We start from the raw sequence: 60,948 nt of genomic DNA on the forward strand, positions 1-60,948 counted from the left end.
CTGTTGGCTGGGGAGCCCTGCAGAGGCTGGTGAGGGGCCTCTGAGTCCAGGGGAGTCTGGAGAGAGAAAGGGAAGAGTCTTCCCTGCCTGTTTGCTTGTCCGCCATTACGGGACTTGAATAAATGGAATGGCCCACCATTTTCTCATTCCACTGTTCCTTTACCATCTGCCCCAATCCAGAGAGAACCTGCATGGCTACAGCGATGGCCACTGGCTTTACAGACACATACTTCTTTACATTTGTGGGTGTAGGACACTTAAGAGTCAGCCATTAACAGGATAACAATAACAATGTGGGGATTTATGGTCTGTACTCTGGTGTGGTGGTTGTGCCCTGAAGGGTCTGAAGGAAAAAAATTACCCTGACATTCCAATGCTTTGTTATCCTAGACGCAAAAAGACAATAGACTGGCTCAGTTAAGGTAAAGATTGATTTTTGTCAGGAAAAACACCATACTGGCCTAAGACATCACTACCTACTGTGACCTGCTTTTAATTAGAAAGTTTTAATTTCAGAACATCCTATTGTTACTAGTCATCTAGGTATTAATAAAGGGATAAGAGAGAGTCAGATGAAGGTGTTAAATATTAAGGTATAAGAAAGCTGAAAGGACTGCTTTAGTAGGAAGTAGCAGCATTACATTGAGTTGAATTTGCCAGGAGGCTGTGGCATTCAGAGGCTTGTTCACACATTCCATGAGAGTACTGTGTAGAGCCAGAAGCCATGGCCACTATCAAAGCAGCCTTCTGGCCCATGCAGGTTCACATTGGATTCGGACAGTCGGTAAAGAAACAGCGGAGCCAAAAACTAATGGGCCATAGTCTTTCATTCTAGCTTGCACCCGGCGGGCAAGTAAAAATACACACTGGGCTCCAAAACCCACTCACATTCAGTGCTCACAAAGCTACTGACTTATCCGAGTTTCCTAGAATCAAAGGTTTCTAGCTCACCAGCCTTATTCTCCTCAGTTCCCCATCTCCTTTCTTATCCCAGATACAAACACTACACAAACTGGCTTCTCACTCAATACTCCGCCATCTTGGCTGCTTCTCCTGGCCACATGGCCTCCATTTTATAGTGTAGAAATCCAAACCTTTAATCCAATATACAAAACAGGGAAGTCTCTAATACAAACACTTCTCTGAGGCATGATTGGATTGTACCACCCCACATCAAAACGGTTGGGAAAGGCCTAATCCCAAAACCAAGCCCCAGGCTACAAGGATTCTACCTGCCCACAGAGACACACATTAATATCACCTGGGCGATGGCCTCTTCGTGGGCAGCGCTGTCTTTAACAAAGTGAGCATAATATATTTTATCTGCCCAACATACTGCTTCCTCAGGGATTTCATCCCCAAGCCAGAGAAAGGAGTCCCCTCAAGGCACCGCTGGCCCCAGTGCCAGTGCCAGACTGTGGGATTGTAAGGACGGGGGAAGCAAGGGGGAAATTCTACTAGATATATGTGCAGTAGAAACTAGATGATGTAGCAGAACTTTTGGACATGCACTATAGAAGTCAACATGACACGGGGAGGAGTTTATACTTTGAAACAGGCGCAGTAAAAGCCAAAATGGTGACATGAAGGGGTAGAATCGAGCCTGGGAAAAGAATCAGATTCAACAGGGTATGAGAAACCCGGGGAAGTCCAGAAACAAGATTGGTTAAGGGTCCAACTCAGGCCCAGGATGAACCAAAAAGTAGGTTGGAGGATTTTGAATGGCAGCTTGGTTGTTACTGAGAACCAAGAAAATATATGGCATCTCAAGGCACTTGGTGCTAGAGCCAGCCCCGCCCTCTTTGTCTCCAAAGGTGTATTAATTTCCCCTAATAAAATCTTGCCACTACATATGAACTTAACCACACATTGTGATAAGATGATGAAGAATTGCAAAAATTGTTAACATTAGTATTTTAAAAGGAAAAGTCAGGCCCCCTTACCCCTCCTTTCTGAAAAGAAAAAAACCCAGAGAAAGAGATTAAAGGGGCAAAAGTTAGCAACTAATCATAGTTTAACTATAATTCTCTGGAAGGACTAAGGCCACTTGATAGACAGCAAAGAAGATAAAAGTTATCTGAAAACTTCCTCTTCCCCTTCCTTAAGATCTTTTAAAAGACAGTGTTTACATATCTTAATTAAGAATTCCTACACTGATTCTAACTCTTCCTCCACTCCTGGAGTCCTGAGAGTGACGAGGAATACCTCTAGACAAAGGGATCACGAGCCCACTCCCCTTGCTTGAAAAACCTGCATTCTGTAACATTCTATATGCTTTCTAATAATCATCCCTTTTGAAATTCTTATATATAAAACTTATAAACTAAAGCTATCCAGCCTGACCTGTGGTGGCGCAGTGGATAAAGCGTCAACCTGGAACACTGAGGTTGCTGGTTCAAAACCCTGGGCTTGCCTGGTCAAGGCACATATGGGAGTTGATGCTTCCTGCTTCTCCCCCTGTTCTCTCTGTCTCTTTCCTCTCTCACTCTCTCTCTTCAATAAAAATGGATAAATAAAATCTTTAAAAAAACAAAATAAACTAAAGCTATCCCTAACACTTTTAGCAAAGGTAATTTCAGTTAGCTTCTCTCCTTATCCTAAGCTAAAACTTTTCATTTCCCACTGTTGTGGCAACAAGGATAAGTGTAAACCTTGGAAGATTTGGGAATGAATGTCTTTAATATGTAAAATGACATTTACCACTACTGTGTTGGGTATGTAAAACATTTATCACTACTGTGTTATCTTGTAGTCTTAATGTATAGGAATGTTTTACCTTTTAATAGATCCTATAGATAAATATTGTAAGCTTATCAGTAAATGACTTTTGTATCATGCTCTCCCTCTTTTTCCCCCCAACCAAGATGTGATCATGTCTATATAACCAACCTCAGGACTATAATCAAGGCTGCACGATTTGGGTTAGCTATACCCCATGTAAGTCATATTTAGCTGGTTTATTAATAAATCTCCTCCTAGGAAAGTATGGTGGTTCCTCAAAAAACTGCAAATAGAACTACCTTATGACCCAGCAATCCCTCTACTGGGTATATACCCCAAAACCTCAGAAACATTGATACGTGAAGACACATGTAGCCCCATGTTCATTGCAGCACTGTTCACAGTGGCCAAGACATGGAAACAACCAAAAAGCCCTTCAATAGAAGACTGGATAAAGAAGATGTGGCACATATACACTATGGAATACTACTCAGCCATAAGAAATGATGACATCAGATCATTTACAGCAAAATGGTGGGATCTTGATAACATTATAAGGAGTGAAATAAGCAAAGCAGAAAAAAACAAGAACTACATGATTCCATACATTGGTGGAACATAAAATTGAGACTAAGAGACATGGACAAGAGTGTGGTGGTTACCAAGGGTGGGGGGGGGAGGGAGGACATGGGAGGGAGGGAGGGAGAGTTAGGGGGAGGGGGAGGGGCACAGAGAACTAGATAGAGGGTGACGGAGGACAATCTGACTTTGGGCGAGGGGTTTGCAACATAATTTGATGACAAAATAACCTAGACATGTTTTCTTTGAATATATGTACCCTGATTTATTAATGTCATCCCATTACCATTAATAAAAATTTATTAAAAAAAAATAAATAAATAAATAAATAAATAAATAAATAAATCTCCTCCTAAAATTTCTTCGGTATCCTGTCTTGGTGTCTCTATGTAACTCACGGATTAAAATAACATACTATATAACAATGTGTGCCTTTGAAGTTACTTTCTCTCAACATTGAAAAAGGATTTGTTTTACCAGCAATGCTATGCAGTTACATTCAGTCTCTGAGTTTGTATGGCCCTCTGTGCAGGCCTGAGTGAGCTTGTCAGGTTTAGTATGGGGTCCTTTTTTGTCCATATGGAAATGGCCAGGAATTTTGCTCTCCTCTAATATAATACCCACCTCCAAGCTCCCCTAGATAAGCATCCATGAGAGTGCTTAGAGCTATTGGCTCAGCTTTCATAAGAGGGCCTCTGACTCCCCTGATTTCTCTTTGGAAGTAAGCACTACAGAGTCTGATCCTGGTGCTGCAGTCACTTGTCAACATCAATAAGGACCCTGCCACCTACATGGTACCTGTCTTATGCTACTTTCTGTCTGCTGAGTCCTTTAAGACATGTGTTTCAAATTGTCAAAGCACATGCTGCAGGCTGATTGTGGAGTGCACTTAGAATGAGCATACACGGTGCTTCCAAAATTGCCACCGAGAACCTCTTTAAAAAGGCTTAGTCTGGCTCAGTGGATAGAGCATCAGCCCGGCATGCAGACAATCCAGCTTTGAGTCCCAGTCAGGGCACACAAGAGAAGTGACCATCTGCTTCTCTTTCTCTCCCTCTCCTCCTTCTCTCTCTCTTCTACTCTCACAGCCAGTGGCTCAATGGGTTCAAGAGTTGGCCCCAGGTACTGAGGATAGCTCAGTAGATTCGATCATTGGCCTCAGACAGGGGTTGTCAGGTGAATTTCAGCATACAGGAGTCTGTCTCACTAGCTCCCCTCCTCTCACTTAACATAAATAAATAAACAAACAAACAAATGCACACATACATACATAAATAACTCACCAAGAAATAGCCCCAGCACTAGCTCCCAACATTTCTCAGGGCAGCAGCCCATAATCACTTTATTTCCCTTTTCCAAGTGTTGTCAGAGGGACCCTCTGGCCTTCAGCATGCTGGGAGGCGGCACAGATGGAAGGCTGGAAGAACACAGAGTGAATGCTTCTACCAAAATGATCGGCTGCCAATTCTGTTCTTTGGGGTCTCACACCCTCCAAACAGAAAGAAGAGACTCCAGGAAGAAACAAGAGCCCAGTACTCCTCAGCGGAAACAAGAGTTCAGTGAAATCTGGCAAGCCTCCCTGTTCTCAAATGATTCTCAGACAATGGTAAATTGGGAAAGTGGTCCGTGTTAATTGGGAAAGTGGTCAGTGTTGAGTGGAGACAGGTGGTCTTGGCTGCAAAGCCCAATTCCTCTCTTTACAACGTGTGAAAGTGAAATACACGGAGTTGGGGAGGATTAAGATTCACCCACTTCCATAAAGTCCAACTAATGTCCCTTATCCCAGACAGGATACTGCAGTGCTTTGGTCTACGTATGCCAGAAATCCCACATTCAAATCCAGCCATGCCACTCACTGGTCAAGTGAACTGTTCGGTTACTCAGTTTCCTCATGTGTAAAATGAAGAAAATAATAATAGTATCTACTTCCTAAATTGTTATGAGCATTTACATATTCCCTGACACATTATTAGTGCTCAATAAATGTTAGCTATTATCTAGTGCTAGTGGTGATGAGTCTAAAAATCTTAAAAAACCAAAGCTTTCTACCCTTGTTTCATGAGCCAATCCAACATCTTCGTTCAGACCTTTATTTTGAGGAAATTCTTAATTTAAAGCCCCTCAAAAAGTCATGCCAGGATTAATCCATTGTGAAAACCCCTATATCACACAGCTGAAAGTTATTTCTAAAATCTGCTCCAGGCTGTATAAGATAAAGTATATTTCTTTTCCACATAAGCTTCTGGTTGCAGAAGTTCTTCCCCAGAGGCAAATTCACCAGGATTTGATGTGAAGGTTTACAAACAATGTCTACACTTTTGTAAGTTGTTCCATCAATAGTTGAAATGCTAAGTAATTCCCTTTAATTAATATATGCTAAGACAAACATTTATAATAAGATTAATTAGTGTAGCTCATTGTATTTTCCAAAGATGGTCACAACAGCATTTTCTATTACACAGGGAACAAAAGAAGAGTCAGAGTGCTTTTGCTGTTTCTTAAGTAACTTTAATTCAAAATAAGCAATATGCCAAAGTGACATATCTTGGGGCAGCCTGTCCTGAATCACATCATTAGCCTTACAGAATAAGCTAAATTTAGTTTTGTATGAGTAAACTGGCTTTGTCTGCTCTGGAAAAGTTTAATGCCAGTCTCCAGTCCTTGATTTTAAGATGAGCAAAATGGCACAAAAGTTGTATTCTGGGTGCTGTATCTGTGCCGTGGCCCTCTAGCTTCGGGGGTGATGGTGACAGTCTTCTTCTTGGTCCTCTGTGGCCTGTGCAGAACTCAGTGATTGGAATGATGCTGGATGGCCCCTCGGCCCCGTGGACTATCCAACGTTGGTGTTCTGCTTGAGGTAGTTGGTGTAACGAGTCAGGAGTAGCTTCTTGAATGCACCGCTGTAGAAGACGCACGATGGGATCAGGCTCAGAAAGCTCGCCTTAAATAGACAACAACGTGAGTGTTGGGGTGAACAAAAGACCAAGGAAGTTACTACTAAAACAAGGAAGTTACTACTAAAATGATAGTCATCATTTTAAAAAATATTTTTTCTGGCCCTGGCCGGTTGGCTCAGCGGTAGAGCGTCGCCTGGCGTACGGGGTACCCAGGTTCGATTCCCAGCCAGGGCACATAGGAGAAGCGCCCATTTGCTTCTCCACCCCCACCCCCTCCTTCCTCTCTGTCTCTCTCTTCCCCTCCCGCAGCCAGGGCTCCATTGGAGCGGGGATGGCCCGGGCGCTGGGGATGGCTCCTTGGCCTCTGCCCCAGGCACTGGAGCAGCGCCCCGGAGGGGCGGAGCATCGCCCCCTGGTGGGCGGAGCGTCGCCCCTGGTGGGCGCATGCGGGAGTCTGTCTGACTGTCTCTCCCCGATTCCAGCTTCAGAGGAATACAGAAAAAAAAAAAACTAAAAAATATTTTTTCTGACTACTGAAGTCCCAAAATTTTTTAGCACAGTCATGTGTCACTTAACGAGGAGGATACTTTCTAAGAAATGCATCATTAGATGACTTTGTCATTGTGTGCACATCCTAGAGTGCACTTTCACACACCTAGATGGTGTCTCCTGCTACACCCCTAGGCTGTGTGGGACAGCCTGTTGCGCCTAGACAACAAGCCTGCACAGCATGTTACTGCACTGAACACTGAAGGCTTTTAAACACAGTGGTATTTGTGTATCTAAATATATCTGAATATAGTAAAAGTACATTTAAATATTTTAAAGCCCTGACCCAGTAGCTCAATGGATAAAACACTGTCCTGGTGTGCCAAGGTCACAAGTTCAAGCCCTGGTCAGGGCACATACAAGATGCAATTGGTGAGTGCACCACTAGAGGGAACAACTAAGTTGAACAGCAAGTTAATGCTTCTCTCTCTTTCTCTCTTTCTACCTCCCTCTCTATTACTGTCTCCTCCCCCTTTTCTCTTTCTCAAATCAATGGGGAAATTTTTTAATTTAAAGATGGTTACAGATAAAAAAAAAAATGGTACATGTGTGTAGTGCACTTATCATGAACGGAGCTTGCAAGACTAGAAGTTGCTCTGGGTGAGTCAGTGAGTGAGAGGGTGGGGAATAGTCAGGCTAGGACAATGCTGGATGCTACTGTAATCTTTATAAACACGGTATTCTTTTTTTTAAGGAATTTATTTATTTATTTTAGAGAGGAGAGAGAGAGAACAGAAGAGAAAGAAGGGAGAGAGGAGGAGCAGGAAGCATCAACTCTCATATGTGCCTTGACCAGGGAAACCCAGGGTTTTGAACTGGCGACATCAGCATTCCAGTTCAACACTTTATCCATTGCGACACCACAGGCCAGGCATAAACACAGTATTCTAAAGCAACACTAAATTTATTTTAAAATATTTTATTTTTCAATAATAAATTGAACAGGTTACTATAACTTTACTTTGTAAACTTTTTAGTTTTTTAACTTTTAATTTTTTTGTAACAACAATTTAAAACAAACACATTATAGTTATACAAAAACATTTTCTTTTTATTCTTATCCTATAAGCTTTTTCCTATTTTTTTTATTTTTTACTTTTTAAACTTGTTTGTTAAAATCTAAGACACGAACACACATATTAGCCTAAGCATTCATGGGGTCAGGATCACTAATATCACTGTCTCCACTCCAACTCGTGTCCCTGTGGAAGGTCTTCCAGGGCAATGACAGGCACCATGTGGGCAGCTCCTGCGACAGCAGTGCGTCTCCTAGAGCACCTGCTGGAGGACCTGGCAGAGGCTCTTTTTGGGGAAGTGTCACCCCTTTGGGAAGATGTCCATGGTGGTTTGTTTAACTTGTTTCTTTTCTTTTTTATTTATTTTTTTTTATCGTAGATCTGCTTGTAAGCTGATAATGCAACATGAACATTCCTCTTTTTAAATGAAAACCTTTTGGTGTTTTTTAATCAATGAAAACCTTTATAAGGAGCTGTAAAACTTCTGCTAGACCCTTCTCTGAATCTTCTTAAAGGTTATTTTCCTTCTACTGCAGTTTCCTTTCCTCCACCTCTTCCTCAGCCATGCATTCCAATTCCAGTTCAAACAACTCCCCTTTAGTCAGTTCCTCGGGAACCACCTCTAGGAGCTCACTGTCACCTCACCCACACCCGGGGACCACAGTCTTGTTGACTTTTGCAGCCTCGTCATTCTTGGCAAACACTTTGAAGTCATTGATGAACTTCTTCCAGATGCCATTCATGGACTCCGTGGTGATCTCACCGCAAGCCCGAGCAAGGTTCCTGACGCAGTCACAGCTGTCACTTCTCCAGGATGGCGGTAGTGTTGTCCCGGGTGCAGCGGCAGCCTGGGCACAGGTGCCCCACAGGCAGTGGGCCTTAAGCGCTGTTACAACTCCTTGATCCAGTGGTTGGATCCAAGAGGTAGTATTTGGAGGGAGAAACAGCACTTTAATATTAGGATGCAGATCGGCAATAAAATCAGATGGTCTGGGGACACTGTCAACAATAAACAAAATCTTGACGTGTCCCGTGCTCTCCAAACAGTCCTTCTCCATGTTGTTGGCACAGCCACTGAGGAGGACAACCTGGAAGACGAGCTGAGTCACCCAGGACTTTCTGTGGCCCCTGGGCCCTGGCAGAGTGTGCTCACTGACATGCCTGAAGGCCCCGCGGTCCTCACTGTGCCAGGTCGCAGTGTTCCATCCACAGCCTGAGACACTGCCCCCAAGCCAGACAGCTATTCTGTCCTTAAACACCTTAGCCTCCTCGTGGATGGAAGTCCTTTCAGGCATCCATTCCAGAATAAAGACGTTTCAACCACACTGAACAGTTGCTCGGGTGAGTAACTTTCCTCCACAATCAGCTTCTCTAGAGTTTCCACAAGTTCCTCAGCTGCCTTCACATCAGCACTGGCCAAATCACCACTCACTTTCTCATTATGAAATGAATAACTCTTCTTGAACTGCTTAACATACCCAGACCTAGCAAGAAATTCAACATCACATACAAGTGCAGGCTTTTCTTTCAATAACACAAACCTTCTGCTTTGGCCAGGGTCATCGTGGCTCTGAGAGGGATACACTTCTGTGTCTGGTCTTCAACCCAGGTCATTGGAAATGTCCCATGTCTGATACAGGCCCTTCTCAGATTGTTGTCTTGTCACCTTCAATAAACAGACCCTTTAACAGCTCCTTTGTTCTCATTCTTTATGACTGTAGCTGAGGAGGAAGGGGACCTGCTTGACTGGCAAGCAATACCCGTTACTGATCTTCCACCTCCGTGGTCCTTAATCACTGTTCACTCATGGTTGGGTCAATCACTCAACGTGGCTTCCTACTGGCAACATTAACAGTGGGCTTTGTACCCTTAGGGGCCACGGTAAACAAGACAACACATGGTTCAATCAAGCACAAGAAAAAACGACTCACTCAAGAGACAAGATGTATGAGGCTGCCGCCACTGTCACGCGGCACACTGTCTACTGCAGACTTTCCATAAGTAGAAAGAGTACAGAACAGTAAATACATAAACCAGTAACACAGTACTTATTATCATCTCAAGAGATACGCTGTACAGATAACTGCACGTGCTGTGCTTGTATACAACCGGCAGCGCAGTAGCTCTGTGCACACCTGCGTCTCCACAGACACGTGAGTGATACGGTGCACTGCAACGCCATATGGCGATGAGTCACCAGGCCATAGGAACTTTGCTCCATGGTCATCTATGGGGCCACCATCCTATGTGCGGTCTGTTGTTGACAGAAGTGTAGTTATATGTGCGTGAATGTCATTGCTAGAATATAAGGGTTTTGTGACCCTTTCCCAGTAAACAAGTCACTTGTAGGATCAGCCCTGAGGAACTTCAAACTGGAGAGAAGTGTCCGTGGAAAAGCGCCACCCTCGCCCTCCCTCCCGGTGAGTACGTCCTCTTCCTGGTGCCCCTCTCCCTCCCTCCCGGTGAGCACGTCCTCTTCCTGGTGCCCCTCTCCCAGTGTTTCCGTGTTCTTTCTACCAAGGGCCTGTGAAAATGAGACGGCAGCAAAACTCAGATCTGCCTAAAATTCCAGGTGATGCCAGAAACAGAACCACACTGAAACTGTGTTTGTTTTCACTAGTAGCAAGCAGTATTCCCATCTACCGTTTCATTGTTTCATGTTTCTATTTGTGTCTAAAAGCAGCCTGGGTATGGTAAGAACTCCGGGTGCCATTGAACCTTATTTCCATATTTGATGGAGTCTGTGGTGAGCAGGAACCAGCTTGCACTGCTCACAAGAGCCACCTGTGCACACTCCTAGGTTCACGCTCTGTCGCTCTATAACAACATGTGGGAAGCTTAAAACCAACCATGGGGGAGGACTTAAATAATGGGAGTCAGCACATGTTGCCAATCAAGGTGAAATATTCCACTTGGGGGTTGCCTATGGGCCGAGCACCCAGGCCACCAACAGCCTGCACCCCTGTCCTCACTTGCTCCCAGAAAGGCGAAGTTATCAATTACCCAGATTTCATGGAGAAGGCAGCCACAGGTTTCCTCCCCGATCCTGACATAACGTAGTGACTCTTTCACAAACTCATCGGCAGTCTTGGTTATCAGGCCAGAACTGAAATGCTTTGTCATTGGGGTTGAGACTGCATATGGGGTCAGCACCTACAATGGGAGATAAAGCTGTAACACAGGAAGTCCGCCCGGCCTAAGAAGTGAGCCCCCACATCAGCACCTTTTCATTCCCCAGCTCTGTTCTTCCTGTGGAAAGCTTCAGGGTCCACAATGATAAGGGGGCGCTGACAAGGCGGAGAACTGGCCCAGAGCCGGGACCAGGCTCCGCATTTCACTTTGCCACTGACTCAGGATGAGGCCTTAGCCACATGCCACCAGGTGGCCAAGCGCACACAAAGTAATGAGGACAAGAGCCATCTCTCCGAACATGGCTGCTAGCCTTTGAAAATAAAAATGCAGGGCAAGCCCTGGCCAGTTGGCTCAGTGGTAGAACGTAGACCTGGCATGCAGGAGTCCCGGGTTTGATTCCTGGCCAGGGCACACAGGAGAGGCGCCCATCTGCTTCTCCACCCTTCCCCCTCTACTTCCTCTCTGTCTCTCTCTTCCCCTCCCGCAGCCAAGGCTCCATTGCAGCAAAGTTGACCCAGGCACTGAGGATGGCTCCGTGGCCTCTGCCTCAGGCACTAGAATGGCTCTGATTGTGGCAGAGCGACACCCCAGATGGGCAGAGCATCACCCCCTGGTGGGCATGCCGGGTGGATCCCGGTCGGGTGCATGTGGGAGTCTATCTGACTGCCTTCCCCGTTTCCAACTTAAGAAAAATAAAAATAAAAAAAAATGCAGGGTACTCAGTTAAAATGAATCCAGAAAAGCAGCCCTACAAATTTATTATAATTATGTCCCAAGTAGTCCACAGGATATACGCACGTTGAAAAATGTATTTGTTATTTATTTGAAATGCAAATTTAATTGGATGTCCTGTATTTTATCTGGCAACCCTATCTCAGAATTTTATTTCTAACATATATAGCCAAAGTTAGGGCAATTTAACACACCTGGGTCCCCACTTTCACATTTCAGTTAGGAGCCAGGAATAGCACAAAGCTCATGATCTTTCCTGTTGTGGTAAGAAAATAAACAACCACACATTGCACCCTCCCAGTATGACACCATGTTCCCACCCATGGCATCACCAGCTGGGGGCCTGGCATGAGGCTCCACGACGGGGCTCCTTACTCGATTCCCGGACACAGAGACCTGGCATCCTCAGAGAGGAAAAAGGTCCATGCTTGTTTTCTTGGTTTTATTTTTCTTTACATCACATTTGCAATTTTCATCATATCATATTTCCTTCACATAACATTTGAAATGATGTTTTTCATGATTGAGTCTAATTATACAATTGAATGCAATTATTAATTTGTGTAACACTTTTCTACAAAGATCTCAAAGTGTTACTCTTAGAGAGATATAGAAACATCTATTTCCAACCACAGTTTCCAAGTTGGGAAATAATAAGTATTTTCATTTCTACAGTGAAATTTGATTGACAAAACACCTTATTGTAGAACATAGAAACTCAATAAATAGCGGTGAAACTTGCATACTTGTTTATTCATAGATCTTTATAATAACCTAGAGAAGTGAGCAGGTATTGTAAACCCTTTCTACAGATGGGGAAACTGAGGCTCACAGAGTTTAAGCAGGTTTTCCAGGATCACACAGGTGGTAAGTGGCAGAACTGGGATTTGAAAATGAAACTCAGGTCTACAGTACATATGTTCTTGTCCATTTAACAGATACTTATTGAGCTCTAATTACATAGTGTTGGGAGAGGGCAGTGGTGTTGAAAGGTCAGGGAGTCTTCTCACCTTCCCAAACTTGCTGGGAGAGCAGCTCCACGGCTTTGACATCAGGAAGGATTCGCCTCCCTAACTGCCTCCTCCCAACCCTGCTGCTCCTTGGAGCCACTAACTTGGCAGTCACAGCATCTCTGGAGCACAAGTACCAAGATCAAGATGATGCTGAGACTGTCACATGGCAAGTAACCAAGTAGCTCTGGTAATCATTAGTGTTGCCCACCAAATATTTCTAGTTCCTGTTTCCTCTAGACACGTGACAGAATCGCACTTCCTGGACCCTTGCGTTTGGGTGGGACCATGTGACCAGATCTGGCCAGTGAGCATGAGCAAAAGTGACATGTGTCCTTTCTGAGCCAGAGCCCTTAATTAGCAAAGCAAGATCCTCTATATCTCCTACCACGTTTTCTCTGGTACGTCACCTGACGTATCCGAGATGGCAGCTGCTCCGTCAGCCTGGGTCCCTGTGTCACTACAGTGAGCGAGTTCCCTCTGGCAGCTCATAGTGAACACGCATCATGAGTGAGAAATAAATCTCCATGGTGTTACGTCACTGAGATTTTAAGGGTTATTTTTTACTGCAGCGAACAGCTTATATGGGGTAGCACCTCTGCAAAAGGAATCTGTCTTCAGCTGGGAGTTGGAAGGTGGATAGGAAGGAAAAATATCTGGTAGGTGAGACTTTAGTTCGAGGGGCAAAGAACAGCACTGTGGTCTAGTGGCATGGCTATTACAGTTACTCACTGTGGGGGGAAGTCAATGTTATTTGCAAAGGTCTCACCAATAACTCACATCTGCCTTTGACTAAGCTTTGCCCTATAGCTGCTTAATTGATAAGAACAGTCACCTGCGATGGTCTTGCCTGAGTGTTTTAATTGAAAATCAGAATGCACACCAACAATTTTAAAGATATCACTGTGAGTGTGCCTTTTCCATTTCTAATGGTGTGTCATACAACCTCTTCCCAAACAACATCAACAAGAAAAATCCCTGTAAACTTTTAATTCCTGGTTCTAGAAACCACTTAACTCTGCTGCTGAGCCAACCATGTGCATATCACTGACATCTCAGGTGTCACATTGCTCAGCCTACAGAAGCAGTGACAACCCGATCTGATTACAGTTAGGACGAGGAGGCCTCCACAGCGGGTCTGCCGCGGTTGGTGAAAGGGGAAGCAGAGCCCCTCTTCCCAACTGCTCAGGACCCAGGGTGTGAGGGTCTCTGTGGCCCCTCACAGACGAGCAGCTGCAAGGGCAGCACCCCCACTGCCCCAGCAGGGACGAGAGCCCAGTGCTGTCTTGCTCCCTCTCCACCATCCGTCCCTCCTGAGCCTCCTCCTGTACCTGCATTGGAAAGTCAAGGACGGTCAACAAGACCCCAATTTCTGATGCAGGATCAGGTAGCAAGAGGGTCGACAGCGTTCCTGGGCACTCACCCCCGTGCCCCATTTCCTGCCCCTGCACCCAGGGCCTGGGCCAGGGTGGCAGCAGACAGAACCGTGATAGCACAGCCGCCACCACACTGGCCGCAGGAACTCTCCCAGTGTCATCCAGACTACCTGCCCGGTCTGCACACAGCCTCCAGTCCTGCAGGGGGCAGTGGCCCCGGCTCCGTGTGGATCTGGGGTTCCTATTGGGGGGAGGGGCTCAGAACTATTCTCCTCACCTGGATGGTGATCCCTCTCGCTTGGTATTCTGCGCGCAGAGCCTTGGAGAACGTGCACACGAAAGCCTGGACAGGAAGGAGAACAAACACCTCAGGACCCAGCGCTGGCTTCTCCAGAGGAACCAACCACTCTGATTGCAACGGGCACCACGAGGGCGCTACCACTTTATCTTAAAGTGCAGAGGCTTATCTTGATAAAGGAAAGCTAGGACTTCATTTCTTGGACTGGAAGATCCCCTTCAATCAGTGGGAACATACAGTTTGGGATAAATACACCTCGGGCCACTGCACATAAATGACCCGACCCAGGGGGACCCGTCCCCTGTGTAGAGCACCCCTCCCCCGAGAGTTTGCTGTGAAGACCAGGGCCTGGGGACACCTGTGGGGCCTCCAGGGCAGGAAGGAAACTGTGTGTTACTTGCTGGCCGGAAGGCAGCAGGGCGCCCAGGCGGGGAGGTGAGTGAGGGCTGGAGGCGGGGCTGCGCCTGCCCTGCGGTGCCGCTGCAGGACCCCGTCAGCGGGGAGCAGCGCCTTTGTCTCACTGGCACCCAGACACCTGCCGACTGGCTCTGACCCATCCATAGAAGAGTGCCTCCTGGCAGCCTGTCCACCGACTGGCCAGATGACCAAAGGAAAATGCCAACTGGGAGAAAGAAGAGGGAGAAGGAGACTCGAGCCACGTGCTGTCACTCACCTTGGAAGCCGAGTACAGGGAGTACAGAGGCCAGGGGAAGAGGGCCACCCCAGAGGAAATGTTCAAGATGAGCCCTTTCCGCCTAAAAGGCAGAAGCACAAAGTCGTCAGTTGCTTTGCCACCTGACCGCACCTTGGGAAGGAAGATGACAAAGAGGCTCCGGTGAACGCGGAACCCCATCCTCCCTCGCCGCGCGTGCTCGGAGTCCTGTGACTGGGAACCAGTTCTGCGGCAGCGAAGGTTCCCCCACAGAATGCAGGAACCAGCTGAGCTCAGACAAGATGGGGAAGACATCCTGCTCTCTCAGCTGTGGCCACAGGAGCGCCAGGTCCCCTCTGACTCTTAAAGATGACCCACAAGACAGATGTGTGTCCTGAGTGGAATCCCACAACCCGTCATCTGCTCACACGGACACCCCACACCAGCCTTTAGGGCCCTTATTATCCTTTTGAAATTTAATCTCTTTAATCCATTCCTGTGAGTCAGTTTAATTCAGGAAAACCAAGAAACTACATGTTAGAATACAAGACCAAGCCCCTCTTCCTCTAGAGAAGATAAAACTATCGGGCATTTGCTTTTAATGAACAGCATCTGAAAGAAAACAGCCCCCAAATGGGTGTTGTAATAGGGTGATACAGACATGGAATAAATGGAGGCGCTCTCGGTAGTAATTTTCACCAGATATTGGAGTATTTGTTCTGACAAGAGCTGAAACTCATTATAACAAAGAGATGGTATTGGTCTCAGGCCAACTTCTGAAGTTTCTTTTATGCTCAACAGAAGTTAGCATTTGTAATACAATGTGTGCTGAGTCTGCTGTTCTCTCCTCCCTCAAGTGTACACTACATTTGACCTTCGAATATGCTTCTCAGCTTGCAAAGCCAGCGGGGCCCAGAATGTTGTTTTTCTCCTGGAACCTCCATGTCCTTTCATCACAGTTTTATCATTTGTTCAAGCAGCAGCCAGCTGAGCCCTGGGCCTCCCAGTCTCCAAGTACACTGACTGCCCGGCCAGGGAAACCATGTGGCTCCACGCCTTTTTTTTTTTTTTGTATTTTTCTGAAGCTGGAAACGGGGAGGCAGTCAGACAGACTCCCACATGCGCCCGACCAGGATCCACCCGGCACACCCACCAGGGGGCGATGCTCTGCCCATCTGGGGCATTGCTCCGTCACAACTAGAGCCATTCTAGCACCTGAGGCAGAGGCCACAGAGCCATCCTCAGCACCCGGGCCAACTTTGCTCCAATGGAGCCTTGGCTGCGGGAGGGGAAGAGAGAGACAGAGAGGAAGAAGAGGGGGAGGGGTGGAGAAGCAAATGGGTGCTTCTCCTGTGTGCCCTGGCCGGGAATCGAACCCAGGCCCCCTGCATGCCAGGCCGATGCCTACCACTAAGCCAACCGACCAGGGCTCCACACTTTTTCAAAAAAAGGCTTTACCTTGATTCCATGTGTTGCAGAATTAGCTGTGTCATCTGTAAGAGAAGGGCAGAGTTAAGCCTCGACAAAGGAACCGGACAGCGATGGGCAGTGCGACGGAGAAGCGGGTGCAAGAGGAAGCGGAGAACGACTGCAGCCGCTCAGGTGGCCCTGGGACCCGCTGACACCTGCTGGAGGTGATCCTGGCAACACTGGGTCTGGCTGGAACCCACAGGAGGCAGCCTGGACAAAGTGCTCAGAAGCCTGAAAAATGAGTGAAAACCTGTGGAAATGGGCTTCTGGCCGTGGATCAGCACTGAGGCTCCCAGCATGCTTCACTCTGGGAGATAGGCAACAGTGGGCTGCTCGTCATAAACCCTGGCCCTGAGCTAGGATCCGGGGCCATCAGGAAACCACATAAGTGTCCATAGGCATCTCAAGTACAAGGGTTGAGATGGAGGACATCTGTCCACTCAACAGCAGCCACATAAGCAACTTGTAGGTGGTCTGTGAAACAGTCCTCTAGACAGAATTGTCTGTTGGAATTACTGCAGTATTGAGAAGTCCCTTCCTCCTCCCAACCTTCTTCCCCCAAAGAGGTCTTGTTTGCAGCTACTGGAGCTTAAACATCCCATTAAAAGAGCGTTTCACATCATAACTATAAGGCACACATTTTAAGAACTATGGAGGAGGCAACTGTGTGGACTAAAATGTTCTCAAAGTACATTTGAGTGGAATCAGGCCGTGTCTGGGAGCAGCCTGGGGACAGAGAAGAACCAGATGGATGGGGAGAGGCAGAAAAATAATCAGACCAGGGCCCAGAAGACAAGTCTTGCTTATTTCCTCATGTTGTCCAGGAGCTCTGTGGAAACTTTAGTAGGCTGTGTCCCTGCCCCCACTCCCAGTTCATCAGCCAGGCCCTTAAGCCCATTCAGGGGTCTCCAGAGCAAAACTGTCACTGCTCAGGGTCAGTGGCAGGAACGGGGGTGTTGGGGGTGCTCCCTAGAACCCACGGCACTGCCTCCTGAAACCCTGGATTTTAAGGGAGACGAGAGAAGGATAAGGGCTAGATTGTGCCATCACCCTTCCTTGCTTTCTCCAACACCACTGAAATGGTCACTGGGGCCCACCAGCATGTGCTCAAAATTTCCCAGATAAATTCATTAGCTTCACTGGACTAGCAATCCCAATTACAGAGGTGACATCAGACTTTGTGAGTCTCTGTCACTAAGCTCCCAGTATTTAGTCTCCGATCTCACCTCCCCTTTGCTCTGAACTCATCTCCCCTCTCTGCCCTTGACAGAGATCGCTATTTCCAGATGACTCCTTTGGAATAGTTGATACTTGTCATGACTCCAACCAGCATGGACAACTGTGGATGGCATATTTACAAGCTAACCTCTGGTGTGTTTTCTCTGTTATTTAGGGAATTTGGTGTCTAGCAATATATAAAATAACTTTTTAGTAAATCAAAGCATTTCTTTGCTAAAGGAATCAGAGGATTATCGAATACATTTGGGAAGACCTGTGATCAAATGGACCAAGCCTGAAAGATCAATGTGTAAAATACTGTGAAAAATCTTAGTGTTAAGGCTGCCAAGAACAGTTGGACATGCAGAACTTACAATTGCATCAGCTGGGAGTTTCAAAAAGCCATTGATTGCTCCACATAAAAGAATGTGTATACCAATAAAAACTTAGTGGGAAACTACAAAATACCAAGATTCTTACAGAAAAACAACCAACAGTTAAAATAATTTTTTTCAACCCAACTTATCCATCTGAAAAAAAATGGGGGGGGGGGGTCTTCTCAACATTCATCCCCTCTCCCTAGGTTGAGAGCAATGGATTTTCCTTTGGGAAAGCAGTCCTCCACTGCCAGTCCATGACTTCAAGGTGGGACCGAGACTTCTGCTGCTCCCCAACCAGGGTCCCGGATCCATGAAATCAGGAATCATGCCTGATCCTCTGCTGCAGTTCCCTGGGCTTAACTGAAGGGTCACAAGGGCCTCCGTGGGCATTGCGAATTTTGTGTACTGAGCCAGCTGTTGGGTAAGTGGGGTTGAAAGCCCAGCAGTAGCTCACAAGCCATTTAGAGGGCTCTTGACATACAGAAGAAAGGAAAACACAGTGTTTACACATCAGTACCATCTACTCACCACGCAGCAGGTTGTGGCCACTCTTAAGCAACACTTTTCCCCAAATTTTCTGCCCACCAGGGGGCGCCTTTTTTATTATTCACTTCAGGACACAGAGTAGGACAGCTTTGTGGTAGTGGAGTCTAAGTGCTTGTGCGGAATGGCACCTAACACAACACTTAGTCCAACACTTTTATTAGCAGATGAAGAATCTGAAATTCGAGGGAGTTAAATAGCATGCCCAATGCTGCCCAGCTAACTGTAACTGAATAGGGATCAGAAATACCTATGAGCATGAACTTCAACAAATATTTATTGAACAAGAGTCCACAAGACCCACACTGTGCCCTCTGTCTTTTTTTTTCACACAGAGTGAGTTTTTCTCTATTCACAAGAATAGGATCAAAAGAAAGTATTAAATATTTTTTAAAAGTCACCTTGGAATCCAGAATGGGTTCAGCGTTGTCAGGTCTAATGTGTTCTGACATATGACAACACTGAATGCAGAAATAGGATTCAGACACTAGGGAGAATGAGTCTATCACCGTACTTGATGAAAACAGAACAAGACAATTAAAAGGTTTCTATTGTACACGACTTCCCAATTAAATCCAGTTCATTTTCAGAGAATTCTACTTCCACAGGGAAAGGGCCAGTTCTCCTGTGTTGCCACATTTCAATAGCTGCTACATTTTAATGCATTTAGTACATATGTTGATCACATACCTTCACTACTGAGGTGATGTTACAATGGATGAGGCTCTGTAATAAATAACCATAATCACAGATCAGCCAGATCACTTGAAAAATTCTCTTGAAATGCAGTCAGTGCTAAAGAATCACACAGTGGGCAAAGTGCACGTCTGAGCTGTTCCTTCACTCGCTTAGCCAGCAGATTAGTCTCCTAATTGATGTTCAGCAAGTGTGCACTGGAACTGGGAGACATCCGACATCATGCTACAGTTCTCTAAAGTGTGGTCTCGAATAGAAGTCAATTGAGAGTTTCCTCAACAACTTAGAGCCATATGGACACTGTTTTTCAAAGGGAGAGAATTAATTTCCAGCTGGAGGAAGAGAGGTCAGCATGTGTGGGTCTAGAAGAAGACAACATAAGCCCTGGCCAGTTGGTTCAGCAATAGAACATTGGCCTAGCATGTGGATGTCGTGGGTTCGATTCCTGGCCAGGGAACACAGGAAAGGTGACCATCTGCTCCTCTACCACGCCCCCTCTCCATTCTCTCTATCTCTCTCTTCCCTTCCTGCAGCCATGGCTCGGTTGGAACAAGTTGGCACAGGGTGCTGAGGATGGCCCCATGGCCTCTGCCTTAGGTGCTGAAGTGGCTTGGTTGCTGAGCAACAGAGCAGCAGCCCCAGATGGGCAGAGCATCACCCCATAAGGGGCTTGCCAGATAGATCCTGGCTGGGGTGCATGTGGGAGTCCATCTCTCTGCCTCCCCACTTCTCACTTAAGAAAAAATAAATAAAAAAGAAGACAACAACATAGAGAATAGAAAGATTAATGGTTGTACAATGTAACAGAGAGGTTCTGGGCTACAGAGGTCAGATAAAGAAATTACTAGAATCATCCAAGACAGACAGAGAGGAACAGAAGGACAGAAACAGGCACAAATACAGACATAATTAGAGAAAGAGAAGCAGGAATGGAATCTGCTTAATGGAGGCACACATATTCCTGCCAGAAGCAAGGACCACAGGTCTAGACATATGGCCAAGAAGGGGTTTGGCAAGGATGTGCAGTGATGTCCAAGCAATCTGGAATTCTATTCCCATGCAGTAGACTCAGAGCTGACATGGGACCATTGCAATCCCTGCAGAATCAGAGAAAGGAAATGTGACAGCCTGCTCAGAAGTAGTAGAACCCCATGACTTCAAAGATCAGGGCCTTCAAAGACATAACAAATAGTACCTTCAAGGTCTGCTCAATGCATAACAAATGTTCTCATGACCAATGGTAGCCATGGGTCTGAGCCAAGCTTGCTGAACTTCCAATACCCCAACCGCAGACCTGTCCCGCTTGCACACACAACTGTACATTTTTCAGGCAGTATTACCCCTTATAAAGCAGAGCACAGGGTCCCAAAAGACTGGGCCAGTAGGAAGGTAAGTTTTGATGTGTAGAGAAGGGGAAAGATGACTATATCCTAGATGACCATGAACTCTGGTACCCTTCTCTGCGTGTCAAGTGCTAAGATGAAAAAAAGGGAAGCCTCCAGGCATTGACCAGGAATACAGAATTTTGCCCAGACACCCTTCCCAGGCCCCAGTGAGGATCCAGCCAGGGAACCCAGTACCTGGTGAGAGGACTTCATCCACAGAAAGCACAGACATACCTGGATGACATCTGGTGTGTTAAGGAAATCGCTTGGGAGAAGACTTGGAAGCATTCCAACATTATTGACTGACAGGGAGAGACAAGACAGAAAGATGTCAGAAGAGCTGGTGGCAGATGTGTAGTGAGAGCATTAAAAACAGTCATATTCAACCTGGGATGGCTGGCTCAGTGGTAGAGCATTGGCCCAATGTGTGGATGTCCTGGGTTCAATTCTAGGTCAGGACACACAAGAGAAGCAACCATCACCTCTCCACCCATACCCCTCTCTCTTCTCTTTCTTTTTCTCTCTTTCTCTCTCTTTCCTTCCTGCAGCCACGGCTCAATTAGTTCAAGCGCATCAGCCCCAGGCACTGAGGATGGCTCCATGGAGCTTCTACCTCAGGCACTAAAAATAGCTTGGTTGTTAGCATGGCCCTAGATGGGCAGAGCATCAGCCCCAGATCGGGGTTGCCGGGTGGATCCAGATTGGGGTGCATACGGGAGTCTGTCTATCTCCCTTGGAAAAGAAGAAAAATAATAGTCATATTCAACCCAAAAATTCTTGGAAAGTTTTTTTTTTTTTTTTTTTTGTATTTTTCTGAAGCTGGAAACGGGGAGAGACAGTCAGACAGACTCCCGCATGCGCCTGACTGGGATCCACCCGGCACGCCCACCAGGGGCGACGCTCTGCCCACCAGGGGGCGTCACTCTGCTGCGACCTGGGGCAGAGGCCAAGGAGCCATCCCCAGCGCCCGGGCCATCTCTGCTCCAATGGAGCCTTGGCTGCGGGAGGGGAAGAGAGAGACAGAGAGGAAGGAGGGGGGGGGGTGAAGAAGCAAATGGGCGCTTCTCCCATGTGTCCTGGCCGGGAATCGAACCCGGGGCCCCGCACGCCAGGCCGACGCTCTACCGCTGAGCCAACCGGCCAGGGCCAGGAAAGTTTTTTTAAGGAAATTTGTAACGAGAGATTTATATACAAGGTTGATCACTGCAACATGATTTGATAACAGTGAGGCAATTTGAGAGGAAAAAATGGTGATCTAATAATAAGAAGCACATTAAGTGGACGATGATGCAGCCACATGGTAAAATGCAATGCAGCCACTCAAAACTATAGTTGCTTAGAGTTTTAAAGACATGGAAAAACATTTGTGATATGGCTTTTCAAAATGTTATAAAATAGTATGTAAATTTAAGCTCGGTTTTGAAAATATGTGTAAATATGTAAAATACATGTAAATATATGAAAATATATATCTAAATGGATATGCACCAAAATGTTTTCTCACAGTCGGGATTTTAAGAAATCCATAATTCTTTTATGTGCTTCTATACTTTTTCCAGGTGTTTGTTTGTTTTGTTTTTGCAGTGATATGTTTTACATTTTTTTTAGTAAAAATGCATAATTAGTTATTTTTTAAATCAGCAGGAAGTTTAGAAATCAAATCTTCCATGCACAATACAAACACTGTACTGTGTATGTAGTTAAAAAATAGCTTGTTTATAAATCATCACAGAAAAAATACTATCTTGTTTCCTGAATAACAGAGTCAATTCTCCAATAACTACACTGACTTGCTGTTTTCATGGACCAATCACAGCAATGTTTGCTAAATGAGTTCCTTTAGGCCACAGTTTCTGAGACTCCCTCTTCCTGACAAATGTCAATATTAGTTCAGCAAAAGAAAATTCATTTTAATATTAAGAAACATGGTTGGGAAGGTTGTGATATGCATATTGGATATATCCTAAAGCAATACATAGATCTGTTAATCAGTAACGTCTCTTGAAGAATTGAGCTTTGAAAGATTTTTTTTTTTTTTGTATTTTTCTGAAGCTGGAAACGGGGAGGCAGTCAGACAGACTCCCGCATGCGCCCGACCAGGATCCACCCGGCATGCCCACCAGGGGGCAATGCTCTGCCCATCCAGGGTGTCGCTCCGTCGCGACCAGAGCCACTCTAGCGCCTGGGGCAGAGGCCAAGGAGCCATCCCCAGCGCCTGGGCCATCTTTTGCTCCAATGGAGCCTCAGCTACGGGAGGGGAAGAGAGAGACAGAGAGAAAGGGGGGGTGAAGGAGCAGATGGGCGCCTCTCCTGTGTGCCCTGGCTGGGAATCGGACCCGGGACTTCCTCATGCCAAGCCGATGCTCTACCACTGTGCCAACCGGCCAGGGCCTAGAACTGAGCTTTAATATTCATTTAATTCTATAGATTAAAATACAGTTATGGGTTAAGTTTAAGTTACCATGCAATACTCATGAGTCACTAAGATTATTATTTCACTAACGTATTACAACAAGCTTTGAATTTTGCAATTTACATACCTAAAATTCCAATGTCTAAGCCTTTAAGTTCTTCTTTAATATACTCATAGATGTTGTCCTTGGTAAAATCTGCTTGTATAATTTTTACCTTACTTCCTGTAGTGCTCTCTGCATTAGAGACAATAGTTATTCTTTAATCAGCAGGAGTCACATCCCCCACTTGCCCGTGAAGTTCCTCCCTGCCTCCCCGCACTCCCATACAACCTGAGCAGACATTTCAGCAAATCCATCACCCCACTGGAAACACAAAACGGCCCCGGGTAAATGCTAGGCTGTGCTGGAAGATCAGTGAATGTGGTTTCTGTGTGAGTCTAAGAGTTACTACAGTAACAAGTATATGCTTAAAACAGATTTTTTTTTAATATATTTTTCTGAAGCTGGAAATGGGGAGAGACAGTTAAACAGACTCCCGCATGCGCCCGACCGGGATCCACCTGGCACGCCCACCAGGGGGTGATGCTCTGCCCTTCCGGGGCGTCGCTCCGCCGCGACCAGAGCCACTCTAGCGCCTGGGGCAGAGGCCAAGGAGCCATCCCCAGTGCCCGGGCCATCCTTGTTCCAATGGAGCCCCGGCTGCGGGAGGGGAAGAGAGAGATAGAGAGGAAGGGGAGGTGGAGAAGCAAATGGGCGCTTATCCTATGTGCCCTGGCCGGGAATCAAACCCGGGTCCCCCGCACGCCAGTCCGACGCTCTACCGCTGAGCCAACCGGCCAGGGCCTCAAAACAGATTTAATGCACTGATTCTCAGAGTGAGGTCCATAGACCACAGCATCAGAGTTACCGGCAACTTGTTAGAAACACAAAATCTCAAGCTCCACCCCAGACCTTGAGAACCAGGAAACACCGGGAGTAGGCCCAGTGATGTGTTTGCACACAGGCTGCTGATGATGCTATTGCACGCTCACATTTGAGACCCCTGGATTAAGACCTGTAAGAACAAAGTATGAGGCTGACTGTGCTATGTCAGGTCTACCCCTCCACTCCCTGCATAGACAGAACTCTCTGTATTTGTCCAACACTTCAGCATTCATAAAGCATTTACTTATACAACACCTGATTTTAAGCCTATCTGCAACCTTGTAAAATAGGTATGACTCCCATTTTCCAGAGGAAAAAATAGGCTAACAGATGCTAACTACACTCCCTAAGGGCACCCACACTCTGCTCCCCTCACAGCCAAGGCTCATCCTGCTTTTGCATATAAACTTTCCTTGTGCAGGAGCATTCAGACAGATATGGAAGCAACGGACAGACTTCACCAGCTGCTGCCTGCTCAGCACTGGAGTCAAACCCAGTATTTCTAGGGCAAGTGATGTTGAGGCATAGTTTGGAGGTGAGGGAGTGCTTTCAGACTAAAGACACTATAGGAGGATGATAAAGAGCACATTTTAACATTGTGAAAGGAACACTGAAAATGTCCTAATCCTGGTCAAAGTTACTTCTGCTCTCCAGACGCAAAACAAAGCAGAATTCTTTGGTCCAAGAGCACTGATCCTCCATGTCTCCTCACCTTAGTCTCTCCCAGAGACACAAACCTGCATGGTCTTCATGAGTCTTTAATTTTTAATTTTTTTTCCTGTATTTTTCTGCAGCTAGAAATGGGGAGAGACAGTCAGACAGACTCCCGCATGCGCCCGACCAGGATCCACCCAGCACACCCACCAGGGGCGACGCTCTGCCCACCAGGGGGCGATGCTCTGCCCCTCCGGGGCATCACTCTGCCACGACCAGAGCCACTCTAGCGCCTAGGGCAGAGGACAAGGAGCCATCCCCAGCGCCTGGGCCATCTTTGCTCCAATGGAGCCTCGGCTGCGGGAGGGGAAGAGAGAGACAGAGAGGAAGGAGGGGGGGGTGGAGAAGCAAATGGGCACTTCTCCCATGTGCCCTGGCCGGGAATCAAACCCGGGTCCCCCGCACACCAGGCCGACGCTCTACCGCTGAGCCAACCAGCCAGGGCCCTTCATGAGTCTTTATAATCATGATTTATTCCTTTGAGTTAAGGAGTTTATTAATTATTAAATTAATAATTAACCATTAAAATGCAAATACCCAAAAAGGGATATTATGATCATTATTAAGTAAGAAGACTTCAGTAAAACATTGTCATATCAATGCTACTCCTAGAATTATACTGTGCACAATCTTCATAACCATACACAGCAGCCCAGAAACAAATCTTTTTTTATTTTTTTTTATTTTTTTAAATTTTTTTTGTATTTTTCTGAAGTTGGAAACAGGGAGGCAGACAGACTCCCACATGTGCCCAACTAAGATCCACCTGGCATGCCCACCAAGGGGTGATGCTCTGCCCATCTGGGGCATTGCTCTGCTGCAACTAGAGCCATTCTAGCACCTGAGGCAGAGGCCATAGAGCCATCGTCAGTGCCCGGGCCAACTTTGCTCCAATGGAGCCTTGGCTGCAGGAGGGGAAGGGAGAGACAGAGAGGAAGGAGAGGGGGAGGGGTGGAGAAGCTGATGGGTGCTTCTCCTGTGTGCCCTGGCCAGGATTTGAACCCCGGGACTCCTGCACACCAGGTTGATGCTCTACCACTGAGCCAACTGGCCAGGGCCTTCAAATCTTTTTTTAAAAAAATCTGACAGCCAGGAGAAACCAAGATGGCAGTAGAGTAGGCAGATACACAGACTCCCAGCTCACACCACCAAACTGGATTACAAATTAATTTAGGAACAATCAGCATGAAAAACCAACTTTGGACTAAAAGAACAGGTTCCAAAAACCAAGGAACAAAGAAGAAGCCACACTGAGTCTGGTAGGGAGTGTGGAAGCATGTTGAGGGCTCCCCTGCTTTCAGGAGCAAAGGGGGGGGATGAGGCTGAAAGCCCAGAAGGGCTCTCATTATAAGGAGAAGAGCAGAAAATATCACTCACAGCCACTTGCTTGAAGACCTGAGAACAAGGTGGCCTGAGAGGACTGCCTTGTCTTCCAAAAGGAAAGGGGGGAGAGGGAGACAGATGGTGATGGGCAGAGGAATGCATGAGATGATGTGAGAAGCTGACTTATCCAATGCAGAAGCGGCCATAGCTGGGGGAGGGGTTGATCCCTCCACACAGCAAAAGCTTAAAGTGGTTCTGGGTGACCCACCTCCAGAAAGCTCTCCAGCTCCAATCAGCACAAAAAGACACAGCTGAAAACAGAAAGTGGGGAGGGGGAGCAGTAACTCAGGTCTCCATGGAGATCTGAGATACACCTCCCCCTACTGAAGCTGAGAAAGCACCCCACCACCAGACAGTAGCTGGCAGAGTCTCAGAGGTTACACCACTACATTCCTGGATACACTTTCAAAATAAGTCCCCTGCTGAGATCAGTAAACAAGATTACCACCGAGTTAAGAAAACTGAGAACAAAACAAACAAATCAAGACTTCAAAGCGGCTCTACTAGGCAAAAAGACCACAACTGAAAACAGAGAAAAATGGGAAGGCAGAGAAGCATAAGTCATATGCTTCAACAAGATAAATCCTCAGAAAAAGTCCTGGATGAATCAGAAGTAATCAAATTACCGGATGCAGAGTATAAAATAATGATTATTAGGATGTTTATGGATCTCAAAGATACAATGGATGGACTTAATGAACACCTCAATAAAGAAATTGTATGCATGAAAAAGGACATGGAAGTCATAAAGAACCAGACAGAAATGACAAACACAATATCAGAAATGAAGACTACACTTGAAGGAATTAAAAGCAGGCTGGATGAAGCAGAGGATCGAATCAGCAACTTAGAGGACAAGATAAGTGAAAGCATGAAAGCAGAAAAGCATAAAGAAAAGAGGATTTAAAAGTCTGAGGAAACTCTAAGAGAGCTCTGTGACAACATGAGGAGAAATTACATCCCCATCATTGGGGTTCCTGAAGGAGAAAAGAAAGAACAAGGATTAGAGAAGCTCTTTGAAGAAATTATAGCTGAAAATTTTCCTAAATTAATGCAGCAAAGAGTCACACAAGTTCAAGAAGCAGAGAGAACCCCATTAAAAAATAACCCAAAGAGGCCCACATCAAGACATATCATAATCAAAATACCAAAGCTAAGAGATAAAGAAAGAATATTAAAAACTGTAAGAGAAAAACAGTCAATCACCTACAAAGGAACACCCATAAGGATGACATCCAACTTCTCAACAGAAACAATTGAGGCCAGAAGGGATTGGCAAGAAATATTCAAAGTAATGCAGAACAAGAACCTACAACCAAGACTTCTTTATCCAGCAAGACCATTGTTTGAAATTGAAAAAGAAATAAAAAGCTTCCCAGACCAAAAAAAAAAAAAAATTCAATGAACTCATCACAACCAAACCAATGCTGCAAGAAATGTTAAGAGGCCTTCTGTAGACAGAACAAAGAAGGAAATATATATATAAAGAGGAATATAGATTTTTTAAAAATGGCAATAAACAACTACATATCAATAATAACCTTAAATGTAAATGGATTAAATGCTCCAATTAAAAGACAAAGGGGAGGATGATGTCAGAGTAATGGCCGGGTAGGAAGCGATACCGATAAATCTCCCCCAAAACTCAACAAGATCTTCAACCAGAAACAGAAAAACCTATACTTGGAGCCTCCAGATGCTTCACTGGAGGTATGGTAAAGTGAAAAATTGGGTCACACCCAAAGGTATGGTCGAGTGAAAAATTGGCTAAACATATAACCAAACCCCGAAGGAAATAGGGAGTAAGAAATGCTCCGCCTTCCTCACTAACCTAAACAGGGCGGCTTTCTCTGGTAACTGTGAATATAGAAACTGAGGTGGGCAAAGGGGGTGAATAGATCCAGGCCGTGGCACAAACGGCCAAACCAGGCTGTGGCACGGAGATCCAAGCCGAGAGAAAACTGATCCTGTGGCAACCCGGGCAATATAAGCTAACACTCGCGCCAAACCCAAACAAAGAAAGACAAGCGGGGCAGCCATTTTACCCGGTCTCCTGGTCGGTGCGTAGTTAGTGGGCGAGAGATTTCTTCCTAAGCCCCGAGAGTGGGTGCCCGTGTTACCCCACAGAGAGGCAGAGTCAGAGACCTTTCTGTGGGCCAAAAGCAGAATCTCTGGGCAGCCCCAGTGCCCTGGGAAAACCACGCATGGGAGGGAGTGAGAACTAATTCCAACGGTGGAAATTTTCCATGCTGGTGGGGGTTTCACTCAGAGGGAAATGTGGCCGGCCTCATATCCTGATCTGCACGCGCAGATAGTGAATGAGAGATTCCTCCAAGTGCCTCGGCAGTGCGCGCCCGTGTTATCACACAGAGGGGCAGAGTCAGGGGCCCTTGTGTGGGCAAAAGCGGTATCTCGGGCTGCCCCAGCGCCTTGCAAAAGCCGCGCACAGGGACGGAGCGAGACTCAATTCCAACGCTGCAACTTTTCTATGCGGTTGGGGGTTTCACTCAGAGCGTGAGACTGCTGGCCGGATATCCTGGTCTGCGCACGCAGATATGAATGAGAGTTTCCTCCAAGCGCCCCAGAAGTGGGCGCCTGCCTGTGTTACCGGACAGAGTGGCAGAGCCAGAGGTCTTTGAGTGGGCGGAAAGCCTGCCTGATTATGCTAGCAGCTCTGACTGAGCCTCACCCAGAGCCCTGTGCTGAGTGGGAATAGAGTGGGGAGTTGCCAGCTCTTTGAGCCTCTTACTATCCAGGCAGAGGCAGCAGCAACCCCATACCTGGATTATCAGGCTGCTAATTGAGGAAGGAAAGACTAGGAGAAAAGCTCCAGGAACACGGACTCTCTCACTGTCGGAGCCTATAAATGCTAATGAGCCTCAACTGCCAACGAGACTAAAGCACAATACATGACATTGCCATAGAGACTTATCAACTGCAAACCTCTACCTGAGCGTGCCAAAGGGGCAGAACCCGGGGTACAGAGTCACCAACCAGGAAGAGGGAGAGAAAAGAAAAAGCAAGAAGATAACCTCTCAAAATCAAGAATAATCTGCAGACTTTATAACCTATCCCATTTTATTATATTTGTTCGTTTGTTTCTCTTATCTTCATTCTTGATACTTTTTTTCCTCCTCCAATTTGGCCGATTAACTCTCTGCCGGTCTTACTCTCTCCTCTCCTTGAACTACACTACCCATAAGTGTTACATCTCTCATTATCTTTTCTCTCCTCTTCCTTTCTCTCTATGAGGGTTGCACTCCAAAACCCTTAACTCTCTCTCTCTCTCTCTCTCTCTCTCTCTCCTTCCTTTTTTCTTCTTTTAGTGGTTCCCTCTTTTTTTCTCTCTCTCTCTTTCTTTTCTCCCTCTATATTAGTTTCTTCCTTTCTCCTTTACATCTCTTCTCATTCAAACCTCAATAACAAACAAATTATCTTATCTGGGACTCAAACTTATGTTTGTGGCATTTTGGGGGGTTTTTACTTCACCTTTTTAACTCACTAGCAGTGCTCCCATCCCTGGCTCTCCATTTTATCTAGTTCTTGTTCCACTAAATACAATAATAATTTTTTAATTTGTCCCCCCATTTTTCTGTTTTCCTCTTATTCCTCTCATCATAACTCTTAGTCAACCAACACCTAAAAGCAAATCATTTTATTCTTGACCCAAATTTTTTCCTTATTTGCTTTTTGTGGGTCCATACGCTCTTTTTTTTTCTTTTTTCTTTTTTTTTCTCTTTTTTTGCCCTTTTATTACTTTTCCCCAATTCAGGCCCTCCATCACAGGCATTGTTTGTTATAATTCACAGTTCACCACAAGATTTTCTCAAGAAAGAGGGGAGAGAAGAGGAAAGGAAAAAAGGAGGGGGGAAATAATTTCCTTTTTTAAAAATTTTTATTTTATTTTATTTTTCTTTATTTCATTATTAATTTTTTTAAAAAAAAAACTCTTTTCGATTTTTTATTTTTTTATTTATTTTTTATTTTTTTTAACTTTTTATTCTTTATTAAATCTCATTAATACTATCAACAAAACCACCCTCAGATGCCATTAAGGAAGAGAAAATCGAATATCATGGATACAAAAGAAAGAGAGGTAACACAGCTAGATGAGGAAAAATCTATGGAGAAAAAATTTAATATATTGGAAACCTTGGGGCTAAATGACAGAGAATTCAAGATAGAAATCCTAAAAATCCTCCGAGATATACAAGAAAACACAGAAAGGCAATTTAGGGAGCTCAGAAAACAACTCAATGAACACAAAGAATATATGTCCAAGGAAATTGAAACTATAAAAACAAATCAAACAGAGATGAAAAACTCAATTCACGAGCTGAAAAACGAAGTAACAAGCTTAGCTAATAGAACAGGTCAGATAGAAGAGAGGATTAGTGAAATAGAAGACAAGCAACTTGAGGCACAACAGAGAGAAGAAGAAAGAGACTCAAAAATTAAAAAAAATGAGATAGCCCTACAAGTATTATCTGACTCCATCAAAAAGAATAACATAAAAATAATAGGTATATCAGAGGGAGAAGAGAGAGAAAATGGAATGGAGAACATACTCAAACAAATAATAGATGAGAACTTCCCAAGCCTGTGGAAAGAACTAAAGCCTCAAGTTCAAGAAGCAAACAGAACTCCGAGTTTTCTTAACCCCAACAAACCTACTCCAAGGCATATCATAATGAAATTGACACAAACCAACAGCAAAGAAAAAATTCTCAAGGCAGCCAGGGAAAAGAAGAATACAACATATAAAGGAAGGCCCGTTAGATTATCATCAGATTTCTCAGCAGAAACTCTACAAGCTAGAAGAGAGTGGACCCCAATATTTAAAGTCCTGAAAGAGAGGAACTTTCAGCCACAAATACTATACCCATCAAAGTTATCCTTCAAATATGAAGGAGAAATAAAAACATTCACAGATACAGAAAAGATGAGGGAATTTATCATCAGAAAACGCCCACTCCAGGAATTACTAAAGGGGGTTCTCCAATCAGATACAAAGAACAAAAAAAAAATAGAGCCACAAGTAAAAGCTCCAAGAAGAACACAATAAAACCAAATTTAAACTGTGACAACAACAAAAAGAAAGAGGGGGAGAAGATGGAGATTAACAGTAGCAAAGGACAATGGAGTGCAAAAGTACTCACAAAATAGTTCACTACAATGAACAGGGTAGGGACCCTTTTCATTACTCAAAGGTAACCACCATTGAAAAAACCACCACAGAAGCACATGAGATAAAAAAGATAGCAACAGAGGAAAGATGTATGGAATACAACCAAATAAAAACAAAAGATAGAAAAACGAAAGAGAAGGATCAAACAAGACACAAAACTAACAGAAAGCAAGATATAAAATGGCAATAGGGAACTCACAAGTATCAATAATTACACTAAATGTAAACGGATTAAACTCACCAATAAAAAGGCACAGAGTAGCAGAATGGATTAAAAAAGAAAATCCAACTGTATGCTGCCTACAGGAAACTCATCTAAGTAACAAGGATAAAAACAAATTCAAAGTGAAAGGCTGGAAAACAATACTCCAAGCAAATAACATCCAAAAAAAAAAGCAGGTGTAGCAATACTCATATTGGATAATGCTGACTACAAGATAGGAAAAGTACTCAGAGACAAAAATGGCCATTTCATAATGGCTAAGGGGACACTGAATCAAGAAGACATAACAATTCTTAATATATATACACCAAACCCAAGGAGCACCAAAATATTTAAGACAGCTACTTATTGATCTTAAAACAAAAACTGACAAAAATACAATCATATTTGGAGACCTCAATACACCGCTGACGGCTCTAGATCGGTCATCCAAACAGAGAATCAACAAAGACATAGTGGCCTTAAACAAAACACTAGAGCACCTGGATATGATAGACATCTACAGGACATTTCATCCCAAAGTGACTGAGTATACATTTTCTCCAGTGTACATGGATCATTCTCAAGAATTGACCATATGTTGGGCCACAAAAACAACATCAGCAAATTCAGAAAAATTGAAGTTGTACCAAGCATATTTTCTGATCATAAAGCCTTGAAACTAGAATTCAACTGCAAAAAAGAGGAAAAAAATCCCACAAAAATGTGGAAACTAAACAACATACTTTTACAAAATGAATGGGTCAAAGAAGAAATAAGTGCAGAGATCAAAAGATATATACAGACAAATGAAAATGACAATACGACATATCAGAATCTATGGGATGCAGCAAAAGCAGTGATAAGAGGGAAGTTCATATCACTTCAGGCATATATGAACAAACAAGAGAGAGCCCAAGTGAACCACTTAACTTCACACCTTAAGGAACTAGAAAAAGAAGAACAAAAACAACCCAAAACCAGCCGAAGAAAGGAGATAATAAAAATCAGAGCAGAAATAAATGAATTAGAGAACAGAAAAACTATTGAAAAAATTAATAGAACAAGGAGCTGGTTCTTTGAAAAGATCAACAAAATTGACAAACCCTTGGCAAGACTTACCAAGGAAAAAGAGAAAGAACTCATATAAACAAAATCCAAAATGAAAGAGGAGAAATCACCACGGACACTGTAGATATACAAAGAATTATTATAGAATACTATGAAAAACTTTATGCCACTAAATTCAACAACCTAGAAGAAATGGATAAATTCCTAGAACAATACAACCTTCCTAGACTGAGTCAAGAAGAAGCAGAAAACCTAAACAGACCTATCAGTAGAGAAGAAATAGAAAAAACCATTAAAAACCTCCCCCAAAATAAAAGTCCAGGCCCTGACGGCTATACCAGCGAATTTTATCAAACATTCAAAGAGGACTTGGTTCCTATTCTACTCAAAGTCTTCCAAAAAATTGAAGAAGAAGCAATACTTCCAAACACATTTTATGAGGCCAACATAACCCTCATACCAAAACCAGGCAAGGATGGCACAAAAAAAGAAAACTACAGACCAATATCTCTAATGAATACAGATGCTAAAATACTAAACAAAATACTAGCAAATCGAATACAACAACATATTAAAAAAATAATACATCATGATCAAGTGGGATTCATCCCAGAATCTCAAGGATGGTTCAACATATGCAAAACGGTTAACGTAATACACCATATCAACAAAACAAAGAACAAAAACCACATGATCTTATCAATAGACGCAGAAAAGGCTTTCGATAAAATACAACACAATTTTATGTTTAAGACTCTCAACAAAATGGGTATAGAAGGAAAATATCTCAACATGATAAAGGCCATATATGATAAACCATCAGCTAACATCATATTAAATGGCACTAAACTGAAGGCTTTCCCCCTTAAATCAGGAACAAGACAGGGTTGTCCACTCTCTCCACTCTTATTTAATGTGGTACTAGAGGTTCTAGCCAGAGCAATCAGACAAGACAAAGAAATAAAAGGCATCCATATCGGAAAAGAAGAAGTAAAGGTATCACTTTTTGCAGATGATATGATCCTATACATCGAAAACCCCAAAGAATCCACAAAAAGACTACTAGAAACAATAAGCCAATACAGTAAGGTCGCAGAATACAAAATTAACATACAGAAGTCAATAGCCTTTCTATATGCCAACAATGACACAACTGAGAAGGAACTCAAAAGAATAATCCCCTTCACGATTGCAACAAAAAAAATAAAATACTTAGGAATAAACATAACAAAGAATGTAAAGGACTTATATAATGAAAACTATAAACCATTGTTAAGGGAAATCGAAAAAGATATAATGAGATGGAAGAATATACCTTGTTCTTGGCTAGGAAGAATAAATATAATCAAGATGGCTATATTACCCAAAGCAATATACAAATTTAATGCAATTCCCATCAAAATTCCAATGACGTTTTTAAAGAAATAGAGCAAAAAATCATCAGATTTATATGGAACTATAAAAAACCCCAAATAGCCAAAGCAATCCTAAAGAAAAAGAATGAAGCTGGGGGCATTACAATACCTGACTTCAAACTATATTATAGGGCCACGACAATCAAAACAGCATGATATTGGCAGAAAAATAGACACTCAGACCAATGGAACAGAATAGAAAGTCCAGAAATAAAACCACAAATATATAGTCAAATAATTTTTGATAAAGGGGCCAACAACACACAATGGAGAAAAGAAAGCCTCTTCAATAAATGGTGCTGGGAAAACTGGAAAGCCACGTGCAAAAGAATGAAACTGGACTACAGTCTCTCTCCCTGTACAAAAATTAACTCAAAATGGATCAAAGATCTAAACATAAGACCTGAAACAATAAAGTACATAGAAGAAGACATAGGTACTCAACTCATGGACCTGGGTTTTAAAGAGCATTTTATGAATTTGACTCCACAGGCAAGGGAAGTGAAGGCAAAAATTAATGAATGGGACTACATCAGACTAAGAAGTTTTTGCTCAGCAAGAGAAACTGATAACAAAATAAACAGAAAGCCAACTAAATTGGAAATGATATTTTCAAACAACAGCTCAGATAAGGGCCTAATATCCAAAATATACAAAGAACTCATAAAACTCAACAACAAACAAACAATCCAATAAAAAAAATGGGAAGAGGATATGAATAGACACTTCTCCCAAGAAGAAATACAAATGGCCAACAGATATATGAAAAGATGCTCATCTTCTTTAGCTATTAGAGAAATGCAAATCAAAATGGCAATGAGATACCACCTCACACCTGTTCGATTAGCTATTATTAGCAAGACAGGTAATAGCAAATGTTGGAGAGGCTGTGGAGAAAAAGGAACCCTCATACACTGTTGGTGGGAATGTAAAGTAGTACAACCATTATGGAAGAAAGTATGGTGGTTCCTCAAAAAACTGAAAATAGAACTACCTTATGACCCAGCAATCCCTCTACTGGGTATATATCCCAAAACCTCAGAAACATTGATACGTAAAGACACATGCAGCCCCATGTTCATTGCAGCATTGTTCACAGTGGCCAGGACATGGAAACAACCAAAAAGCCCATCAATAGATGACTGGATAAAGAAGATGTGGCACATATACACTATGGAATACTACTCAGCCATAAGAAATGATGACATCGGAACATTTATAGCAAAATGGTGGGATCTTGATAACATGATACGAAGCGAAATAAGTAAATCAGAAAAAACCAGGAACTGCATTATTCCATACGTAGGTGGGACATAAAAGTGAAACTAAGAGACATTGATAAGAGTGTGGTGGTTACGGGGGGGAGGGGGGAATGGGAAAGGGAAAGGGGGTGGGGAAGGGCACAAAGAAAACAAGATAGAAGGTGACAGAGGACAATCTGACTTTGGGTGGTGGGTATGCAACATAATTGAACGACAAGATAATCTGGACTTGTTATCTTTGAATATATGTATCCTGATTTATTGATGTCACCCCATTAAAAAAATAAAATTATTAAAAAAAAAAAGACAAAGGGTAGCTGCATGGATAAGAAAACAGGACCAGTACATATGCTGTCTATAAGAGACCCACCTCAAAACAAAAGATACACATAGACTGAAAGTAAAAGGATGGAAAAAAATATTTCATGAAAATGAAAACAAAAAGCTGGGGTAGCAATACTTATATCTGACAAAATAGACTTTAAAACAAAGACTATAGTAAAGGATAAAAAGGTCACTACATAATGATAAAGGGAGCAATCCAACAGGAAGAGACAACCATTATAAATATCTAAGTACTTAATATAGGAGCACCTAAATATATAAAGCAGATTATGATGGACATAAAGGGAAAGATCAACAGCAATACTATAATAGTAGAGGATTTCAATACCCCACTAACATCAATGGATAGATTCTCAAGAAAGAAAATTAACAAAGAAACAGCAGAATTAAGGGACACACTAGATCAACTAAATTTAATAGATATATTCAGAATCTTTCTCCCTAAAGCAGCAGAATATACATTCTTTTCAAGTGCACATGGTACATTCTTTAGGATAGACCACATATTAGAACATAAAACAAGTCTCAACAAATTTAAGAAGATTGTAACCATATCAAGCATCTTCTCTGACCACAGTGGCATGAAACTAGAAATCAACTACAATAGAAAAACTAAAAAATAATCAAACACTTGGAAACTAAACAGCATGTTATTAAATAACAAATGGATCAACAGTGAAATCAAGGAAGAAATCAAAAATTTTCTTGAAACAAATGAAAATGAGCATACAACTCAAAATCTGTGGGACACAGCAAAAGCAGGTCTGAGAGGGAAGTTCATAGCATTACAGGCAAACCTTAAGAAGCTAGAAAAAGCTCAAATAAACAATTTAATCCTGCAACTAAAAGAACTAGTAAAAGAACAGCAAGTAAAACCTAGAGGAAGTAGAAGGAAGGAAATAATAAAGATTAGAGTGGAAATAAATGACATAGAGACTAAAAAAAAATACAGAGGATCAATAAAACCAAGAGCTGGTTCTTTGAAAAAATAAACAAGATCAATGAACCCTTAGCCAGGCTCACCAAGAAAAAAGAGAAAGGACTCAAATAAATAAAATTAGAAATGAGGGTGGAGAAGTAACAATGGACACAACAGAATACAAAGGATTGTAAGAAAATACTATGAAGAACTGTATGCCAAAAAATTAGACAACCTAGAGGCCCTGGCCAGTTGGCTCAGTGGTAGAGCATTGGCCTGGCATGCAGAAGTCCCAGGTTCGATTCCCAGCCAGGGCACACAGGAGAAGCACTCATCTGCCTCTCCACCCCTCCCCCTCTCCTTCCTCCCTGTTTCTCTCTTCCCCTCCCACAACCAAGACTCCATTGGAGCAAAGTTGGCCCAGGCGCTGAGGATGGCTCTATGGCCTCTGCCTCAGGCGCTAGAATGGCTCTGGTTGCAACAGAGTGACACCCCAGATGGGTGAAGCATCACCCCTTGGTGGGCATGCTGGGTGGATCCCAGTCGGGCGCATGCAGAAGTCTGTCTGACTGCCTCCCCGTTTCCAACTTCAAAAAAAAAAAATAGACAACCTAGGTGAAATGGGCAAATTCCTTGAAAACTACAATCTTTCAAAAATCAATTTGGAAGAATCAGAAAACCTAAATGGACCAAATACAACAAATGAGATTGATACAGTTATCAAAAAACTCCCAACAAACAAAAGCCCTGGACCAGATGGCTTCACAGGCTAATTCTATCAAACATTCAAAGAAGAACTAACTCCTATCCTTCTCAAGCTATTTCAAAAACTTCAAGAGGAGGGAAAATTTCCAAGTTCCTTTTATGAGGTGAGCATAATTCTGGTTCCAAAACCAGGCAAAGACAACACAAAGAAAGAAAACTATAGACCAATATCTCTGATGAATTTAGGTGCTAAAATTCTCAACAAAATATTAGCAAACTGGATCTAGCAATACATGAAAAAAAGCATACATTGTGATCAAGTGGGATTTATTCTTGGGAGGCAAGGCTGGTACAATATTTGCAAATCAATCAATGTGATTCATCATATAAACAAAAGGAAGGACAAAAACCACATGATAATATCAGTAGATGCAGAAAAAGCATTCAATAAAATCCAGCACCCATTTATGATCAAAACTCTCAGCAAAGTGGGATTACAGGGAACATACCTCAACATACCTCAACTACAATAGAAAAACTAAAAAATAATCAAACAGGCCCACAGCCAACATCATACTCAATGGGCAAAAGTTAAAAGCTATCCTCTTAAGATCAGGAACAAGGCAGGGGTGCTCCCTTTCACCACTCTTATTCCGTATAGTTCTGGAAGTTCTAGCCACAGCAATTAGACAAGAAGAAGAAATAAAAGGCATCCATCCAAATTAGCAAAGAAGAAGTAAAACTATGATTATTTGCTGAAGATATGATACTGTACATAGAAAACTCTAAAGTCACAGTCAAAAAACTGCTGGACCTTATAAATTAATTCAGCAAGGTGGTAGGATATAAAATTAATACTTGAAAATCAGAGGCATATTTATACACCAACAATGATCTGGCTGAAAGAGAAATTAAGAAAACAGTCTCCTTCACTATTGCAAAAAGTAAATAAATAAAGTACCTAGGAATAAATTTTTTCACATTTTTTTAATTTTAATGTGGTAACATTGATAAATCAGGGTACATATGTTCAGAGAAAACATCTCCAGATTATTTTGACATTTGATTATGTTGCATACCCCCCACCCAGAGTCAAATTGTCTTCCGTCACCTTCTATCTGTTTTTCTTTGTACCCCTCCCCTCCCCCCACCCCCTCTCTCTCCTTCCTCACCCCCCCCATTATCATCACATTCTCGTCCATGTCTCTGAGTCTCGTTTTTATGTCCCATCTATGTATGGATTCATATAGTTCTTAGTTTTTTCTGATTTACTTATTTCACTCCATATAATGTTATCAAGGTCCACTGTTGGTACATATATACTATGGAATACTAGCCATAAGAAATGATGACATCAGGTCATTTACAATAACATGGATGGACCTAGCAGTAAATTTAACCAAGGAGGTTAAAGACTTGTACTTGGAAAATTATAAAATATTGATAAAAGAAATCAAAGAAGATACAAACAAGTGGAAGCATATACCATGTTAATGGCTAGGAAGAATAAACATCATTAAAATGTCCATATTGCCTGACCTGTGGTGGCACAGTGGATAAAGCGTCAACCTGGAAATGCTGAGGTTGCCGGTTCAAAACCCTGGGCTTGCCTGGTCAAGGCACATATGGGAGTTGATGCTTCCTGCTCCTCCCTCCCCCTTCTCTATAATAAAAAATAAATAAAATATTTTTTAAAAAATGTCCAAATTACCCAAAGCAATTTATAAATTCAATGAAATTCCTATGAAAATACCAAGGACATACGTCAAAGATATAGAACAAACATTCCAAAAATTCCTATGGAACCAAAAAAGAACACAAATAGCCTCAGCAATTTTGAAAAAGAAGAATAAAGTGGGTGATATCACACTTCCTGATATCAAGTTATACTACAAGGTCATTGTACTCAAAACAGCCTGGTACTGGCATAAGAACAGGCATATAGATCAATGGAACAGAACAGAGAACCCAGAAATAAACCCGCACTTTTATGAACAATTGATATTTGATAAGGGTGGTAATAGCATACAATGGAATAAAGACAGTCGGTCTCTTTAACAAATGCTGTTGGGAAAATTGGACAGCTACCTGCAAAAAAATGAAACTAGACCACCAACTTACACTAGTCACAAAAATAAACTCAAAATGAATAAAAGACTTAAATGTAAGTCATGAAACCATAAGCATCCTAGAGGAAAACATAGGCAATAAGCTCTCCGACATCACTCGCAGCAATATATTTGCTGATTTATCTCCACGTGCAAGAGAAATAAAAGACAGGATAAATGGGACTATATCAAACTAAAAAACTTTTGCACAGCTAAAGACAATATGAGCAAAATAAAAAGGCAAATCACACAATGGGAGAACATATTTGACAATACGTCTGATAAGGGATTAATAACCAAAATTTATAAAGAACTTGTAAAACTCAACGCCAGGAAGACAAACAATCCAATAAAAAAATGGGCCCTGGCCAGTTGGCTTAGCGGTAGAGCGTCGGCCTGGCGTGCAGGGGACCCCGGTTCAATTCCCAGCCAGGGCACATAGGAGAAGCGCCCATTTGCTTCTCCACCCCCCCTCCTTCCTCTCTGTCTCTCTCTTCCCCTCCCGCAGCCAAGGCTCCATTGGAGCAAAGATGGCCCGGGCGCTGGGGATGGCTCCTTGGCCTCTGCCCCAGGCACTAGAGTGGCTCTGGTCACGGCAGAGCGACGCCCCGGAGGGGCAGAGCATCACATCCTGGTGGGCAGAGTGTCGCCCCTGGTGGGCGTGCCAGGTGGATCCCGGTCGGCGCATGTGGGAGTCTAACTGTCTCTCTCCGTTTCCAGCTTCAGAAAAAAAAAAAAAAAGGACAAAAGAAATGAATAGATACTTCTCCAAAGAGGACCTACAGATGGCCAATAGGCATATGAAAAAAATGCTCAACATCACTAATCATTAGAGAAATGCAAATTAAAACCACAATGAGATATCACCTCACACCAGTCAGAATGATGCTCATCAACAAAACAACACAGAATAAGTGCTGGCGAGGATGTGGAGAAAAGGGAACCCTCCTGCACCGCTGGTGGGAATGCAGACTGGTGCAGCCACTGTGGAAAACAGTATGGAGATTCCTCAAAAAACTGAAAATCAAACTGCCTTTTGAAATGGAAGAAAAAATCATCAGATTTATATGGAACTATGAAAAACCCCGAATAGCCAAAGCAATCCTAAAGAAAAAGAATGAAGCTGGGGGCATTACAATACCTGACTTTTAAACTATATTATAGGGCCACGACAATCGAAACAGCATGGTATTGGCAGAAAAATAGACACTCAGCCCAATGGAACAGAATAGAAAGCCCAGAAATAAAACCACATATATATAGTCAAATAATCTTTGATAAAGGGGCCAACAACACACAATGGAGAAAAGAAAGCCTCTTCAACAAATGGTGTTGGGAAAACTGGAAAGCCACATGCAAAAGAATGAAACTCGACTACAGCCTGTCCCCGTGTACTAAAATTAATTCAAAATAGATCAAAGACCTAAATATAAGACCTGAAACAATAAAGTACATAGAAGAAGACATAGGTATTAAACTCATGGACCTGGGTTTTAAAGAACATTTTATGAACTTGACTCCAATGGCAAGAGAAGTGAAGTCAAAGATAAATGAATGGGACTACATCAGAATAAAAAGTTTTTGCTCAGCAAGAGAAACTGATATCAAAATAAACAGAAAGCCAACTAAATGGGAAATGATATTTTCAAACAACAGCTCAGATAAGGGCCTAATATCCAAAATTTACAAAGAACTCATAAAACTCAACAACAAACAAACAAACAACCCAATAAAAAATGGGAAGAGGACATGAACAGACACTTCTCCCAAGAAGAAATACAAATGGCCAACAGATATATGAAAAGATGCTCATCTTCATTAGTTATTAGAGAAATGCAAATCAAAACTACAATGAGATACCACCTCACCCCTGTTAGATTAGCTATTATCAACAAGACGGGTAATAGCAAATGTTGGAGAGGCTGCGGAGAAAAGGGAACTCTCATCCACTGTTGTTGGGACTGTAAAGTAGTACTACCATTATGGAAGAAAGTATGGTGGTTCCTCAAAAAACTGCAAATAGAACTACCTTATGACCCAGCAATCCCTCTACTGGGTATATACCCCAAAACCTCAGAAACATTGATACGTAAAGACACATGTAGCCCCATGTTCATTGCAGCACTGTTCACAGTGGCCAAGACATGGAAACAACCAAAAAGCCCTTCAATAGAAGACTGGATAAAGAAGATGTGGCACATATACACTATGGAATACTACTCAGCCATAAGAAATGATGACATCAGATCATTTACAGCAAAATGGTGGGATCTTGATAACATTATACGGAGTGAAATAAGTCAATCGGAAAAAAACAAGAACTACATGATTCCATACAGTGGTGGAACATAAAAACGAGACTAAGAGACATGAACAAGAGTGTGGTGGTTACCAGGGGTGGAGGGAGGGAGGACGCAGCAGGGGGGAGGGGGAGGGGCACAGAGAAAACTAGACAGAGGGTGACGGAGGACAATCTGACTCTGGGTGAGGGGTATGCAACATAATTTAATGACAAGATAACCTAGACATGTTTTCTTTGAATATATGTACCCTGATTTATTAATGTCATCCCATTAACATTAATAAAAATTTATAAAAAAAACAAAACAAAACAAAAAAAACAAACTGCCTTTTGACCCAGCCATCTCACTTGTAGGAATGTATCCCAAGAACACCACATCAACGATTCAAAAGGAGAAGTGCACCCCCGTGTTTATGGCAGCATTGCTTACAATAGCCAAGATCTGGAAACAGCCCCAGTGTCTGTCAGTAGATGATGGATTAAAAAGCAGTGGTACATATACACAATAGAATACTATGGGGCCATAAAAAAGAAGGAAATATTACTTTTTGCGACAACATGGATGAACCTGGAAACTATTATGTTAAATGAAATAAGCCAGGCAGAGAAAGAAAAATATCATATGGCCTCACTCATATGAGGAATCCGACGAACAGTATGAACTGGGGAGCGTAATAGAGACAGAGGTGGGATCAAAGGATCCAGAAGGAAAGCGGACAGAAGGAAAGGGAATGATAGGGTGACAGGATGGGATGAGAGCAGAAAAACAAATCCTGGAGGGAAGGGGTGCGTTATGGGGAGGGGAACAGGGGGATGTACTGGGGAACATGGGGGAGGGGAGGATGTATTCGTGGGGACACTAGAATCTATGTAAACACAATAAATTAATAATAAAAAAAGAAGACTATAGAAAAAAAGTCTGACAGCCATCACTAAGCATTGCCCCTCACCCTCCTGCTAGGAGCAGAGCACAGACACAGGGAAGTGAAGTCTCAAATGCAGATCCTGCTTTCGAAGGGAATGGCAAAAGCAATCAGGAAGCTAGCACCTTTGGATGAAGAGGTCTGAGTCTAGAGATGAAGACACCAGACCAAAAAAAGAAGGAGACCTACTGTGCATGAGTTTGATCCTGCTCCAGGCAGCCCAAAGATTCATTGGCAAACTAAGTCCTCATTTACAGCCTGCGCTGAACTCCGTGACCTGAGCTCCCGCAGAAGGACCAGTGCCCCAGGCTCCCAGGAACAGACATAGGGATGCCAACGGTGCATCTACAGGCAGAACCAGAGCAGTCCTAGCTACTGGGCTCCACAGACCTCACCCATATTCCTCGGGGTCACTCACCAATCTCCACAACAATAGCCTGTAGTTTTTCCAGTGTCCGGCTGATGAGCACAACATCGAGACCTTGTCTTGCTAGCTGGGGGTTGGAAAACCAAAACAGACAATGATGATTAATAGAGAGAAAGGTCTGAATTTTGAATAAGGGCATCACCCTCTTGGTTGCAAGGTGACGTGACTTGAATGTGGCAAAGGTTTCTGGGTTATGAGTGAAACAACCATACTGGGTCAAGCTAAATGTGAGATAATCATAGTAGTAGTGTGTGTGTGTGTGTGTGTGTGTGTGTGTGTGTGTGTGTGTGTGTGTTTATAACGTGCCAGGAACTATTCTACATTTCCTTTGGTTTCCTTTTGGCATTCACAATTTGAATGCCCTCTTATCTGAACCACCTGGGGTCGAATGTGTGCTGGAAATCAATTTTTGGAGGATGTTATAATTTCTGTAACAGGCTCCAGGGCAGCACCCCTTAATAAAAAATAATTTTTTAAAAACCATATTTCTGCAGCAACTTTTTGAGCTGCTTCCTGTTCACAAGGATGTTTTTCTTGTTCACTTTACTCATGGACCTGAGCTCTTTGTCCCTGTTCCCTGGATCCCAAAAGAACTGAAAGTAGAACAGGGAACCGGAGGGTAAGTGGATGCTCTCGAGATCAGCGAGGAATGTCCTTCGGAATACATCCTGCCTAGACTCTTGGGGCCGAGTGATGCAGTCCGGAAGTGGTATGCATTAAATTGCACAGGGGACATGTAAACTCGGTGTGCTGGGAGTCACACTAAAAATGCTACACATGAGGAAAATTAGAGCTTTTTCTGAAGACAAAAGAAAAAAACAATTTTCATGTAGAAATTGATAACATTTGAGTTAGTGACAAAGGATCCAGTTAATTAAGATCTTTCTCTATGGGTTTTTTGGGGGTTTTTTGTATTTTTCTGAAGCTGGAAACGGGGAGAGACAGTCAGACTTCCGCATGCGCCTGACCAGGATCCACCCGGCACGCCCACCAGGGGCAAAGCTCTGCCCACCAGGGGGCGATGCTCTGCCCCTCCAGGGCGTCGCTCTGCCGAGACCAGAGCCACTCTAGCGCCTGGGGCAGAGGCCAAGGAGCCATCCCCAGCACCTGGGCCATCTTTGCTCCAATGGAGCCTTGGCTGCGGGAGGGGAAGAGAGAGACAGAGAGGAAGGGGGGGGGTCTCTATGGTTTTTATTAAATAATTTATACTGTTATTTTTTTAATTGTCGTAAAATGCACATGACAGACAATTTCCCACATTAACAAATATATGGATGTTTCATGAAGTTGTACATCACCCTTGCACAGGGCCTAAGCTAATCTCTAGATCATTCCAGTTTTAGTATATATGTTGCCAAAGCAGGCACTATGCCAGTATTTTAATAAAGAATTACATAGTGTAGAAAATACATAAATTTTTTAAAGAATTGCCCAAATGCCCTGTACCATCACAAATACAATTGCAGCTATTTTTACATCTCTGGCCAATATTTTTTTTCCAGAGACAGAGAGAGAGTCAGAGAGAAGGATAGACAGGGACAGACAGGAACGAAGAGGTGAGAATCATCAATCATTAGTTTTTCATTTCTCATTGCGACACCTTAGTTGTTCATTGATTGCTTTCTCATATGTGCCTTGACCGCAAGCCTTCAGCAGATCCAGTAACCCCTTGCTCAAGCCAGCAACCTTGGGTCCAAGCTGGTGAGTTTTTGCTCAAACCAGATGAGCCCGTGCTCAAGCTGGCGACCTCGAAGTCTTGAACCTGGGTCCTCGGCATCCCAGTCCGATGCTCTATTCATTGCACCACTGCCTGGTCAGGCTCTGGCGAATATATATATATATATATATTTTTTTTTTTTTTTTTTTTTTTTTTTTACAGAGGCAGAGATAGACAGGGACAGACAGACAGGAACGGAGAGAGATGAGAAGCATCAATCATCAGTTTCTCGTTGCGCGTTGCAACTTCTTAGTTGTTCATTGATTGCTTTCTCACATGTGCCTTGACCGTGGGTCTTCAGCAGACCGAGTAACCCCCTGCTGGAGCCAGCGACCTTGGGTCTAAGCTAGTGAGCTCTTTGCTCAAGCCAGATGAGCCCGCGCTCAAGCTGGCGACCTCAGGGTCTCGAACCTGGGTCCTTCCGCATCCCAGTCCGACGCTCTATCCACTGCGCCACCACCTGGTCAGGCTGGCCAATATTTTATATTAACAAACTTTTCAACTTTTTCCAACCTAATGGTCAATGATATATCCCTTTATTTTTTAATTTGCATGTTTCTAATTAACAGTGAGGCTGAGTATCTTTTTTTTATATATGTTTATGTGTGAAATACCAAGTTTATTTCTTTTTTTTAATTTTTTATCCCTCACCCAAAGAGTTTATTTCTTTTGCCTATTCTTCAGCTGGTTATTTGTCATTTTCTTATAAATTTATGAGTTTGCATGTGTTCTGAGTATTAACTATTTGCCTACTATATATGTAGCAAGCATTTTGTTTGTTTGTTTGTTTATGCTGTCTTGGCATACATGATACATTAATATTAATATTAATGTTATCAAGTTTGTGAATATTTTCCTTAGGGTTTTTTTTTCCATTATGATTTTCCCTAACCCCAAGGATATAAATAGGTTTTCTTATAATCTTTTATAATTTGTTTTGTTGTTGATTTTTGAAAATAATGTGAGATTGAAATCCTTTAGCATAGTTTTTTTTTCAAAATAGGTGGCTAATTGTCTCAATAACATTTTTGAATTTGTACATTTTTCTCTGATTTGAAATGCTAACTTAGTCACATGCAAATTATTCACAGCTGTAGGGTCTGTTTCTGGTCTATCTGACCTGTCTCAATGACCTACTGGTTAACTTGTATGCCACTGTCACTTCTGATTTAATCATAAGCTTATAATAGGCTTTTGTATCTGATGTCTGATAGAGGAAGTCCCTACCATTTATTATTCTCTTTCAAAACATTTTATCTTTCTTTGCAATTTTCCAGATAAAATTGTATGTTTTTAAAAATATTATACTAAAATTAGAGATATTTAGCAGGGAAGTTACATCATAGCAGGAATCAGTTGTCTCATCCATAAATATGGTAGCCATTTATTCAGATTTTATACATTCTTCTATACACTTTTAAAAGTTTCTTCACGTAAATCTTAAAAATTTCTTGTTAATGTGTTAACATGGTTCTGAGATTAATTAGTTAGGATACAGTTAGTTGCTGTAACAAATAACTCCAAATTGTAGTGGTTTAGCACAATGAAGTTTGGGGTTTTCATCCTATATAACAGACTGTATTTCAATCACTCAAGGCCCACAGTTAAGAAAGGCATTGTCACTTGCAACACTAAGTTTCTAAGACTGCCCTGGACATTGACAGCCAGCCAGTGCAAAGATTACAAGAGGGTGGAAGAGATGGCCTGAGGTAACCACCTTGACCAAGAAGTGGCACACATCATTTTTGCTTGATATCATTGGCAAAATTAGTCCCATAGTCCCACATAGATGTAAGGGAATCTGGGACATTCCCTGGCTGGGCAGCCACTTATGAGCTGCAATTCTATACCAATAAGAGAAAGAGTTGGGGTCTGGGAGGATGTTAAGTTACTCTTAGCACCAATATCTTAAGTTTATTTGTTGTCATTGTGAATTAAATTATTATGGAAAGAAGAAGAAACTCAAGAATTAAATACCTAGGTTTAATTCTTGTTTCCACCTCTTGTACTTGTGTACATAAGTTACTCAACTTGATCCTTTGAGTTCTTCATCGGCAACCCAAGGACATCAATAAACCTACTTTATAGACTTGTTCTGAGATTAAATTAGAAATTACATTAAAAAGTTCATGACACAGAACCTGTCATATTGAAAGCTTCAGATGGTATTAGTTATTTCTTCTATGTATTCTAATTTTTAATTTGGAACTCTATTCAACTACTTAGATAAAAATTCTTTGATGCATTTTAATAGTTCATTCATCAGTGTTTGGCTTTTCATCATGAATAGTAATATATACTACAAAGCAAAGTTTGTCCCTTCATTTTCAATATTTGCATACTTCTGGCTTCATGATCTTGAGTAACACCTCCTGCACAACCTTAAGAAAAGATACTGCCTATTCCCTACTATACTGAGAACACTTAATGTTTCTCAATCCGAAGCATGATGTTTCCAGTACTTCTGGAATACGTCATTTCTAAGTTTAAGAACATCTTTATCCATTCATTTTTTTTCTAAAGTATATCATATTGTTCCTTTTTTTTTTCTTTTTAAATGAGAGGAATGGTGAGACAGATTGCCGCATGTGCCGGGACCTGGATCCACCCAGCAACCTGTCTGAGCTGATGTTTGAATCAATGGAGCTATCATCAGCACCTAGAGCCACTGGCTGTGGAAGAAAAGAGGAAGAGAAGAGGGAGAGGGAAGGGGAGAGAAGCAGATGGTCACTTCTCTTGTGTGGAATCAAACCCAGGATGTCTGTACACCAGGCCGACGCTCTATCCATTGAGCCAATCAGCCAGAGCCTAAAATATTTATTAGATTTTTGGATTCAGTTTGCTAATATTTAAGTTGGATCCTAATGCTTGCATACTACTTTGTCAATATACAAAAGTCTACTGCTTTCCTATATTCCAATGAACTACAGAAAATGAGCTGGGGAAAAAATTCTTTTATGATTGCAAAACAATAAAATAAAATACTTAGAAATAAACTTACCAAAGGATGTGAAGGGCCTATATTCTGAACACTACAAAACATTATTAAAAGAAAATGAAAAAGACACATTGAAATGGAAAAGTATTTCATGTTCATGGATTGGAAAAATCAACATAGTTAAAATGACCATATTACCCAAAGCAATATATATATTTAATGCAATCCTCATCAAAATCCTAATGTCATTTTTTTATAACCATGTTTTATTTGTTTTGCTTATACCATCAGAACTGAAACTACTGACTGTCACTTCCCTAAAATAGGGAAATCAATCTAAAACACATAGTGGTGCTTTTCAAAAGATAGCAATTTAAAAGGGTGGTAGCAGCAGGTGATTGATATCCTTATCTTTTAAAAACCTTCAGTCTGCAGGGAAACACATGACCAAGAGTGTTATGATTATCCATTATAGGTTTTCATCAGTACCTATACCAATTTAGGTGACAATATAGCAAGAACCAAGGATTAGCAATAGACAATGAGCATCATAAGGAATGACATATACCAATCCTTAATGAAGTCATTGTCAAAGAAAATGTTATGTGTTCAAAAGGTATCTAAATACTTCACATTAAGTACAGAAGCAGTCATCCAGATTACATCCCGTATTTGTTGCCTATTTTTCAAAAAGTGCCAATCAGAGCCGAATTTTGCATTTTGGCTTTGTCTTATACAGTATCAGCTGTTAAAAAGCAATTTACATGTGTTTTTAACCACAGTCATTTGGCCAGAAGATGAACAGTGCTGTGTCAAAGCTGGAAGCCAGCCTTATATGTGTGATTAAGCACCCATGCATAATTTGGTATGCATCTAAATGTTCAGTGTTCCAATTTAACTGGAAAAGCTGTGAAATGCAGTTTTTCTGCCAAACCACATTCATCCTTCCATCTTCCTTTCAAGGGAAATATTTTTATAAATTACCATTGAATAATGTTAGGGCTGATTTGTAGATTTTATCCAATGTCAAAAGTCAATCTTGCTTTTTCCAAGCCCTAATGTCATTTTTTAAAGTAATGGAACAAAAAAATCAGCTGGTTTGTATGGAACCATAAAAAACCCCGAATAGCAAAAGCAATCCAGAGGAAAAAAATGAAACCAGAGATAGTTATCACACTACCTGCCTTCAAATTATACTACAGAGCCATGATATTCAAAACAGCATGGTAATGACAGAAAAACAGGCATATAGACTGATGGAACAGAGAGATCCCAAAAATAAAACCACATATAGATGGCTAAATATTCTTTGACAAAGGAACCAAAATCACACAATGGAGAAAAAAAAGCCTCTTCAATAAATGGTGCTTGGAAAATTGGAAAGCCACATGCAAAAGAATGAAACTCGACTACACCTTGTCCCCATGCACAAAAATTAATTCAAAATGGAACAAAGACCTAAATATAAGATCTGAAACAATACATTACAAAGAAGAAAACATAGGTACTAAACTCATGGACATTGGCCATAGAGAACATTTTATAAATTTGATCCCAAATGCAAGGGAAGTTAAGGCAAAAATAAATGAATGGGACTATATCACACCAAAAAGCTTCTGCAGAGCAGAAGAAACCAACAACAAAACAAAAAGGAAACCAATCAAATGGGAGATGGTATTCACAAACAACAGCTCTGCTAAGGGGTTAATTAATATTCAAGATATATGAAAAACTCACAAAGCTCAGCAACAATCAAGCAAACAATTCAATTAAAAAATCAGGAGAGGACCTTAACAGACACTTCTCCCATAAAGACATACAAATGGCCATGTGCTTCCTTCGATAGCTCAGTTGGTAGAGCGGAGGACTATAGCGGTGAATGGTCAGACAAATGGCCAACAGATATATGAAAAGATAATTATCTTCAATGGCTATTAGAGAAATGTAAATTAAAACTATAATTAGATACCATCTTATACCTGGTAAATTGGCTATTATCAAGAAGACAGGTAATAACAAGTGTTGGAGAGGCTGTGGAGAAAAAGGAACCTCATTCCCTACTGGTAGGAATGTAAACTGGTACAGCTGTTATGGAAGAAAGTATGATGTTTCCTCAAAAAATTAAGAATAGAACTACCATATGACCCAGGAATTCCTTTTCTGGGTATCTACCAAAAAAAACTCAAAAACTGGTATACAAAAACACATATACCATCATGTTCATCGCAGTGTTATTCACAGTGGCCAAGACATGGAAACAATCAAAGTGTCCCTCAATAGAGGATTGGATAAAGAAGATGTGGTACATATATACAATGGAATGCTTCTTAGCCATAGGGAATGATGATATATTGCCATTCAATAACAGGATGGACCTTGAGAACATTGTACTGAGTGAAATAAGTAAATCAAAAAGAGCTAAGAACTATATGATTTCACACATAGGTGGGATATAAAACTGAGACTCATGGAAATAGATAAAAGTGAAGTGGTTACCAGGGACAGGGGGTGGAGGAAAGGGGGTTAGGGGAGGGGAGTAAAGAGGGACAAATATAAGGTGATAAAAAATGATTTGACTTTGGGTGATGGGCACACAACACAATCAACAGTTCAAATGCTATAGAGATGTTCACCTGAAACCTATGTACTCTTATTGATCAATGTCACCTCATTAAATTTAATTTCTAAATTTAAAAAATCTTTAAAAAACAAAGCAAGAAAAATCTCAAATAAACAATATAACTCTGCACCTAAAAGAACTAGAAAAAGAACAACAAACAAAGTCCAGGAGGAGTAGAAGGAAGGAAATAATAAAGATCAGAGTAGAAATAAATGAAATAAAGGCTAAAAGTAAAATACAGAAGGTCAATGAAACCAAGAGCTGGTTCTTCGAATAGGTAAAAAGATTGATAAATCTTTAACCAAACTCATCAAGACAAAAAAGAGAGAGGACTCAAATAAAATTAGAAACAAAGTAAGAGAAATCACAGCTGACATCACATAAACACAGAAGATTGTATGAAAATACTATGAAGAACTAGATACTAAAAAATTGGACAACCAGGGCGAAATAGATAAATTACTAGAAGTACAATCTTCCAAAACTGAATCTGGAAGAATCAGAAAACTTGAACAGACCAATTACAACAAATAAAATTGAAAGACTAGTAAAAAAAACTCACAGCAAACAGAAGCCCTAAAATGAATGGCTTCACAGGCGAATGTTACCAAACATTGAAAAAAGAACTAACACCTATCTTTCTCAAGCTGGTCCAAAAAATTCAAGCAGAGGGAAGAGTTCCAAGCTCATTTTACAAGGCCAGCATTATCCTAATTCCAAATTCAGAGAAAGACACTACAAAGAAAGAAAACTATAGGCCAATATCCCTGATGAATTTAGATGCTAAAATTCTCAACAAAATATCAGCAAACCGCATCCAGCAATACATTAAAAAGATCATAATCATAATCAAGTGGGATTTATTTCAGGGAGGCAAGGCTGGTACAATACAATATTCACAAATCAGTAAACGTAATTATCACATAAACAAAATGAAGAATAAAAATCAGATGATAATATCAATAGATTCAGAAAAAGCATTTAATAAAATCCAGCATACATTCATGATCAAAATTCTTAGTGGGAGTTTTGATCATGAATCAAAGTGGGAATACAGGGAACACACCTCAGCCTAATAAAAACCATGCATGACAGACCTGTGGTGGCGCAGTGGATAAAGCGTCGACCTGGAAATGCTGAGGTTGCCGGTTTGAAACCCTGGGCTTGCCTGGTCAAGGCACATATGGGAGTTGATGCTTCCAGCTCCTCCCCCCTTCTCTCTCTCTGTCTCTTCTCTCTCTCTCTCCCTCTGTCTCTCCCTCTCCTCTCTAAAAAATGAATAAATAAATAAATAATTTAAAAGAATAGTTAAAAAAAAAACCATGCATGACAAACAAACAGCCAATATTGTACTCAATGGGAAAAAATTAAAAGCAACCCACTTAAGATCAGGAACAAGACAAGAATGTCCCCTTTCACACTCTTTTTCAACAAAGTCCTGGAAATCCTAGCCATAGCAATCAGATAAGAAGGAAAAAAAGGCATTCAAATTGGAAAAAAAGAAGTAAAACTATCATTATACGCTGATGACATGATACTGTACATAGAAAACCCTAAAATCTCTGTCAAAAACCTACTAGACCTGATAAGTGAATTTGGCAAAGTGGCAATATATGAAATAAATATTCAGAAATCAGTGACATTTTTATACACTAATAATGAGCTGTCAGAAAGAGAAATTAAGGAAACAATCCCATACACTATAGAAAAATAAAAAATAATGACGTACCTAGAAATAAATTTAACCAAGGGGGTAAAAGGCATGTACTCAGAAAATTTTAAGACATTGGAAAAAGAAACTGAGGAAGATATAAACAAGTGGAAGCATATACTGTGTTCGTGGGTAGAAAGAATTAACACCATTAAAATGTCCATATTTCCCAAAGATATCTATAGATTCAATGCAATTTCTATTAAAATACCAATGACATATTTCACAGATCTAGAACAAATATTACAAAAATTTATAACCAAAAAGAACCCAAATAGCCTCAGCAATCTTGAAAATGAAGAACAACGTGGGAGGTATCACACTTCCTGATATCAACTTATACTACAAGGCCATTGTACTCAGAACAGCCTGGCACTGGCATATGAATAGGCATACAGAGCAATGGAACAGAACAGAGAACCCAGAAATAAACCCATGCCTTTATGGGCAATTTATATTTGACAAAGTAAGGAAGAGTATACAATGGAGTGAAGTTCATTTCTTTAATAAATGGAGCTGAAAAAATTGGACAGATACATGCAAAAAAATGAAACTAGACTACCGACTACCAACTTACATCATTCACAAAAATAAACTCAAAATAAATAAAAGACTTAAATGTAAGTCACAAACTATAAAAATTCTAGAAGAAAACATAGGCAGTTGACTCTCAGACATTGCTTATAGCAATATTTTTGCCAATATATCTCCATGGGTAAATGAAATAAAATAAAATAAACAAATGAGACTCTATCAAACTAAAAAGCTTTTGCACATCAAAAGACACCATTAACAAAATTAAAAAAAAAAAAAACCCTCAGTGGGAAAACATATTTGCCGATACATCTGATAAGGGGTTAATAACCTAAATTTATAAATAATTTTTAAAACTCAATACCAGGAAGATAAATAGTCCAATTAAAAAATGAGTAAAGGACCTGAAAAGACACTTCTCTAAAGAGGACATACAGATGGCCAATAAAGAAAGGCTCAATGTCACTAACCATCAGAGAAATGCAAATTAAAACCATAATGAGATATCACCTCACACCTGCCAGAATGGCTTTCATTAACAAAGCAACAAATGTGCTAACAAGGGTGTGGAGAAAAGGGAACCCTCCTGCACTGCTGGTGGGAATGCAGACTGGTGCAGCCACTGTGGAAAACAGCATGGTGTTTCCTCAAAAAATTATAAATGGAACTGCCTTATGACCCAGCTATCCCACTTCTAAGAATACATCCTAAGAATCCCAAAACACTAATTTAAAAGAAGATATGCACCTACATGTTCATTGCAGCATTGTTTGCAATAGCATAGATCTGGAAACAGCCTAAGTGTCCATCAATGGACAAATGGATAAAAAAGCTGTCGTACATATATATGCAATGGAATACTACTTGGCCATGACAAAGAAGGAAATCTTACCTTTGCAATGGCATGGGTGGACCTGGAGATTAGTATGCTAAATGAAATAAGCCGGGCAGAGAAAGACACATACCATATGATCTCACTTATATGTGGAATCTATTGAGTATAATAAACTGAAGAAAAAAATAGAAACAAAGGCAAGTTCACAGGGAACAGATGGACAGCTGTCAGAGAGAAGAGGGATGAGGGGACAGGATCAAAGAAGGTGAAGGAATTAGTCAAATTATATGATATATGCATAACACATAATACAGACAACAGGGGAGCAATAGCCAGAGGGAAGGGCGGTTAAGGTCGGGGCAGGGGGAAGCAAAGGGGTGAAATGTGGGTGAAAAGAGATTTTGTATTGGATGTGGGGGCGCATGGTACAGTATGTAGAGGGTGATATATTGAGTGGGACACTTGAAATCATGCCAACATAATATATTACAAATAAAACTTTTAAATTAAAAACAAGAACAAAAACTTGAAGGCCTTGAGAGGTAGCTTGTTCTGGTTAGGAATAGAGGCCCAGAAAGAATATATAAATTGTCCAAAACCCCCAGACAGCTAGTCCGGACCCCCGACCACTGCTTTTGGAAACAGTAAAGAGACAAATGCTGAGGAGGCTTGCACATGGGTCTCCTCTAAGTGGAAAGAAACATATCTGAATCTTACAATATGACGGGGACCACAAGTAGGCCAAGTCAGCATGGATCTGAGGAAAGAATCTGGAAAATGATAAAGGACCTAAACTTCCTGGCAATCCAGAGAACTGAGAGCTAAGACCATGGACCTTTCGGATGAGAGATTAGGCTCTTCCCAGAAACCTGGTCTATGGTGGCAGTTATATAAAAGGTGATGCAGTGTTAATGCACACAGCAGGGAAGGCCTTCCTTCGGAAGTCTGCGTATGGAAGACACAGGCTTTGGAAAGTGGTTGCTCAGTGGTCTCTCCAACCTCAACACCACATATGACCACTCACTTGCTGAGCACTGGCACTCCTAATTGTCAGAAATTGTTCTACACAAATTAGGATAAGGGCAAAGGGTTGAACAGACTGTCAGTATGGAAGAAATTACCATCAGAGAATAAAGGGTGGAGGCAGACCCGGAAGATCAGCACTAGGGACTCTTTTCTGGCCTGGTTTGGGTTTATTGGCATCCCACAATTGTCTGTCAAGTGCCTCTTGTACACCTTGCATTGCTTCACCCCAGATGGTTTGGCATCCATCGTGATGAAGGCTTTGGGGGGACAAGAACACACATGGGAGCTGCACTGCTGTTGAATGTAATTTTCATAATGGAAGTGCATTTCATTATATTTTTACGGTGTTACTGATTTTTTAACAGCCATCTCATAATTTCTAAGATTCTGTTTCTTCTTTTGTGTTTTACATGGTTCTAGAGGTCAGTGTAATGACACCAGGAATATTTAGGAATTCCAGGAAACAATGCTTCATTGATGCAAGTTGTAATAATAATAATAATAAAATAGCATATAAAAATACATATGCTATAAATGTGTTTTTTAAAGGTACCCCTTGCCTGGCCAGTGGTGACGCAGTTGATAAAGTCTTGACTCAGAATGCTGAGGTCGCTGGTTCAAATTCCAGAGGTTGCTGGCTCTGAGCATGGGCTCCACACACGGGGTCGCTGGCTTGAGCTGGGGAATCGTCCACACAATCCCAAAGTTCACCAGTTTAAGGCCAAAGGTTGCTGGCATGAAAAGCCCAAGGTAGCTGGCTTAAGCAAAAGAACACTGGCTGGGCCCGGGTCAAGGCATGTACAAGAAGCAATCAATGCACAACTAAATTGAAAGCAACTACGAATTGATGCTTCTCACCCTCTCTTTTCCCACTTGTCTCTCTCATTCTCATTCTCTCAAAAATAAATAAATAAACAAACAAACAATAAAAATAAAGGTACCTATCTATTCTCTATCTCTCTATCTATCTGCAGAAAATAAAGAAGCCTGGAAGGAAATACTGAGAGACACTAATCATTTCAGTGCCTCTGAGCCCTATCAGAGCCTCTCTCTATAACATTTGGTAATGCCCATTAATCTTCTTGAAATTCAAACCATTGATAATTTTTTAAATCAATAAATTCCCTAACCTGAATATAAAGAACAAATAAGAGTAGTTTACAATTTTGTTAAATTGTATTTAAGTATATAAATGCCTGTGATGCAATTACACTAGAAAATAGAAATCCCCCTAATTTTTTAAACAGCTTCTAAGGAGAGATACTGCCACCTTTGAGTATCATTGTATTTTTTTTCCAAAGGTATCCAGGAAGTGGTATTATGACTCTTACATTTCCTTTTTTACAGCAAATATTTTCTTCATAAACGAAGGCCTATTGCCTTTAAAATCAGCAACTAGTGTTTGGGTTGGGTGTCAGGTGACCACGCGGTGTCCAGTACCTGAGGCAGAGAAAGGCTCCCAGAACACCACTCACCTCAAATGAATAAGCTTTCCCGATCCCGTCTCCTGCTCCAGTGATCACTGCAAAGAACAGAAAAGGTTTTAATGGATGGAACCAACCTTTAAAGTCCTCTTTCCCGCTGGCTGAGCCTTCTCGCAGGCCTGCTCTCTAGGACACGTGACATCCCAAAGCGGCACTGGCACCCTTCCGCTCTCCAGCCCACACTGCGCACCTGCAAAGTTTCCAGCCTGACTTCCCTACTAAACCTTCACAACAAAGCTTTTTCTTTCTTTGAGGGGTCAGTGAGGCCACGGAAGACACACTCTAGAATGAACTAAAGAACCTCAGCCAGGGCACATCTTACTCAGCTGTTCAGACATTTCTGAGCCTCCATCAAGGGCGAGCACTGTACCCTGCTGTCTTTCTACACACATCCAACTGTCGCTGCAAGGACATGTCAGGGTTCCCCCAAAAGTCCAGTTCTCCCTCCCCCCTTTTATACCCCCTCAGATTAGTGGCAATCAAAGCCCATGGAAGGAGGGAACAAAACAAAGAGGAAAACACAGAAATGCAAAGAGGATGAAATAAATGAAGGGACCTGAACAGACTGTGCTCAATGGCCCTATCGACTCACATATTAAACATCAGATTGGCCTTCTAATCCTTTTATACCCAACACTGCGTACATTTAATGGCTGAGCTCCAGGATAGACTTCCCTCAGTGAATGGCACAATTTAAAAATGCATGACAATTCAGAAAATACATATCTTCCGTGTACCTTTGCACCAACAATTAAAAGTTATGCTTTCCATGGCCGGTTGGCTCAGCGGTAGAGCGTCGGTCTGGCGTGTGGGGGACCCGGGTTCGATTCCCGGCCAGGGCACATAGGAGAAGCGCCCATTTGCTTCTCCACTCCCCCCTCCTTCCTCTCTCTCTCTTCCCCTCCCGCAGCCAAGGCTCCATTGGAGCAAGGATGGCCCAGGCGCTGGGGATGGCTCCTTGGCCTCTGCCCCAGGCGCTAGAGTGGCTCTGGTCGCGACAGAGCGACGCCCAGGAGGGGCAGAGCATCGCCCCCTGGTGGGAAGAGCGTCGTCCCTGGTGGGCGTGCCGGGTGGATCCCGGTCGGGCGCATGCGGGAGACTGTCTGTCTGTCTCTCCCCGTTTCCAGCTTCATAAAAATACAAAAAAAAAAAAAGTTATGCTCTCCAAAAGTGTGAACAACAGACACTTCAACATTTAGCTCTCTTGAGAGTGAGGGCAGACCGCGTTGTACAAGCTTCCAGCAGAACGTTGGCAGAAGCTCCCTGATTTTAGTAAATGCTGATGATTTTACCTGCTTAACTAAGTACTTTTAAGTGAACTTGTGCATATTACCTGCTCCTCTGAGTAGAAGTACTATGCTCAGGGTATCTTCCGCTTCCCCTTGCCCTTTATTAAGAGTATATGCAAAGTCACCCAGTACAAGGCCTGTACTGTAGTGAAGAGAGTAGAAGGCCGGCAGCTGTTGGGAGCCTCCTTTCTGCCATGCGCTGTTTCGTGTGTTTCAGATAGATCATCTCACCTAATATTCAAAACAAGCCTCTGACATAGGGACCATCATCACTCTTAGCTTATTGATCAGAAGCCAAGAGAGAAGAAGTTCTTAATTCCATCAGGGTCACACTGCTAAAAATGATGATGATGGGATTTGTCCCAACACTGTCTGACTTTGGGGCCACAAGTCTATTAAGATATATCAATGATGTAATTAGCAAGTCAACCACAGAGCTCTGGGGAGTTTGAAGTTTTATTCCCTGGTAATTAGCTTTTCTTCTCACCTCCTCACATTTGAAATGCATTCTGTTCCCAAAATCTGCCTGTGACCAAGGACATTTTACTCCTGCTGATGATAACACTGTTCAAACCTGACTCAAAAAGCAGGTTAACATTATGTTTTTTGCATCAGCAAATGCTCTCATCTGTGAACTTTTTTGGAATGTGTGTTCTTAGAGGGGCAATGCCCCATTCTGATGGGCAGCATTTGGAGAGCTCTAGCCCTCAGTTTGTGGGCAATCCGCACCTGTGTGGGCAGAGCATGTGGGTCCGGAGCATTCTCGGGTGATCACCCAGCAGGTCCACTGGGTCCAGCCTCCCACTGGGAGCCAGGGTGTACTCTCTCTCTCTCTATCTCGCTCTCTCTGTCTCTCTCTCTCTCGCTCTCTCTCAAACACACACACTCTCTCACACACACACACACACCCTCTCACACACACTCTCTCTCTCTCACACACACACGCGCACACACACGCGCGCGCGAGACAAGTGGAACTTGCAACAGTTGAAGAACCATTTTTCATTCCTAGCAATTTTCATATTTAGCAAATAAGGATGCAAGGCACTCAATTAAGTTTGATTTTCAGGTAAATAATGAATAACTTTTTAGTATAACTCTGCCCCACACAGTATTTGGGATGTTATATTACTAAAAAAAAAAATTACCCTTTGTTCAGCTGAAATTCAAATTTAACTGAGTATCTTCTATTTTATGTGGCAACCCTATAAGGTTTACAACTTCTCCTAACTAGCCTAGCATGGTATTTCTAAAGCTGCTTTATTTTATTTTTTAAGTCATTGGATTTCTTGGTGCTCAACTTGGAAATGTAGCCTTAGTACTTTATTTGAGGAGATTCTGAATCCACAGCCTAGTGCCCTTTACCTTAAACCCAGTCATGGGCTAAAACTCCACACGGCAGTCCCAGAGAAGGCCCACCAGGGGGCAGCGATTGCCCCACTAGGGACACACACGGGACCCAGATTCCATCTGAGTAGCTTAAGACGGTGTCTGAGTAGAGAACTTGATTGTCTTGATTTTGTAATACTCTCACTTCCAGAAAGGGTTCAGAGAAATTTCTTTTAATAAAGTGAATTCAAATTACTCAGATTTCAGAATTTTGAAACACCCTGTAACAAAACAGAGGCCCTCTGGGCTTTTGAAAATCTGGAGAAGAGGATGCAAAAGTTCCTGCAGCATTTATTATCTGCATCCTGAGAAACTCCACAAGGAGGAAGCCCAGCTAGTGAGGACGAGCAGATGTGGGCTCCCGGGCTCACGGGCAGGCCCAGCCCTCCCCAGTCAGTCTTCCAGCCCCCACAGCTTGCTTTTCCCACCATCCTAATTTTACTCTTGCTTTCCAGACCACCCCCCAACTTAAAATCACCCAAAGGAATTACATCGTTGCTCTCTAAGGGAAAGGTTGCGATATGCCTTTTGAGACACACAGAACAATGAGCAAGAACAACAGAAACCAAGAGCTGGAATGCTTCCCTTACCTGCCCACTGTCCCATCGACTTCAGGAAAGACCTTGGCAAAACATCCCAGAAGTGCAGGAAGATACATTTGGAGAATCTCACCCACTTTACCAGGTAGACCAGGCACACCAGCAGCCCCACGAAAATGAGGAAGTGTTCCAGGACCTCCCCCATGGCAGCCCTGGAGCAGACAGAGGCCGTTGCAGACCTGGCGGGAGCCTCTGCCAGTGCCCTGGGGCGGGGCTGCTGAGGAGGCGACAGCCACCTTCTGGGATCACCCAGTGCATTCCACTGTGTGGAGACCTTCAGATTAGAGTAACTGCTTTACACAATCCTCTAATTCACAGGCTTTGGAATGAAGTATTCTTTCTAATATCTTTATAACACTGCCGGGCTTTTGTGACCATGGGGGAGCTGGTGAAGGAGTAGAAGGCGGACATAGAGATAAAGCCTGGATGAAATTGAAGTGGCAGCCCAGGTTTCTCTCCCTGATTGGGAAGCTAAAAAGGATGCAATGTCCTGCAAGTCATTTATCCTGCAAATTTTTATTGAATACCTACCAGGTGGCATCACCATTCAAGGCACTGGGAATATACAATAGTAAAGTGAGCAAGACTGGGCCACTGCCAAAGGAGCTGAGATTCTAGAAGAGGAGACAGACTATATGCAAATAACTAACATAATGGCAGATATCAGTGCCATGAAAAAGTGCTACTGAATGTCTTGATAAGAGTGACTAGTGGTTAAATACTCTAAAGAGGGTTTTCAGGAAGGAATCTTGTAAAGATGTAGCACTTGGAGCTGAAATTTGAATGAAAAGAAGGAGCCAGGAGCCTGCCCAGTGGTAGCACAGTGGATAAAGCATTGGCCTTGAACATGGAGATTACAAATGGGTTTGCTGGCTCTGAGCACGGGCTGTCAGCACAGGGTCGGTGGCTTAAGCAGGGGATCATCCACAAGATTCCAAAGCTCACCAGCTTGAGCCCAGAGGTCACTGGCATAAAAAGTCCAAGGTGGCTGGCTTGAGCAAGGGGACACTGGCATAGCCCTGGTCAAGGCACATACCAGAAGCAATCAATGCACAACTAAAGTAAAAGCAACTATGAGTTGATGCTTCTCACCCTCTCTCTCACTTCTTGTCTCTCTTTCACCCTCTTAAAACCCACACACACACACACACACAAGAAGCTAAAAAGAAGGATCCAGGAAAGACGACATTCTGACTCCGGGCTGAAGAAGCAGCTAGCACAGATGCCATGAAATGAAAAAGACCACAACTTTGAGGAATAATTAACACAACTGGTCTGCAGGAAACAGGAAAGAAGAATAAAGTAGGGTGGAGGTGTGTGCAGCAGCCAGATCCTAATGGTGAGTCGTCCGGACTTCAGTCTACAAGCAGCAGGAAACCACTGAAGAGGCTTAGACAGTGAAGTCTTATCATCTGAATTCCACTTTTAGAAGGTAACTCTGGATGCTGAAAGAAGATGACCTTTGGGGGATAGAGATGGAAGGTGGGCATAACGACTGAAGCAGGGAGAGTGAGAGACTATGGCAGTCATCCAAGAAGGGTACCCCAATGTCACGTTATTTGTTTGGTGACATTACCCTGCCTCTTGACTTTAAGGACACTCTGTATGCCGAGGACCTCCAAATATACAACATCAGTGGTAACCCAGGCTGGTCATGCAGACTTTCATATTCAACTGCTTGCTTGACACCTTCATTTGAACGCCTAATCTCGTTTAAAATGTGTAAAATTGGTTTCTGATATTATTTTCAAATGTCACAACCTTGATCCTCCTGCAGACTTCCCTATCTCAGGAAATGGCAAGTCTTACCTTCCAGTTATTCGCCGTAAACACCTCTGAGGCGTCTTTGA

At 42.4% G+C, this 60,948-nt stretch overlaps 1 protein-coding gene across 1 annotated transcript; it reads right to left on the reverse strand.

Annotated features, from left to right (window-relative positions):
• Nucleotides 1–5,967: 5,967 nt before the first annotated feature.
• Nucleotides 5,968–59,243, reverse strand: LOC136322271 (17-beta-hydroxysteroid dehydrogenase type 3-like). Its single transcript, XM_066254372.1, is given in 12 exon segments — nt 5,968–6,037; nt 6,039–6,241; nt 10,766–10,915; nt 14,290–14,355; nt 14,984–15,065; nt 16,421–16,455; nt 19,264–19,299; nt 20,889–20,956; nt 23,195–23,302; nt 42,948–43,023; nt 55,813–55,859; nt 59,090–59,243. Coding segments are annotated over 12 exon segments (1,095 nt in total).
• Between the last annotated feature and the right edge of the window lie 1,705 nt (nt 59,244–60,948).

Source organism: Saccopteryx bilineata, chromosome 2 (assembly GCF_036850765.1).
Source record: "Saccopteryx bilineata isolate mSacBil1 chromosome 2, mSacBil1_pri_phased_curated, whole genome shotgun sequence".
NCBI classification, from domain to species: domain Eukaryota; kingdom Metazoa; phylum Chordata; class Mammalia; order Chiroptera; family Emballonuridae; genus Saccopteryx; species Saccopteryx bilineata.